This window comes from Prosopis cineraria, unplaced genomic scaffold, assembly GCF_029017545.1.
Source record: "Prosopis cineraria cultivar Desert tree isolate PC_DT_omini unplaced genomic scaffold, ASM2901754v1 PC10, whole genome shotgun sequence".
NCBI classification, from domain to species: domain Eukaryota; kingdom Viridiplantae; phylum Streptophyta; class Magnoliopsida; order Fabales; family Fabaceae; genus Prosopis; species Prosopis cineraria.
Genome location: NW_026555341.1, coordinates 23,517,114 through 23,589,202, shown reverse-complemented (window position 1 = coordinate 23,589,202; position 72,089 = coordinate 23,517,114). Strand labels below are relative to the sequence as shown.

The window sequence follows — 72,089 nt, the reverse complement described above, 5'->3', positions numbered from 1 at the left end:
AGTTAGCCTCAAAATTGTTCCTTGCCCCTTGATTATGTTGATAATTGTAGGGCCTTTATTGTTGATACACAGCCCCAACATCTTGAGCATGCATGCAATTAGAGGTGACATGCATTGTGGAATTGCATATACTACAAATAGGAGCCACTAGAGCATTGGACATAGAAGTAATTTGAGCTTGTAGAGGATTGGAGATAGACATCTTGAGAAAATCCAATTAAGAGTAGATATCCTCCAATTGGGAATTAGCAATAGAAGATTGGCCCAGTTGGTGAACACCCCTTGCATCTCTTGAGCTATATTGTTGGTTTTTATTTGCAAGCTTTTCCAACAAGATCCATGTATCATCCGGTGGAAGATCTAATAGAAAGCCATTTGCAGCAGCATCTATAGTCTCTCTATCATGAATTTGCAACCCCATATAGAAATAATTAATAAGGAACTCCTTGCCTACATTTCGGTATGGACACTTTGCAAGCAACTCAAGAAACCTCATCTAATACTCATAAAGAGATTCTTGAGGGTATTGTTGAATCCCTATGATTTGCTTCCTTAGTTGAGAATACTTGGTTGCTGCAAAATATTTTTCAAGGAAGCAATTTCACATCTCCACCCAAGAATTGATGGTCCTTGTGGCAAGAGTATTAACCATGTGATTGTTTTGTCCTCAAGGATAAAATAAAAGACCTTGAGCATCAAATTCTCCAAGTTTTTTATAGGAGGCTTCATGGTTGAACAAAGCCTCTGAAGTATTTGAAGATGCCTATCAGGATCATCACTTGCAAGGCCATGGAATTTTGGCAAAGCATTAATCAATGAAGGTTTGATTTCATATTCATTTTGTTCTTGTAAATTTAAAAATAAGCCACTAGGTCTAAATGTGTCAGTGGGTGCTACCATCTCTCTAATACTCCTCCTAGCAGGTATTTCATGTTCATTACCATGCAATCTATTAGCCATATTGTCCAAAATCACAAATTATCAACTATGGTGTTTGGAAGAGAGGAAGATGCTAAGAACTCTAAGTATTGATCTCTAAATTCAATATAATTTTCACCAAGTTCTTTGCAAGTCCTATTAGACATATAAAGCTTAGAACACCACAGAAATAGCACTGGACTGAAGAAGAATCAAAAATTCAAAAATAGGCAAAAATTTTGAAAACTGACAGAATTGAAACACACAGAGGCAGTATTTTTTTGTAAAAATTTTTTTGAACATGAAAAAGACAAAATTAGAAAAAACTAAAAACTAACAAATTAAAGATAAAACATTGAATTAAATTTAGGAATTTTTATAAACAAAATTTCCAAACAGGGAGAGAGATATGCTCATCCAAATTTAATCCTGTCTGTCTGGACGGTCACTGGGAGTCAGCAGTGGACCTTATGTGCTTGTTCAGTGCACAACTCTCTGGTCTTGAATCAAATTGAGCTAAAAGTTTTACCTGAAACTTTCAACACACATAAGGTTATACAGTCCAATTTTCAAGAAAACATTCGCAGTCAATTCTTCCCAGTATTTTTTTGAATTAGGGTCTACAGCATTGGAAATTCCAGTGAACCCTGTTTCAGTCAAGCAAAAATTCAACCAAATTGATGGCTAAATTAGCAATTGTGTTCAACAGAAAAAATGTTTCTAAGATAACAAGGAACACAATGAAATAAGAATCAACTCAAAATGATATGTCTAGGGAAAATTATACTAGTCCAAATTTCATGCAAAATTTCTGGGCAGAGCAAATTCTCACAGCTTGCTGGTAATTGAGCTAACCTTGATAGTTTTAGAACTCATGTTCAGAATCAATGACTTAATGGCTAAATCCAGCAACAAACAAGATCAGTAAAGAGAGATCAAGTGCTCAATTACAAGTGCTTGCCACCATAATCACAAATTCTAAATGTAATAGAAATGAATACAAGTTAAAAATAGCAATTAAAACCATAATTAGTATAGCTAGTTGCTCCCCGGCAACGGCACCAATTGATGAAACCCTAAGTCGCTTTAGGCCATCAATGAAAACTAAAATGTAGTCAGGAGCATTCTAGGTCATCTCCCAAGAGAGCAATGCACATAAATTATGGTTCAATTGCCAACAAATTAAGGGAATGAAGATATGTTTCAGCTATGTCTAGAATACAAGAACTAAATGTTTGTAATTTTCTAATTTAAATGTGTTGATGTGAATGAATGAGATGATGAGCTCAAGTTAGAATCCTTTATGATAATCCTTAAATTCCAGAATTGTAACCACACATGTAATGACAATTAGCTTAATGAAGAACACTCTAAAACCTTTAAATTATTGTGAAACATTGCATCCAATGATCATTATGAATTTAAGCCAAGTGGAGTGAAATTAACAATTGAAATCAGCCTTGTTTATAGCCATTCAATTCAGACTAAATTAAATGGCATAAAAAATTCTCAAACTAAATTCATATAAACACATATGGATCTAGCTTGAAATATGGAGAAATTTGAACAAGAACATCAAGAACATATGAACACATTCAAGAACACTCAGTTGAATTCATACATTCCAGAGCTGAAATACAAAATTAAATATCAATCCAATATCCACAACTTCAATCTAACATGTAATTGGAATCAAAATCATAATCTAACCTGAATAATAATTTTAAATCCTTGAAAGAAAATAGAAGAAATTGCAGAATTGAAATTACAAATAAGGAAGGTAATTCTGAAATACTTAAATCACAAGTTCATCTTCCTTGAAGCTTAATGGAAAATCAACCTCTCATGTTCTTCATCTTCAAACCAATCAGACTTTGAACTTGAGAAGATATCTTGAATTTGGAAAATATGTGACTGAATATAGACGAAATTAATGCTGTAATTGGAAAGATGAAGAACAAAATTGATGAAGAATGGGGAAAAGAATGACAAAAGGTGGAAGAATCAAAGAGGAGAGATAAGAAACAAGTCTGGACAGAGGAAGAACATGAACAAAAATTGAAGAAAAAATGATGAAGGAAATGAAGGAACAAATTTAGAATGATGGAATTGATAATGAACACTTGATGAACAATCTGGATTAAGGATGGAAGAAAAACGAAATTGGATGAGGAATTGATGCTGGAAAAACTAACTTGGAGCTAGAAATGGCGGAGAACCAGATCTGGAACTCCTAATACTTGAGGAATGGCGTGAATTATAGAGGCTAGAGATGAGAGAATTCAGACCAAGAGAGAAAGGATGAATGTGTAGAATGAGGTCTCCATCTAAAAATTTTGCTTAAGTATGAGTAACTAATTCTGATCCAATGGTGATGATTCCAAGGCCAAAAACTGTATTAGTTATTCTGGCTAGAAATAATGAATTAAAATTGAAAATTAATTCTAGAAATTAAAGGGAATGAAACACCAAAATGAGCTGGAGATAAGAGCATGAACAATGTGACTAAGCATGGACCATGTGACTTCATTTGAATATTGCTTCAGTTGTCACGTGAACTTCTCATGAATCCAGATGTGAATTCACGCCTATTATGCTCTTGGCTTGCCTCATCATGATGTCATCCTAATGTTCAGCTTCCACTTCACGCACAACATGCATTTCCTTGTTTCTAATGATGATGTCATCCTATGAATTCCATGGATCAGATTACATGTGCTCTTAACTTCTCCAAAATTGTTGACTAAGTCTTTGCTCCTTGATTACAAAATTACCCTCACATAAATCTGAAAATAAAAACACAAGACTAAATAAATTCTAAAAAGATAATTAAAAAGGAAGAAAATGAGAATTTAAGTTCAAAAATCCAATCAAGCATCTTAAAGTCTCAAACTATCCACCAAATAGCATTATTAGGGTCTATATAGTTAATGTGTGAAATATAGTTAAAAACCGAGAAACAAACCCTAATATGCACTATTTGGTGCTAAAAACCAGTGTATAACATGTAAAATATGAAGTAGATCAAGCTTCAAGGAAGATGAACTTGCAATTTGAATATTTTAAATTTGCCTTCTTAATTTGTTATTTCGATTTTGCAATTTCTTTTATTTTCTTTCAAGGATTCAAAATTATTGTTCAGGTTATGACATTAGTTCTTTAATAGATAAGAAATTAGTTGGATAGGGCAGAGATGAAATCACTTCAATTTTGGCCCTATCCACCTCAATGCCATGACTTGAAATCAAGTGGCTGAAGAAAATCCATTGCTCCACCATAAAATGGCACTTCTCAAAGTTCAAAACTAAGTTCTTCTCCATATATCTAGCAAGGACTTTATCAAAATTTCTTAAGCAAGAAGAATAGGAATCCCCATGAATTGTGAAATCATCCATGAACACTTCCATACAATTTTTAATAAAATCACTAAAAATAGCAAACATGCATCTTTGGAAGGTCCCTGGAGCATTACACAATCCAAAAGGTATTCTTCTGTATGCAAAGGTACCAAATGAGCAAGTGAAAGTAGTTTTATGTTGATTAATCGGATCAATGCAAATTTAAAAATAACCATTATATTCATCAAGAAAGAAATAATGAGATTTCCCCCCTAATCTTTCTAACATTTGATCAATAAATGGGAGAGGGAAATGGTCTTTCTTGATTGCCTCATTCAACCTCCTATAATCAATGCATACCCTCCAACTATTTTGTACCCTAATAGGAATCAACTCATCATGTTCATTCTTTACCATAATAATTCCACTCTTCTTGGGCACAACTTGCATCGAAGACACCCATTTACCATCACTAATAGGATAGATTATACCTGCACTCAAGAGTTTGGTGACCTCCTTCTTTATCATATCAAGTATGAGAGGATTCAACCTCCTTTGTGGCTACCTTATTGCCTTCGCATTTTCCTCCAACATGATCCTATGTGTGCAAGTTTGAGGGCTAATACCAAGAATGTCTCCAAGTATCCACCTGATAGCTTCAATGTTTGTCCTCACTACATCACATAACAAAGACTCTTCCATAGGGGTTAGTGAAAAAGAAACAATAATAAGAAGTTGATAACCATTTCTTAAGTAAGAATACTTAAGATGTGAAGGAAGTGGCTTCAACTCCAGATTGGGTGGCTCAATGATGCTTGAAGGGATCTTTTGCACTTGAATTTGCCTTGCTACATCCATGTCTTCCTCTTTAACTAGCACGTCCAAGCTTCTAACAGATGTTGTATGTAAAATTTCATCCAAATTGACTTGCTTTGTTTCAACTTTGTGCCACACATCTAGATCTGATTGGCTTGCTCCAAAATTTAATTCCAGGTTTGGCCATCACTAATTCTGGACTTCCAGCACTAATTTACACGCCCCTTAGATCATTAACAGCCCCAAAATCACTTTATTCATGCTTGTCAAGTGTCCTTAAACCTGAAACATCATAAGTAGAACACTCCTCCAACCTTGGAGAATGATTAGGTATAAAAGGATCAAAGCTGTCAAAAATTCCAGAATCTAATTCATTAGAAGAAATCAAATGATGTGATAAAATATGACATGTGGAAGATGAACTAGGGTTATCATTAGATGCAATTTCACTCTCATTACTTGATTCAATCGCTAAATTAATAGAACTTCTAGACTTAATACTCAAATCATCAAACTCATATAATGCAAGCAAATCACTCAAGGAAGCTTATGTTTGATCATGTGAAGTGTAAGTAGATGAGTGAGGCATGTCAAGTGTGCTGCCATTCAAATGCTCATGCTCAAGTGAATGCAATTCATCTTGATTTTTTAAATTAGACAAAATTAACACTATGTTATTGCAATTCACATAAATAGAGTTATGAGTGTATGAACAAGTGAAACTAGGCAAAGATGTAACATCATCCAAGCTAAGATGCATAGAAACCTCATCAATGATTCCATCAAGTGTATCATCAATGCAATCCATAAAATGAAGGCTATAATCAACATAAGAGTTTTTCAAGCTATCAAATATATTAAATTCAATCTTGCTCTCCAAAAACTCCATGGTAAGTTTACCTTCCTTCATGTTCAATATGGTACTTGATGTCATCATAAAAGGTCTCCCAAGAATGAGTGTGCCTTGGCCTCCTTCTTGCATATCCAACACATAAAAATCTACTTGAAAAACCTAGTCCTTAACCTTCACTAAGATGTCTTCCAAGAATCCCTTGGGCTTCCTAGTGCTCCGGTCAGCTAGTTGCACGATGACACTACAATCTTGAAGGCCACCATGATTAACGGAAGAATAAATCTGAGTGGGCATCACATTAACAACTTCCCCTAGGTCAATCAAGGCTTCTTAAACAAACAAATTCCCTATTTGACTAGGAATGGTACATGCCTCGGGATCTCTATACTTTAGAGGGAGTTGTGGCTTGAACATAGTACTAATATTATGACTTATTTGAACTGTAACCAATGGTTTGAATCCCCTTTTATTAGTACACGACTCCTTCAAAAACTTTGCACACTTAGGAATGCTTTTATCATCTCGAAAAGTGGTATGTTCACTTCCACCTTCTTCAACATATCAAACCTTCTTGCCCCTTCTTAGCAAATCTAGTCAAGGCCTTAGGAAATGACATATCCCTTGGAATAGGGTCCCCAATTTGATATTCTTTTGGAGGCTCTCTTCTTCCCAACACCTCTTTCTCCTTAGGCTTGCTTGAATCATTCTCATTTACCTTAGAAGAAGAATGAACCGTGGCTATTCCAGCACTGTCTTGGCCTTGATTTGAGCTCAATTTTACCTCTTTTGCTTGAGCATTCAGGGCTGATCTTGCCCCATTTTCATCCTCAACTATAATGTCTTCAATAGAGTCATCCTCATCATCAATCACTTGAGGACTTAAAGAAGTAGGTGGCGTATTCTTGATGCTGTGTGAGGCACTTGGATGCACATTTAGCTTGCTATCATAGCAAGTAGAATCATGTGGATCCTCAAGAGAAAGTGGGCTTCCTTAACAAATTTGAGAATTCCTTGAAATAACCTCATCAGGCTTACTGCCACCATAGTTTGAGGTACTTGGAATGGCTCCAAGAACTCTTCCACTCCTCAACTCAATTGCATTAAGGCTCTTTGGATTGATGACAAGTTGAGTTGGGATTTTCTACTTCCTTTTGCTTGGCTAATGCTATTTGAATTCCTAAATTGTTACACCACTAAATCAGTGCTTTGTTGCTTTGATTCAAGATTGTTTAGCCTCTTAAGCATCATGTCCATTTTTGATTCTGCCCTAGACACATGAGAATCAAACTTTTGGCCTATAGAAAACATAGCATCACCCATCCTCTCAAGGTAGGAACACATTTGTTTATCACCCTCATCATCTTGAATAGGGATTACTTGAGAATTCTTAACTTACACAACCTCTTAGTTACCTTAGTAGGAAAACGCTACCTGAAACTTTCAACACACAGAATGTTATACAGTCTAATTTTTAAGCAAAAATGCCCAGTCAATTTTTCCCGGTATTTTTTCAAATTAGGGTCCGCAGCATTAGAAATTCCAGTGAACCCTGTTTCAGTCAAACTCAATGGCCAAATTAAAAAATGTGTTCAGCATAAAATTTAATACTAAGATAACCAAGAACACAATAAAACAATAGTTAGCTCAAAATTATGTGTCTATCAAAAATTATACCTGTCCAAATTTCGTGCAAAATTGTCGAGCAGAGTAAATTCTCACAGCATGCTGGTACTTGAGCTTACTTGATAGATTTAGAACTCACATCCAGAATTAGTATTATGGTGACTATATCCAATAGCAAGCATACCAAACAAGTGATCAAAGAACACAAGTTAGGCAACACAACATAAATTCCAAAATTAAACCAAAATGCAAAACAAATTAAAACAGCAATTGAATCCACAATTAGTATGGCTAGTTGTTCCCAGGCAACGATGCCAATTAATGAACCCCTTAGTGGCCTTAGATTATCAATTTTTTTCTAGAATGTAGAAGTGAGTATTCTAGGTCATTTCCCTAGAGAGCAAAGTATTTAAAGTATTATTTGAATTGCAAACACTTGCCACAAGCTTACCATGGCTTAGCCATGCTTGTTCGTGCCTTTCTAATAGTTGCCACGAGCCCGCCCTTTGTTAGCAAAACTTGTGAGAAGCTTGCTTGAGCCAGCCAAAGCTTCCATGGGCCTCGCCAACACTTGCCACAAGCTTTCCATGGGTTACCAATGCTTGTTTATGCCTTCACGACAGTTGCCACGTGCTACCCTTTGTTGGCAACACCTGCGAGAAGCTTCCTTGTGCCTGCCAATGCTTCTATGGCCCTTACCAACACTTACCAAAAGCTTGCCATGGCTTGGCAATGCTTGTTCGTGCATTGCCAACATTTTCCACGAACTCACCATTCATTGGCAACACTTACAAGAAGCTAGCTGGAGGCTACCAATGCTTTCAAGGCCCTTGCCAATACTTGCTACAAGCTTGCCAATACTCGTTCGTGCCTTGCCAATAATTGCCATGAGCCTGTCTTTCGTTAACTTACTTAAGGCTGCCAACGCTTCCATGCACCTTACCAATACTTGCCACCAATTTGCCATGGCTTACCAATACTTATTCGTGCCTTGCCAACAGTTGCCACGAGCCCGGCCTTTATTGCTAACACTTGTGAGAAGCTTGCTTGAGGCTGTCAATGCTTCTATGTGCCTTGCTAACACTTGCCACAAGCTTATCATAGCATGCCAATACTTGTTCATGCCTTGCAAACTGTTGCCACGAGCTTGCCTTTTGTTGGCAACACTTGCGACAAGATGCTCGAGGCTGCTAACACTTCCATACACCTTGCTAGCATATACCACAAGCTTGCCATAGCTTGCCAATGCTTGTTCGTGCCTTACCAACACTAGCCATGAGCCTACCCTTCATTAGCAATACTTTTGAGAAGCTTGCTCAAGGTTGTCAACACTTTCATATGCCTTGCCAACACTTGTCATGGCTTGCCAATGCTTGTTCATGCATTGCCAATAGTTTCCATGTGCCCGCCTTCGTTGGCAATACTTGCTTGCTTGCTCAGGGCTGCTAATGCTTCCATGACCTTTGCCAATACTTGCCACAAGAATGCCATAGCTTGCCAACACTTGTCTATGCCTTACCAACACTTACAATAAGCTTGCTAGAGGCTACCAATGCTTTTATGGCCCTTGCCAACACTTACCACAAGTTTACTATGGGTTGAAATGCTTGTTTGTGCCTTACCAACACATGCCATGAGCCTACCTTAATTTGCCACCACTTCCCACAAACTTGCTCGAGGCTACCAACACTTCTATGGACCTTGCCAATACTTGCCATAAGCTTGGAATGGCTTGCCAACGCTTGTTCCTGCCTTACCATCAGTTGCCATGAGTCCACTTTTTGTTGACAAAACTTGCGATAAGATTGCCTGAGGCTGCAAACGCTTCCATATACGTTGCCATTACTTGCCACATGCTTACCATGGCTTTTTATCATTTTTTTATGCCTTCCAAACAGTTGCCACGAGCCTACCCATTGTTGAAAACACTTGCAATAAGGTTGCTCGAGACTACCAATGCTTTCATGCACTTTGCCAATAGTTGCCAGTAGTTGCCATGCCTTACCAACACTTGTTCGTTGCTTGCCAAAAGTTGCCATGAGCCCCCCTTCTTGGAAATACTTGTAATAAGGTTAGTCGAGGCTGCTAATGCTTCCATGTGCCTTGCCAACACTTATTCTAAGCTTGCCATCACTTGTTCGCACCTTACCAACACTTGCCATGAGCCAACCTTAATTTGCTAGCAGTTGCCAAAACCTTACTCGAGGCTGCCAATGCTTCCATGGGCCTTGCCAACACTTGCCAGAAGTTTGCCATGGCTTATCAACACTTACCACGAGTCTTCCCCTTATTAGGAATACTTGCAATACAGTTACTCGAGCCTACCAAAGCTTATGTGCCTTGCCAACACTTGCTACAAGCTTTCCATGGCTTGCCAATACGTGTTCGGGCCTTGCCAATAGTTTCCATGAGCCTACTAATGCATCTATCTACCTTACTAACACTTATCACAAGCTTGCCAACGCTTGTTCATCTCTTGCCAAAACTTGCCACGAGCCCACCTCAATTTGCCACCACTTTCCATAAACTTGCTCAAGGCTACAAATGCTTCCACAGCCCTTGGCACAAGCTTTCTATGGCTTGCTAATGCTGGTTCGTGCCTTACCAATAGTTGTCACAAGCCCACCCTTTATTGCCAACACTTGTGAGAAGCTTGCTCAAGGTTGTCAATGCTTCCATATGCCTTACCAATACTTGCCAACAGTTTGCCATGGCTTGCTAATCTTGTTCGTGCCGTGCCAACAGTTGCCATGAGCTCGCCCTAATTTGCCAACACTTGCCACAAACTTGCTTGTGGTTGCCAACGCTTCGACGGGCCTTGCCAACAGTTGCCACAAGCTTACAATGGCTTGGCAAGTTAGTTCATGCATTGCCAATAGTTGCCACGAGCCCACCCTTTATTGCCAACACTTGTAAGAAGCTTGCTCGAGGCTGTCAATGCTTCTATGTGCCTTACCAACACTTGCCAAGAGTTTTTCATGGCTTGCTAATCTTGTTCGTGCCGTGCCAACAGTTGCCATGAGCTCGCCCTAATTTGCTAACACTTGCCACAAACTTGTTTGTGGCTGCCAATGCTTCGACGGGCCTTGCTAACACTTATCACAAGCTTGCAATGGCTTGGCAATGTTGGTCCGTGCCTTGCCAATAGTTGCCACGAGCCCGCTCTTTATTGCCAACACTTGTGAGAAGCTTGCTCGAGGTTGTCAATACTTCATGTGCCTTGCCAACACTTGCCAAGAGTTTACCATGGCTTGCTAATCTTTTTCGTGCCCTACCAACAATTGCCATGAGCTCGCCCTAATTTGCCAACACTTGCCACAAACTTGCTTGTGGCTGCTAATGTTTTGACGGGCCTTGCCAACAGTTGACACAAGCTTGCAATGGCTTGGTAATGCTGGTTCGTGCCTTGCCAATAGTTGCCAGAAGCCTGCTCTTTATTGCCAACACTTGTGAGAAGCTTGCTCGAGGCTGTCAATGCTTCCATGTGCCTTGCCAACACTTGCCTAGAGTTTGCCATGGCTAGCTAATCTTGTTCGTGTCGTGCCAATAGTTGCCATGAGCTCACCTTAATTTGCCAACACTTGCCACAAATTTGCTTGTGGCTGCCAACACTTTAACGGGCCTTGCAACACTTGCCACAAGCTTGCAATGGCTTGGCAATGTTGGTTCGTACCTTGCCAATAGTTGCCATAAGCCTACCCTTTATTTCTAACACTTATGAGAAGCTTGCTCAAGACTGTCAATACTTTCATGTGCCTTGCCAACACTTGCCAAGAGTTTACCATGGCTTGCTAATCTTTTTCGTGCCCTGCCAACAATTTCCATGAGCTCACCCTAATTTGCCGACACTTGCCACAAACTTGCTTGTGGCTACCAATGCTTTGACGGGCCTTGCCAACAGTTGCCACAAGCTTGCAATGGCTTAGTAATGGTAGTTCGTGCCTTGCCAATAGTTGCCACAAGCCCGCTCTTTATTGCCAACACTTGTGAGAAGCTTGCTCGAGGCTGTCAATACTTCCATGTGCCTTGCCAACACTTGCCTAGAGTTTGCCATGGCTTGCTAATCTTGTTCTTGCTGTGCCAACAGTTGCCATGAGCTCACCTTAATTTGCCAACACTTGCCACAAACTTGCTTGTGGCTGCCAATACTTCGACGAGCCTTGCCAACAGTTGCCACAAGCTTGTAATGGCTTAGCAATGCTGGTTCGTTCCTTGCCAATAGTTGCCACGAGCTCGCCCTTTATTGCCAACACTTGTGAGAAGCTTGCTCGAGGCTGTCAATACTTCCATGTGCCTTGCCAATACTTGCCATAAGCTTGCCATGGCTTGCCAATGCATATTCGTGCCTTACTAATAGTTGCCACGAGCTTGCCTTAATTTGCCATCACTTACCACAAACTTGCTTGTGGCTACCAATGCTTTGACGGGCCTTGCCAACACTTGCTACAACCTTGCCATGACTTGCCAATACATGTTCGTGCCTTGCAAACACTTGCCACGCACCCGGCCTTTCTTAACAACACTTCCTACAAACTTGCTTGAGGCTGCCAATGCTTCCATGGGCTTTGCCAACACTTGCCACAAGCTTTTAGCTCAATTTGATTTAGGACTATAAAGTTGTGCACTGAACAAGCACCAAAGGTCTATTACTGACTCTCTCTAACGTTCTAGGCAGACAAGGCTGACTTTGGATGAGCATCTCTTTCCTAGCTTGGAAATTTAGTTTAGAAAAATTCCTTCATTTAATTCAGTGTTTTAGCTTTAACTTGTTAGTTTGAGTTTTTTCTAATTTTGTGTTCTCACTTTTGAAAAAATTTTACAAAAATACTACTTCAGTGTGTTTCAATTCTACCAGTTTTTAGAATCTTGCCTGTTTTTGAATTTTTGATTTTTCTTAGTTCCAGTATCATTTCTTAGGTGTTCTGAGTTGCATAAGTCTTGTAGAACTTGCAACAACATATTCTTCTTCTTTAAACACTTTGGTTGAAAATTCATTGATTTTTGGATAACATGGCTGGATACTTTCATGCTAATAATTTTAATAGGCCTAATGCTCAACTTGATGACATTTATGCTCAACTTGATTTTTTGCAAAGATCCATTGCTAGCCTATCTCATCCTTAAGGCTCCTTCATGTCCAAAGCTTTTGAGTCTCCTAGTTGTGGGATTTGCAACTCTACCATGTATACTACTTCTACTTGCATGCATGCCTATGGAAATCATAATGTTGAGACTGTTTATCAACAACAAAGGCCTTACAACTTTCAAAATGATTAATGGGGCAGAAATTTATTTGAGGATACTTATGGGAGTAACTACAATCCAAGTTAGATGCAACACTCTATTTTTAGTTATGGAGGTAACCTAAAGGATATCCAACCCTTCTCTATTCAAAGATGGTGTTAGTGATAACCAAATGTGCTCTTACCTTGAAAAGTTTAGGAACACCATGAGCAACTTTAGCCAAATGATGGATTCATATATTTTCAATGGTGATTCTACGTTGCATATGTTGATTAAGAGATTGGAGAATCTTGAATTAAAACAACAAAGCACTGATTTGGTAGTTGATCTATCTCATATTTTACATGTTAAAACACTTGGTTTTTGGCATCAAATTGTGCTTAATAGGGTTTAATTCTTGGTTTTGAGTTGTCATTTTGACTTTATGAACCCTAATAGTGCTATTTGATGATTGTTTTGACACTTTCATATCTTAATTTGAGATATTAGGCATTAATTATTTTCTCTTCCTTTTTATTTCTTCTTTTTTGAATTTATTTAGTCTTGTATTTTTATTTTTGAATTTTGTGAGGGCAATTTTGAAATCAAGGATCAAGGGCTAGTCAACATACTTGGAAAAATTCAAGAGATAGCAAATAAATAAAGATGAATAATTTAGGGGCTGTTGGCGTAAATTCTAGAATTATTTGATGGATGATATAGGACCAATATGTAGATTTAATTAGGGATAATTAATTAAATAAAAGAAAATTAAAGGAGCATGAGAAGCATTGAGGGACACATCATCAAGTGAAGAAGAGGCATGGCAGGTTTGACATGATCAGATCTAATGGGAGGACATGTGGCAGCTGATTGGGAGCCTAAAGAGGAGTCACATTTCCTACACATGTTCACATATCCCTTGCCACATTTTCCACTTCATTTTTATTCCCATTTTAGCTCATTTTCGTCCATTTTTCCAGCTCATTTTTAGATCTAGACCTTCCTTGTTTTTATCACCATCCACTTTGGTTTTTTCACCACTCACATTTTTCACACATACTTAATCCTTCATTTTTCATTTCATATTCATTCTTCACATTCACTTGTCAGATTTTTTTAGATTTTTCTCTCTTCTTCATTCATTTTTTTCCAGTACTGTTCATCCATTTTATAGATTTCATTTCTTCATCTTCTATCATCAACACTTCGTCCAGATCATCATTCCTTCTCTATTCAGATTTTTGTCTACTTTTTTCTCCATTCCAGCTTGCATTTTCGTCCATCTCTTGTCCAGATTTCTAGATCACAACTTCTTTATCTTTATTCATCCATAGAAGCTTCTCAAGCTCAAGAACTCAACCAAGTAATAGAAAGGAGCATGAGTGGCTGATCATTTAGAGCTTCAAGAAAGATGACTTGATATTATGAGATTTCTAGATTTGTAATTGTTGTTCATTTTCTTGATTTCATGTTCTTATCTTGATTAATTGAGAATTTCAAATTCTGAACCTATTATGGTTGAAGACTTTATGATTCTAATTCAGATTTGATCAAAATATGAATGTTGAATTTAGATTTTCATGCTATTTTCAGTTCTAGAATTTATGATTTACCTTAATGTTCTAGGGTTATTTCATATGTTCTTGCTGATTCTTGTTCAAGTTCTTGTATAGACTTGAGTTAGATCCATGTTCATTATATGAATTTGACTTAATGTATTTTTCTTCCACTAGTTTTGGTCTGAAACTTGTGTAGAACAAGGTTGAACATAGTTTTAATTTCTAAATTCACTTGACCTAGATTCATTAGTATCCATTGAGTGTAATGGTGCACCATACTTAAAGGTTTCTAAGTGTCTCATTTTAGGTTAATCAAAAAGGTTAATGATATTATAACTCTGAAAATCAATGACTAATGTTAGGAAGTCTGACTTGGGCTCATCATAATCATCATTTATTTCATTCTAACCAAAATAGAAATTTACAAACATTTCTTGTTACATTATAGAGTTAGTTTAGTCACTTGAAAATTCAGATTAATTTGTGGCATTTGAACAATGATTTGTATGCTTTGCTCTCTAGGAAAATTATCTAGAATACTCACTTCTACATTCTAGTAAAATTAGATAACCCAAGGCGATTAAGGGTTCATCAGTGGTGCAACAATTTAGGAATTCAAATAGCATTAGCCAAGCTCAAGAAAGTAGAAAGCTCCCAACTCAACCTATCATCAATCCAAAATGCCTTAGTGCAATTGAGTTACCAAATTCCAAGTGCCTAAAAGTGTTCTTAAAGCTATTCCAAGTGCCTCAAACCATGGTGGCAGCAAGCCTAATAAGGTTGTTTTAAGGAATTCTCAAATTTATGGTGGAAGCCCACTTTCTTTTGATGCTTCACATGATTCTAATTTCAATGATAGCAAGATAAATGTTCATCCAAGTATCTCAAACAGCCTCAAGAACATGCCTCCTACATTTTAAAGTTCGCAAGTGATTGATGATAAGGATGACTCTATTAAAGATATTGTAATTGAGGATGAAAATGGGGCAAGATCAACTCTGAATGCTTAAGCAAAAGAGGTGAAATTGACCTCAAATCAAGGCCAAGATAGTGTTGGAATAGCCATGGTTCACCCTTCTTCCAAGGCAAATGAGAATCATTCAAGCAAGCCTAAGGAGAAAGAGGTGTTGGCAAAAAGAGAGCCTCCAAAGGAGTATTAAATTAGGGACCCTATTCTAAGGGATATGCCAGTCCCTAACGCCTTGACTAGATTTGCTAAGAGGGGGCAGGAAGAATATAGACATGATGTGTTTGATATGTTAAAGAAGATAGAAATGAACATACCACTTCTTGACATGATAAAAAGCATGCCTAAGTGTGCAAATTTTTTGAAGGATTGTGCACTAATAAAAGAAGATTCAAACCATTGGCTACAATTCAAATGAGTCCTAATGTGAGGGATATCTTTAAGCCATAACTTCCTCTAAAGCGTAAAGATCCGGGGGCTTGAGTCAAGTGATATTAGTGCTTTGGTACATTATAATGGCTCTAGTTCATCTCTTTCACGTGACATGACACCACATCACTTGTCTTGCACTAATTTGATGAATTTTAGAATTTGTGATGATTATTACTTTTATATGCCTAATCCTTCTCCAAGTGTGGGGAAAAGTTCTTCTTGTATTGTTTCAGGTGTTCAAGCATCTAAGGATGAAGAAAAACAAGGTGTTATGGATTTTACACCACCATTAGGTGCCACTTTGATTGATGATTTCATAGACTTGTCCACTTTTACATTTGCATTAGATAAGTCTATGTATTTGTTTGATTATGATTCTCCCCCCATTTGAGACTTAGAGAGTGTACCTCATTCTATTGGCTCTAGTTTATTAGGTTGTGGTGAAACTCTTTATTCTTCCATTGATTATAATATTGATTATGCTGCATTCTCTTTTGATGTTTCACTTGATCTTGACCATTGTGTAGAGAAAAGTTACTATTTTGATGATTTAGGTGAAGCATTGGAGAGGGAGATCAAGATTCATGATGAGTATCAAAGTGCATTAGAGACCAAATTCAAGATTGATTCCATACATCTTGAGAGTTTTTCTTTTCATGTTGATGATTACTATTACTATCATGATATGATTTGTACTTTGGATGATATTGAGCATAATCCTTTTTGTTTGACTTTAAGGATTCAATTGATGTTGTCCTGTTATAACCTTTAGCTCTTAGTTCTTTTGAGTCTTATGCACCTATTGATATGATTTTGGGAGCTAAAGATGGTTTTGGTATCTATTTGCATGATTTTACTCCTCCCCAACTTGGTGGAGTTGAGTTTCATTTTGTGAGCTTACATAATTATATCCATAATGCCATATTTGAGTTCTTAGTTAGGGAGTTTGCATTTTATACACCTCTACAAAGAACTAACTATATGCTCAACCCCAAGTATGGGGGTGTGGTTTCTAAGTTTTCTAGCACATCTTACTTGTTATATGATGATTTAAGCTTGCTAGATTTTCTTGGGTGTGCTAGATACTTGGATGCTTCTATATCACATCTCTACATTTTTCTTGTGATTTCTCCTTTAGGATATGAGGGCACCCATCAAAGAGATCACAAGAAGAGGTTTCAACTTGAGGCCTTCCACTATAAAAATCCTCCTCGAGTTCTTCAAAGGTTGTATCATTCCTATTTCCTTTTTAATTTCTTTGGCTAATTCATAAATCACACAACACTATTGCACACATGTGGTACACCCTTTCTTTGCTTGTGTTTGTGAACATCATTTTGAGTTCAAGTGTGGGGGGGAGATGCAACCTAATTCATTAGGTTTAAAAAAAGAAAATTTTGAAAAAAATTATTTTTTACGGTTAGTTTTTGTGGTTTCTTTGTTCATTTTTTTCCCTTCCTATTTGGTGTGTTTAAAAAAATGACTATTTTTCTTGCACTTTTACATGCATTATAGATTTGAGCTTTATTCTTTCTATCATGATTTTGCATGCATTAGGGACACAATGCATTGTTTAAGTGTGGGGGAAAGTATGTTTTTAAAGGAAAAAACTTTGTTTTGTAAGCAATCTTGAATTTTGAAGATGATCTTAGTTTTTGCAGTTGAGTTTGAACTCTTGAGATGTTGCTTTCTTTAGTTTAAATCTGTTTTGAAGCAATAAACTATTTGTTTGAGTGTAATTGATTAAGAGAGGTAAGAACAAACCATATAGAAGGGGCCTTTAACCATTGAGAATTCTATGTTCCTTAGTTTTGTTAATCTTCTAGAACTTATTTTCTGTCTTACTTGAGGCTACACTTGTGCATTGGTTGTAGGGAAAGTGATTATGGCTATCACTAAAGTGCCCAAGGCCTTTTAGCTAACCTTTGATTACTTAATTATCCCTTGCTTAGCAAAAGAGAGCCTTTCTTTATTTTATCATTTTTAAACACTTGACCCTATTTTGGATAGATTGCATGTATTCTCATTTGGTATGTTTCAAAGTGCATTGGCTACTTTTCATTAAAATTAGTAGATAACATCTATTGGGATCTATTTCATCCATTCGCATTGGCCATACCATTTTATTTTTATGATTAGGAATATCTCTTGAGTTGTACCAAAGTATTGGAAGCTATGCCTTAAGAAACAAAAAAGAAAAAAATGAAATAAAAAAGAAAACAGCAAGAGAAAAAGAAAAGAAAAAGAAAAAGAAAAAGAAAAGAAAGAAATGATTTTAGAAAGAAAATAGATGAAAAGAAAAGAGATTCAAAGTGGATCAAAGAAAAGAGTTTGAATAAGTAAACTTCCTTGGGTTTGTTATTTGATTCCCTTGTTCCTACTTATCGATTCACATCTCATCTCTATTATCTCTATCATTTCATCTCATTCTTAGGCAGTTATTCATTCCATCCATGATCCCTATTATGTTATCTCTTGGGTTTAGTTTTGAGTAGCCTTGTATATTGAGCATATTTACATTGTGGTCAAGACAAGTTTCTTGAGCCAAACCCTACCCTTTCACATGCAAATCTAAGTTTACATTTCATTAAGCACATTACAACCCTTTGAAAGTCTATATGATTCCTGAGGATCTTTGCATCTTAATGGTGGAGAGATAGAGGGATTACAAGCCTATGGTAGGATGACTTGCCAAGGAACTTGAGTGATATTTATACCCTTATACACCAAATACTTGAGTAAAACACTAATTTGGTGAGGTTTCTCTTTAAGATTATATTCTTACAAATGGTTTACTTGTGACATACTAAGGTTTTTCTAAAGATTGCAACATTGATTTGGTTCTTGTGATAGTGCATTGACTTTGAAAATTAGAGAGCTTGCATCTTTGTGTTGTTTTCTTGTCTACGTTTTTAGAAAGTTTTGCCCAGAGAGAAAAATCCAAGTGTAAGGGAATTGATCAATCTCATATTTTACATATACACTTAATTTTTGGCATTAAATCATGCATATTAAGGTTTATTTCTTAGTTTTTAATTGTCTTTTACATATTGACTTTATAGACCCTCATAATGCTATTTGATAATTATTTTGACTCTTTCATACCTAATAGTGATCTTGGGCATATTCTCTTTTCTTTCCTTTTTAATTGTCTTTTTAGGATTTATTTAGTTTTGTATCTTTTATTTTCATATTCTTGAAAAAGCAAATTTGGAACTAAGGAGCAAAGACTAAGTCAACTTCATTGGAAAATTCAAGAGCAAGAAAGGACTTATTTGGCATTTTATTTCAGAATTAAAGAGCTGAGTTGGTGCCATTCATAAATTTATTTGAGGAAGGAATAAACGTCTTGAGCATGTTGGGTGTGAAATTAGGATCAGACTTGAAGAATCATAAGATGATATCATCATATGTGAAGTAAGAACCAGATATGCGTGAATTAAATCTGATGCAAGAAGGAGCTTAGAATGACATCATCATAAGGCCTAAAGAAGTGCATTTTGTGCGTGAATTGGAAGCTGATCCAAATGAAACATTAAGATGACATCATGATGAGGCAAACCAAGAATATAAGATGTGTGACTTTATATCTGAATCCATGAAGAGTTTGCATGGCAGTTGGCTGAAGTTTAATTGAAGTCACGTGGTCTACACTTCATTCACAATTTCCATGCTTCCTTGTCCAGATCAAATTGGCACCATTCTTCCTCTGATTTTCCAAATTTATTTGCTCAATTTTAATTCATTTTTCCATTCAGATCTGGAACTTTAGTTTCATCACCATTTAGCTTTGGAATTGTCACCCATTCACATTATCCATACATACATAAACCTAGATTTCATATTAGAGCCTCATTCTTCACATTCCACTCTCTCTCTTTAGCCATGTTTTCTCTCATTTTTTTCTCTCTTCTTCTTCTTATCCATTCATGTCCAGCTTTGATTCTTTTCTTGCCACAATTTCGTCCAGCATACATAAAGTCCAAATCTGATTCTTCCATCTTCTATCTTTCATTAATACGTCTAGCCACTTCTATCTTCATGTACCAATTTTGTCCATTTTAGCCACAAATCCAGCACTGAAAATCACGCCCTATTTAGCCATGTTTCAACATTCATGGAGTTCTCTCAAGTTCAAGGTCCAATTTAGTTGAAGAAAAGGAACATGAGAGGCTAATCATTTAGAGCTCCAAAAAAGATGACTTGGCATTATGAGATTTCCATATTTGTAATTGTTATTCATTTTCTTGATTTCATGTTCTTATTTTGATTCTTCGAGGATTTGATTTTGAACCTATGTTTAGTTAAGGAATTTGTTATTCTACTTTAGATTTGATGAGAACATGAATGTTGAGTTTTGATTTTTATGCTATGTTTAGTTCTAGAATTTATGATTTACCTTGATATTCTAAGGTTATTTCATAAGTTCTTGCTAATTCTTGTTTAAGTTCTAATGTAGACTTGAGTTAGATCCATATTGGTTTTATGAATTTTACTTTAGGTGTTTTTCTTCCACTAGTTTTGGTCTGAAACTCGTGTAGAACAAGACTGAACATAGTGTTAATTTCTAAATTTACTTGACCTAGATTCATTAGTGTCTATTGAGTCTAATGGTGCACCACACTTAGAGGTTTCTAAGTGTCTCATTTTAGGTTAATCAAGAAGGTTTATGATGTTATAATTTTGGGAATCAATGATTAATGTTAGGAAATCTAACTTGGGCTCACCATAATCATCATTCACTTAATCACATCTAAACAGAAAATTCACAAACATTAATTCTTGCATTTAGATTTAGTTTTGACTACTTGAACCTTTCTAACTTGTTACAATTGAAATAACTCTTTAAATGCTTTGCTCCCTATGGAAATGACCTAGAATACTCATTTCTACATTCTAGTAAAAATTTGATAACCCAAGGTGACTAAGGGGTTCATCACAACTGTTGGCAAGACAGGAACAAGTGTTGGCAACCCACGGCAAGCTTGTGGCAAGTATTGGCACGGGAGGTGGAAGCGTTGGCAACCTCCAGTAGGCTTCTCAAAAGTGTTGCAAATGAAGGGAGGGCTCATGTTGGAAAGGCACGAACAAGCATTAGCAAGCTGATCTATCTCATATTTTACATATTATACACTTGATTTTTGACATTGAATAGTGCATATTAGGATTTATTTCTCGATTTTTAGTTGTCATTTCTATATTGACTCTATGAACCCTAATAATGATATTTGATGATTGTTTTAACACTTTCATACCCTAATTGAGATCTTGGGCCTTAATTCTCTTCTCTCTCCTTTTTAATTTATCTTTCTAGAATTTATTTAGTTTTATATCTTTTATTTTTTTAGATCTTCGAGGAAACAAATTTGGAATCAAGGAGCAAAGACTTAGTCAACAATTTTGGAGAAGTCAAGAGCACATGAAATGGCTAAATGGTGTCATTTCTAAATTTAATTAATGGTTGAGTTAGCACACCTAATTTTAGAAATTCATTGATGAAATTAAATAAATAATTGGCAAGTCAAGAGCACATTTGCATGAAGTATAATCTGATCCAAGAAATATATTGGATGACATCATCATAAGAAAGGAGGAGGAGGAGCACATGATGCGTGAATGGAAATCTGATTCAATGGGAAGCAATAGCTGACATTATCATGAGGCAAACCAAGTGCATAAGAGGCATGACTTCATAACTGAATTCATGAAGAATTCACGTGGAACTGAAGCAAGCTAGGAGAGTCACATTTTTGGACATCACCAAGTCACATTTCCCATGCTCATGATCAGCATTTTGTGCGCCATTTTACCTTGCATTTTTCAGAATTACTTGCTCAATTTTAACCTCATTTTCCAGCTGGAAGTTAGCCATTTCAGATCTGGACTTGTTTTTATTACCATTCACTTTGGTTTTATCACCTTACATTATTCACACATATATAAGCCTAGTTTCCATATTAGAGCCTCATAATTTAGATCCCATTCTCTCTCTTCAGCTCAATTTTTCTCTCATCTTCTTGATTCATTCTCATGCCATCCTCTTTATCCTCTCAAGTCCAGATCCATCTCTTCTCCTTCTTCCTTCATTTTGCATCCAGATTTTCAGCTATTCTCCTCTAACACACACCAATTCTAGATCTCATCTTCATCTTCATACATTCATAGAGGCTTTCAAGTTCTAATTCAAGTGAAGAGGAAAAGCATGAGAGGCTGATTCTCCTTTGAGCTTTAAGGAAGATGAAATTATGGTTTAAGTATTTTAAATTTTCCTTCTTAATTTATAATTTCAATTATATAATCCCTTTTATTTTCTTTCAAGGATTCAAAGTTATTGTTCGGTTGGATTATGATTTTGATTCCAATTACATGTTAGATTAAAGTTGTGGATATTGGATTGAAATTTAATATTGTGTTTTAGTTCTATAATTTATGAATTCAATTGAGTATTCTTGAATGTGTTTATATGAATTTAGTTTGAGAAGTTTTTCTGCCACTTAATTTGGTCTGAATTGAATGGCTATGAACAAGGCTGAATCACATTGTTAATTTTACTCCACTTGGCTTAGATTCATAGTAATCATTAGATGCGATGTTTCACAACACTTTAAAGGTTTTAGAGTGTTCTTCATTAAGGTAATTGCCATTATATGTGTGGTTGCAATTCTAAAATTCAAGGATTATCACAAGCGATTCTAACTCTAGCTTATCATCTTATTTATTTACATCAACATATTTAAATCACAAAATACAAATATTTAATTCTTGCATTCTGGACATAGCTAAAACATATCAACACTCTTTTAATTTGTAGGTAATTGAACCATCATTTGTGTGCATTGCTCTCTTAGGAGATGACCTAGAATGCTCCCGGCTACATTCTAGTTTATTTGATGGCCTAAAGTGATTTAGCATTTCATCAATTGGCACCATTGCTGGGGAGCAACTAGCCATACTAATTGTGGTTTCAATTGCTATTTTTAATTTGGGATTCATTTATGATAACTTTGGAATTTGTGACAATGGTGGCTAGTACGTGTAATTGAGCACTTGATCTCTTTGTTGATCTTATTTACTGCTAGATTTAGCCATTAAGTCATTGATTCTAGATGTGAGTTCCAAAACTGACAAGGTTAGCTCAAGTGACAGCAAGTTGTGAAAATTTGCTCTGCCTAAAAATTTCGCACGAAATTTAGATAAGTATAATTTTTGCTAGACATATTGTTTTGAGCTTATTCTTATTTCATTGTGTTCCTAGTTGTCTTAGAAACATTTTTTCCATTGAAAACAATTGCTAATGTGGCCATTAAGTTGGTTAAACTTTTGCTTGACTAAAATAGGGTTCACTAGAATTTCTAGTGCTGCAAACCCTAATTCGAAAAAATATTAGGAAGAATTGACTATAAAATTTTACTTGAAAATTAGACTGTATAACCTTCTATTTGTTAAATGTTTTAGGTAAAAATGTCAGCTCAATTTGATTTAGGACTAGAGAGTTGTGCACTAAAAAAGTACATAAGGTCCACTGCTGACTCCCAGTGACACCCCAGGCAAACAAGGCTGACTTTAGATGAGCATATCTCTCTCCCTGCTTGGAAATTTTGTTTGTAAAAATTCTTGAATTTAATTTAGTGTTTTATCTTTAATTTTTTTTTTATTTTTTTCTAATTTCATCTTTTTCACTTTCAACAAAATTTTACAAAAGTACTGCTTCAATGTGTTTCAATTCTGCCAATTTTCAGAATTTTTGCCTATTTTCAAAGTTTTGATTTTTCTTCAATCTAATGATATTTCTATGGTTTTTTTAGCTTTATATGTCTTGTAAGACTTTCAAAAAACTTGGTGAAAATTATATTGGATTTAGAGATCAATACTTAGAGTTCTTAGCATCTTCTCATCTTTTAGACACCATAGTTGATAATTCTGTAATCTTAGACACTATGGCTGATCGATTACATGCTAATGAACATAAAATACCTGCTAGGAGAAGTATTAGAGAGATGGTAGCACCCACTGACACATTTAGACCAAGTGGTTTGTTTTTAAAATTTACAAGAACAAAATGAGTATGAAATCAAACCATCACTGATTAATGCTTCGCCAAAATTCCATGGCCTTGTAGGTAAGGATTCTAACAGGCATCTTCAAATACTTGAGAGGGTTTATTTAACCATGAAGCCTCCCACAACAAACTTGGAGAATTTAATGCTCAAGGTCTTCTATTTTACTCTTGAGGAGAAAGCAATCACATGGTTTAATACTCTTGCCACAAGGACCATCAATTCTTGGGTGGAGATGCGAAATTGCTTTCTTGAAAAATATTTTCTAGCAACCAAGTATTCTCAACTAAGGAAAAAATCATGGGAATTCAACAACACCCTCAAGAATCTCTTTATGAGTATTGGATGAGGTTTCTTGAGCTGCTTGCAAAGTGTCCATACCTAAATGTAGGCAAGGAGTTCCTTATTGATTATTTCCATATGGGTTTGCAAATTCATGATAGAGAGACCATAGATGCTACTGCAAATGGCTGACTATTAGATCTTCCACCGGATGATGCATGGACCTTATTGGAAAAGCTTGCAAATAATAACCAACAATATAGCTCAAGAGATGCAAGCAGTGTTCACTAAGTGGGCCAATCTCCTATTGCTAATTCCCAATTAGAGGATATCTACTCTCAATTGAATTTTCTCAAGATGTCTATCTCTAATCCTCCACAAGCTCAAATTGCTTCTATTTCTAATGCTTTAGTGGCTCTTATTTATGGTATATGCAATTCCACAATGCATGTCACCTCTAATTGCATGCATGCTCAAGATGTTGGGGCTATGTATCAACAACAAAGGCCCAACAATTATCAACAGAATCAAGGGGCAAAGAACAATTTTGAGGCTAAATATGGGAGCATCTATAACCCAAGTTAGAGGCAGCACCCTAACTTTAGCTATAAGGGTAACCAAGAGCTTCTGCAAGCTAAGAATTCTCAAGTGATCCCTATTCAAGATGGTGGGGGTGATAAACAAATATATTCCTACCTTGAAAGGATGGGTGATGCTATGTTTTCTTTGGGCCAAAAGTTTAATTCTCATATACCTAGGCAAAATCAAAAATGGACATGATGTTTAAGAGGCTTGACAATCTTGAATCAAAGCAACAAAGTACTGATTTGGTGGTGCAATAATTTGAGGTTTCAAATAGCATTAGCCAAGCTCAAGGAAGTGAAAAGCTCCTAACTCATCCTGTTATCAATCCAAAGAGCCTTTGTACAATTGAGTTGAGGACTTCTTGAAGTCATTCTAAGTGCCTCAAACCATGATGGCAACAAGCCAAATGAGTTTGTTACAAGGAATTCTCAAATTTGTGAAGGAAGCCCATTTTCTCTTGATGATCCACATGATTTCACTTGCTGTGACAGCAAGATTAATATTCATCCAAGTGCCTCAAATAGCATTAAGAACACGCCTCCTACTTCTCTAAGTCTTCAAGTGATTGATGATAAGGATGATTCTATTAAAGACATTGTATTTGAGGATGAAAATGGGGCAAGATCAACCCTAAATGCTCCAGAAAAAGAGGTAAAATTGAGCTCAAGTCAAGGCCAAGACAATGCTAGAACAGACACAGTTCATCCTTCTTCTAAGGCAAATGAAAATGATTCAAGTAAGCCTAAGGAGAAAGAGGTGTTAGGAAGAAGAGAGCCTCCAAAAGAATATCAAATTGGGGACCCTATTCTAAGGGATATGCCATTCCCTAAGGCCTTGACTAGATTTGCTAAGAAAGGGCAAGAAGAAGATAGGCATGATGTGTTTGATATGTTGAAGAAGGTGGAAGTGAACATACCACTTCTTGACATGATAAAAAGCATGCCTAAGTGTGCAAAGTTTTTGAAGGAGTTGTGCACTAATAAAAGGAGATTCAAATCATTAGCTACAGTTCAAATGAATCTTAATATTAGTGTTGTTTTCAAGCCACAACTCCCTCTAAAGTGTAGAGATCCAGGGGCATGTACCATTCCTTATCAAATAGGGAATGTGTTTGTTCAAGAAGCCTTGATTGATCTAGGGGCAACCATCAATGTGATGCCCACTCACATTTATTCTTCCCTTAATCTTAGTGGTCATCAAGATTGTAGTGTCATCTTGCAACTAGCCGACCGGAGCACTAAGAAGCCTAATGGATTCTTGGAAGACATCTTAATGAAGGTTATGGACATAGGATTATGTTGGATGAAAATGCTAAGGCAATAAGGCAGCCACAAAGAAGGTTGAATCCTCTCATACTTGATATGGTAAAGAAGGAGGTCACCAAACTTTTGAGTGCAGGTATAATCTATCCTATTAGTGATAGTGAATGGGTATCTCCAGCGCAAGTTGTGTCCAAGAAGAGTGGAATTACTGTGGCAAAGAATGAACATGATGAGTTGATTCCAACTAGGGTACAAAATAGTTGGAGGGCATGCATTGATTAGAGGAGGTTGAATGAGGCAACCAAGAAAGATCATTTCCCTCTGCCATTTATTGATCAAATGTTAGAAAGATTAGGGGGAAATATCATTATTGCTTTCTTGATGGATATAGTGGTTATTTTCATTTTAGGGTTAAGAGGACCGGGCAAAAGGTCTTAGATTGTGGTTTATATTGGCTATCTCTTTTTAAATATGCACATCAATTTTGTAAAGCATGTCATGCATGTCAACATTTTGGGAGTTTGGGAAAGAGACATGAGATGCCACAGGTGCCCATTATATTTTGTGAGATCTTTGATGTTTGGGGTATAGATTTCATAGGTCCTTTTTCCTCTTCCAATGGTTGTGAATATATATTGCTCTGTGTTGATTTTGTTTCTAGGTTGGTTGAGACTATCCCCATTAGAAATAATGATACCAAAGTTGTGGCAAAGTTTCTCTTATCTTATGTGCTTTACAGGTTTGGCATCCTAAGAGCAATCATCACATACCAAGGGACACACTTTTCCAACAAGACTATCTCCTCTTTGCTTCAGAAAAATGGTGTTCTACATAAGGTGGCAACCATATATCATCCTCAAACAAATGAGTTGGTCGAGTGTTTGAATAAGGAGATCAAGTCTATCCTCTAAAAGATTGTGAGACCAAATAGGAAGGATTGGTGCTCAAGACTTGAGGAGGCTCTTTGGGCATATTGGACCACCTTCAAGACACCCATTGGGATGTCTCCATTTAGGTTGGTTTATGGTAAGCAATGTCACCTCCCGGTAGAGATTGAGCACAAAGTCTATTGGGTTGTGAAGGCTTGTGCATTTGGTGAGGAGGGTGAAGCTACCTCTAGGAAGCTCTAACTTCAAGAATTTAAGGAGTTAAGAGTGGAAGCATATGACAGCTCTAAATTGCACAAGGAAAGAGAAAAATTCATTCATGATAAATGTATTTTAAGGAAGCATTTTTAAGTGGGAGATAAAGTGCTAAAGTTCAAGACAAGGCTCAAGTTCATTGGTGGTAAACTTCAATCCAAATGGGAGGGCCCTTACATTGTGGAGGAAATTTTTACTATGGCACTCTCACCCTCAAAGATCCTCAAAGTGGCTTATTATTCAAGGAAAATGGCCATTTGTGCAAGAAATTTCATAAGGGTGAATCTTCCACATTGCTTGCTAAAATGAAATTCAACGATCCTCCATGAGTCTTTAAAGGTTGTATCTCTCCTTCTTTTTTCTTTTTGATTGATTTGATTAATTCACAAAGCACACAAGTGGATCACTAATTGAGATATACTTGCTATCACATATACATACATGTGGTACACCATTGTTTGTTGTGTCTATGTTTGTGAATATCATTTTGAGTTCAAGTGTGGGGAAAGATGCAACCTAATTCATTAGTTTTTTTAAAAAAAATTTCAAAATTTCTTTTTCTTTGTTTTTCTATGTTAGTTTTTATTGGTCCTTTGTTTTCTTTTATTTTCTTTTCTGTTTAGTTTAGGGTTTTAGAAAAAAAAAGACCTTTTTCCACACTTTTACATGCTGTACAGATTTAATTTAATTCTTTCCATTATGTGTTTTGCATGCATTAAGGACAATGCATTGTTTAAGTATAGGAGAAAGGGTGTTTTAGGAAAAAAAAACTTTTGTTTTGTAAGCAATCTTGAGTTTTGAAGATGATCTTAGTTTTTGTAGTTGAGTTTGAACTCTTGAGATGTTTTTTTTAGTTTAAATCTCTTTTGAAGCTAGAAAATATTTGGTTGAGTGTAATTGATTGAGAGAGGCAAGAATAAACCGTATGGAAGGGGCCTTCAACTATTGAGAATTCTATGTTCCTTGGTTTTGTTAATCCTCTAGAACTTGTTTTCTCTCTTACTTGAGGCTATACTTGTGCATTGGTTGTAGGGAAAGTGATTATGGCCATCATTAAAGTGCCTAAGGCCTTTTAGCTAACCCTTGATTACTTAATTATCCCTTGCTTAGCCAAATAGAGCCTTTCTTTATTTTTGTCATTTTTAAAACCTTGACCTATTTTGGATAGATTGCATGTATTTTCATTTGGTATGTTTCAATGTGCATTGACTATTTTTAATTAAACTAGTAGATAACATCTAGTGGGATCTGTTTCACTCATTCACATTGGCCATACCATTCCATTGTTATGATTAAGGAATATTTCTTGAGTTGTACCCCAGTATTGGAAGCTATGACTTGAGAAACAAAGAGAATAAAACAAAATAAAAAACAAACAAATAGCAAGAATTAAGTATGAGAAACAGAAAGAAAAAAGTAATAGAAAAGAAGGAGAAGATTATAGAAAAGAAAAAAAATATGTTTGAGAAAAAGAGATCTAAAGTAGATCAAAGAAAATCAAAAGAAAGAGTTTAAATAAGCAAGCTATCTTGGATTTGTTATTTGATTCACTTGTTCCTACTTATAGATTCACATCTCATCTCTATTATCACTATCTACTTCACTCTTGGCCATTTATTCACTCCATCTATGATCCGTATTATGTTATCTATTTGATTTAGTTTTGAGTAGTCTCGTATATTGAGCATATTTACATTGTGGCCAAGACAAGTTTCTTGAGCCAATCCCTATCCCTTTCACATGCAAATCAAAGTTTACCTTTCATTGAGCATATTACATCCTTGTGAAAGTTCATATGATTCTTAAGAACCATTGCATCTCAGAAGTGGAAAGATAGAGGGATTACAAGCCTATGGTATGATGACTTGCCAAGGAACTTGAGTGATATTTGTACCCTTATACGCCGAGTGCTTGAGTGAAACACTAATCCACTGAGGTTTCTCTTTGAGATTACGTTCTTGCAAATGGTTTACTTATGATGTATTAAGGTTTTCTCTAAAGATTGCAATATTACTTTGGTTCTTGTGATGGTGTATTGACTTTGAAAATTGGATTTACTCTTAAGAACTTATATCTTCGTGTTATTTTCTTTTTTAGGTTTTAGAGAGTTTTGCCCGGAGAGCAAAATCCAAGTGTGGGGGAATTGATCTATCTCATATTTTACATATTATACACTTGGTTTTTGGCATCGAATAGTGCATATTAGGGTTTATTTCCTAGTTTTTAGTTACCATTTCTATATTGACTCTATAAACCCTAATAATGTTATTTGATGATTGTTTTAACACTTTCATACCCTAATTGAGATCTTGGGCCTTAATTCTCTTTTCTCTCCATTTTAATTTGTCTTTCTAGAATTTTATTTAGTTTTATATCTTTTATTTTTTCATATCTTTGAGGAAACAAATTTGGAATCAAGGAGCAAAGATTTAGTCAACAATTTTGGAGAAGTTAAGAGCAATGAAAGGGCTGAATGGTGTCATTCTAAATTTAATTAATGGTTGAGTTGGCAAGCCTAATTCTAAAAATTCATTGATAAAACTAATAAATAATTGGCAAGTCAAGAGCACATGTGCGTGAAGTATAATCTGATCCAAGGAATATATTAGATGACATCATCATAAGAAAAGAGGAGAAGGAGCACATGATGCGTGAATAGAAATCTGATTCAATGGGAAGCAATAGCTGACATTATAATGAGGCAAACCAAGTGCATAAGAGGCGTGACTTCATAACTGAATTCATGAAGAATTCACATGGAACTGAAGCAAGCTGGGAGAGTCACGTTTTTAGACATCATCAAGTCACATTTCCCATGCTCATGATTAGCATTTTGTGCACCACTTTACCTTGCATTTTTTAAAATTATTTGCTCAATTCTAATCTCATTTTCCAATTGGAAATTAGCCATTTTAGATCTAGACTTTTCTTATTTTTATCACCATTCACTTTGGTTTTATCACCTTCACATTATTCACACATACATAAGCCTATTTTTCATATTAGAGTCTCATAATTTAGATCCCATTCTCTCTCTTTAGCTCAATTTTTCTCTCATCTTCTTGATTCATTCTCATGCCATCCTCTTTATCCTCTTAAGTCCAGATCCATCTCTTCTCCTTCTTCCTTCATTTCACATCCAGATCTTCAGCCATTCTCCTCCAAATTTTCGTCTACTATATTCCCCTTTCCATAATTTCATCCAGCACACACTAATTTCAGATCTCATCTTCATCTTCATACATTTATGGAGGCTTCTCAAGTTTTGATTCAAGTGAAGAGGAAGAACATGAGAGGCTGATTCTCCTTTGAGCTTCAAGGAAGATGAACTTGTAGTTTGAGTATTTCAAATTTGCCTTCTAATTATATAGTAGATTGAAGTTGTGGATGTTGGATTGAAATTTAATATTGTTTTTCAATTCTAGAATTTAGGAATTCAATTGAGTGTTCTTGAATGTGTTCATATGTTCTTAATGTTCTTGTTCAAATTTCTTCATATTTCAAGCTAGATCCATATATGTTTATATGAATTTAGTTTGAGATGTTTTTTGTCACTTAATTTGGTCTGAATTAAATGGCTATGAACAAGGCTGAATCACATTATTAATTTCACTCCACTTGGCTTAGATTCATAGTGATCATTGCATGCAATATTTCACAACACTTTAAAGGTTTTAAAATGTTCCTCATTAAGCTAATGGTCATTGTTGCAATCCTAGAATTCAAGGATTATTACAAGGGATTCTAACTTGAGCTCATCATCTCATTCAGTTACATTAACACATTTAAGTCAGAAAATACAAACATTTAATTCTTGCATTTTAAACATAGTTGAAACTTATCACCACTCTTTTAATTTTTAGGTAATTGAACCATAATTTGTGTGCATTGCTCTCTTGGGAGATGACCTAGAATACTCCCGACTACATTCTAGTTTTATTTGATGGCCTAAAGCAACTTAGGGTTTCATCACAAGCTATGGCAAGCTTGCAGCAAGTGTTGGCAAGGCCTATAGAAGCATTGGCATGCTCAAGTAAGCTCCTCGCAAGTGTTATCAACAAAGAGCAGCATGTGTCAACTGTTGGAAAGGCAAGAACAAGTGTTAGCAAGCCATAGGAAGCTTGTGGCAAGTGTTGGCAAGGGCTATGGAAGCCTTGGCAGCCTCGAGTAAGCTTCCCATAAGTATTGCCAACAAAGGCCGAGCTCATGAAAACTATTAGCAAGGCATGAATAAGCATCAGCAAGCCATGACAAACTTGTGGCAAGTGTTGGCAAGGGCCATGAAAGCGTTGACAACCTCGAGTAAGCTTCTCGCATGTGTTACCAATAAAGGAAAAGCTTGTTAGCAAGTGTTGGAAAGGCACAAACAAGTGTTGGCAAGCCATGCCAAGCTTGTGATAAGTGTTGGCAAGGCCTATTGAAGCATTGGCAACCTCCAGAAAGATTGTTGCCATGAGCCCGCCCTTTATTGGCAATACTTGTGATATGGTTGCTCAAGGCCGCCAACACTTCCATGCACCTTACCAACACTTGCCATAGACTTGCCATAACTTGCCAACGCTTGTTTCTATCTTACCAACACTTGCCATAAGCCTGCTTTATTTTGCCACAATCTTGCTCGAGGCTGCCAATACTTCTATGGACCATGCCAACACTTACCACAAGTTTGTCAAGGCTTGCCAACACTTGTCTGTGCCTTACCAATAGTTACCATGAGCCTACCCTTTATTGGCAACACTTGCGAAAAGCTTGCTCGAGCCTGCCAATGCTTCCATGGGCTTTACCAATACTTGCTACAAGCTTGCCACGGCTTACCAATGCTCATTTGTGCCTTGCAAACACTTGCCACAAGCCCGCCTTAGTTTGCCACCACTTGCCTCAATCTTTCTTGATTTATTCTTGATTTTCTTCTTATATCCTTAGATTTCTAAGTTATATAATTGATTTATTTAATGTTAAGGATTGTTTTATTAGTTGATTTTTTCTTGTTTAAGTTTCTGCTCATTTGTTACCCATTTTAGTATTATGTGGTGTCAAAAATTATTAATGTTTGATATGTTATGAACTTGAGAATGGTAATAGATGATATAGTTAACCTTAGGATGATTTTTAAGATGAAAATGAGTGATCAAAATGGGATATTTATGATTGTATTTTCCTATGAATTTTAACTGATTTATTTCAATAATTTTTAACTTAAATTTCGTGCTTTGTTTTATTAGAGTAGTTTTATCCTTCAAAACTAAATATTAAAATGTACCAGTGTGCCAATTTTCATTACAATTGAAGTTGATTTACGTGATCAAAACTAACGCACGGTTTCTCTAAAAATCATTGCTATTGTATTGAGATTTTCACATTTGCTAAAGACTTGCTAAAGACTGATGCTTTTTTTGGCTTGGGATTGCTAATATAGGATAGATGTAACCTTAGAATGACCAATGAGACAAAAAATATTGATTGAAAATGATGTTTACAGTGTTTTTCTTTTTTCTATGTTTTTTTAATGAATTTTAGATTTAATTTTATAAAAATTAGAGTTAATTAAAAAAATACTATTTTGTGAGGATTTTGTTGCTGTTATGATTGTATATAGTTGAAATTAGTTTGTTGAGTGAGATGTCAAGATTGAAAAGAAGGTTTAAGCTTGAGAAATACTTTCTCTATGCCATTATGCTGTCGAAATTTTTTCGACAGTTGAAGGAATATGTGAATGGTGTGCATTATGACTTATGATTCATTAATTACTCTATATTATATAATATAGAGTAGTCAATTTCTTTTTTGGATGATCTTTCTATCATTCCTTTCCTCTCCTTATTCATGAGTCATTAATCACATTTTCTTAAATGAATTTTTTTTAGATTAAAGTTATGGATAAAGAATGGATATCTATGAATCGACTAAGTAAAAGGTATTTGAATGGTGTGAAAGAGTTTATGAGGTTTTCTCTTGAGCATGTAAAAGATCTTAGAAGAATAGTGTGTCTTGTGTAAGATGTGGTATTTTAAAGCAAATTAGTATATCTGAGTTAGAAGACCATTTAGTGTGCAATGGAACTGATGAAAATTACAAGTATTAGCATAAGCATCGAGAGACTAGAGACGAAAAATGTACTAGTAATTGGGAGTATAAAGGAAGCTTTGAATTAAATGATTATGACACAAATACTTATGAGAGTGATTGTCTTAAAGAGATGGCTAATGCAATTAAAAGGAAACTTGAGGATTGTCCTGAAATGTTAGAATGTTGAAAAGTGATGCAGAGAAGCCCTTGCATGCTGGTTGCACTGAATTCACAAAGTTGTCGACGGTGTTGAAATGGTAAAACTTGAAAGTGAGCAATGGATGAGTGATAAGAGTTTTACAGAGAATCTTACACTTATAAAATAACTTCTACCTGTGAACAATGAGCTTGTAAAGACTATGTATGAGGTAAAACAAATGTTATGCTTAATTGACATAAGTTATGAGAAAATATGTAACCTCCTTCCCATATCCTCTAGATATAGGAAAAGACTAACTAAGTCACTACATTAATCACACTAATCAGTAATCAAATATTGTGTTTGAAAAGCTTAGGTCTAAGACTCGTTTTGCAAAACCATCAAAATCACAACATATTTGAGTGATACATAGTGGAAGAAAATCACATGCATTCAAAACATCAATTGCATGCACTCAAATTATAAAATTAGGTTAGATTAGGGGCCATGTGTTACAGCGTGCAATGTATACACTGCGGCATATGGCATAAAGTCACATGCCTAGACTTTCTATATCATGTGCCATAGCGCACTAGTTTGAATTTTCTGCTATCATTTGACAATAAAAATGATGAATTTTTAGCATGCACCATTTTCACATGCGATGTCTGATCGAAGTGATTCAACCTCCCACACAAAGCTTATCTCATAAGCTAGTTAATGAGATAAGTTTGGACACGATCTAATAATTCAATCAAAATGTGAATATTCAGGTGTAAAAAGTCACTTTTTTAAAAAAAATTTGCATACCCATGTGCCCAAATCAATACAATTATCTCATTAAACCACATAAGGCCTTGAACATAGTCTAAAAGGATCTATTATACCTGATTGACTACAATATATCACAATTATACACATATATCAAGATTCGACTATTTAATAGCCCATCTTCACATTTCACAAAATCTCACCACTTAACACATTTTGGCCCATTTAGCCTTTTCTCACCACATATCACCACAAATTGATTCCTTTACATATTTACAACTCAATCTTAGCTCTAAATTACTCATTTCATCAAAAACTCACAATATTCATTATAATTTCTATACTTTCAACAAAACACAACTTTCATAAGATATACATAACCAAATCTTAGCCCCCGATTCTCATTTCACCACATATATACAAAATTGGGCTAAAATTTTGCAAAATCACTATATTTTCTCTATTTCACTACTCAAAGCATGCATAAAATCCCTATAGCAACTCATATATACAAAATTCACACTATATTAATTTATTATACAAACTCAGAGCTTTCATATGACCACGGCACCACTATGCCAGTCCAAACTCTTTTCCCTTGCCCTGATCATTACTTTGTCCTATAAAATGTAATCATAGGGGTGAGATAAAAATTCAAGTAATAGAATAACTCACTCCTATTAACTATTACATGCAATTATATGAAAGCAAAGCATAATATACCATTAATATAACATATATCATATATTCCATTCAAAGCTCATTAACATAACATATATAAAAATATGTCATATGGTCTTATCACCACCTCTCCACTTAAGTGAACTCTCACCCCTATGATCATGCTTTCTAAACCATTCATAGGTTCCTAATCACCATTTTACCTGCACACATTTCAAGCTGATTTAAACCATTCATATGATCATGGTTTGTTGATGATTGCAATGTGTGCCTAATTTTTCATGTGTCATCCACATTTCAAGCTGATTTAATCCCCCAAAAATGGTAGAAATCACATCCCAAATTCTCACCTTTGACCTCAATGAGTGTTGACTTCACTTGCCTAATTAATGCACAAGTCACATGCCACCTATGTCACATAAATTAGAAAATTCAATTAAATAACATGTGACATAATAAAATCTAATTAATGTCTAGAATTAAATTCATAATTAAAAGAAAAATTTATTCAAATAACCAAGTTCTAGATTGCATAAAATTATATAAAAATTTTTACATAATGGCAAACCAAAAACTAGGTCAAATTAAGACACTTAAGAAAGTATTGACTTTTTATTTAATTACTCTCAAACTAAAATGAATTTCAAAAAATCAGTTGACCACTCATCAACTAAACATAAAAGGCACTTTGTTAATTTTTTTGTACATTTTCTCAAAAATTCATTTTTGGACCAAAATATCCCTAGTACACTAAACCTAGACATTTAGGTAATTCTCCAAATCTAATACAATGAGTGCACTCTGAAAGGTCCCAAAAGGGACACTAAAATAAAGAAGAAAGAGAAAAACAATGTTCAAAGTTACTAAAATACTAGCTCATGAAATTTTACAAATTATCAATCAACGTGGCAATAATTAAGAAAGAATTATGCACATCACAAATAAACCCTTCTCAAGAATCAATGTCAGAGAGTAAGCTTCTCTAGATTAAGTATTTGCACTCATCACTTAAAGTGTATAAGGTATTTAATTTCACTCAAAATTCCTTAGGACAAATCCTATCATAAGTTTGTAACCTTTCTACATCTCCATCACTAAATAGCACTTACAATCAAAAATTAAATGGACTTTATTAGGTTGTAATGTGGGTAATGAAATCATGTCTAAGAAATGCATACATAAAAAATAAGGTTAGCATCAAAATAATGCTAAGGTCAAGATATATCACCTTAATATGTAAAGCATAGTCTAATTCAATTGAGTGGACACCTTAATATAATGACAATGAAGACAAATGATAAGAAAAAATGAAATAAAGGAATTAAATGAGCCAGGCAACTTTTATTCTTGTCTTTCTTTTGTTTTTCACCTTCTTTTCTTTTTCTTTTGTTTCTTTTCTAGCAATTTTGTTTTTTTTCTTTTTCATATATTTTTTCTCTCTTTTTTTTTCAATCTTTCTTTGCTTTTTTTTTCTTTTGATTTCCCCTAACTCTTTGAAAACTATGAAAATAATGGATATAAGGGTGTGACAATAAAATATAAATAAGTAATGGATAGAAAAATGACTGAAGGCATCCTCTCACTTGATCTAGAACATGTGATATATATTAAAAGTATAAAATACATCCTTGGGAAAATAGGGTGAATATTTTTTTTAAGAATCAAACAAAAAGCTTAAAGTGGCTAACAAAGGATAATCAAGAATAATAGGGTTAGCTATTTAGATCTTGGTTATTTTTATGAATGCTATCTTTTATCTCCTATCAAGTAAGTTCAAGACATGTGGTCTTAACTAAGAAGTGAAACAAATTATAGAGAATAACATCACTAAGGAACTTATCACAAATGACTATTTGGCTTATTCTATTAAAAGGGTAATGTGCCACTCTAATCCATTAATTTAAGGTAAAAAAATGTTCACTTCACACCTATTCAATACTAAAAATTACCACATCTCAAGCATCTAAATATCCATTTAAAGAGCTAGGTAATTTAATAACCTCAAAGAAAAAAAAACAAAGTAACTTTTTTTTAATTTTTCAATTTTTTTTTCAAAAACCAAAATAAAATATTTATTTCTCCCCCTTACACTTACATCATGCATTATCCTCAATGTATGTATAGACTAGTAATAAGACAAGGTGAGATCAATAATGAATGCATAATAAAAGTATGGTGTAAATTTTTTTTCAAACAAAACAAATAACTAAAAAGAATGAAATTCTGCCTTTTCCTACTAAATTCATCTCCTCAACAAATGAAAGCATAAAATGAAGTAAAGTAAAGAACAAGGATGAAGAAGATACAACCTAGTTTAAATCTCCATAAGCTCTTGAAGTTGAAATTTTCATCTTTAAGGAGTAGCATAAAGCTACTCATTGTACTCTTCTCTCCAAGCACCTTGGGTGGAGGCTTAAAATCAATTGGTAATAACTCCAAGTTATATGGTTGAATTGTCCCTTCTCACCATGTAAGCTCTTGGCCTCTTCCATTATCTCAATGGACAAAGGTATTATAAGTATAGAATTTTTTTCCAATAGTGCGGAACCTTATGGATATAAAGCTCGAGTAGAAAAAATTCTTTAAAATTGGCTCCTTTGGTGTTTATACATCACAAGGCAAAATACGCTTCTCATGCCTATGAATCTTAAATAAAGTAGACATTTTATTATCATCAAATAATTCATGAAAAGATGTATCACCATCATTCAAGTACGCACTCATCTATTTCCAAAATGTTGGCATATATAATCATTCAAACAACCACAAGAAGATATGTAAGTATGAGAGTATGAATCAGTACTAGAGAACAAGGCAAGATTATCACTAAATTCTTCAATCATGAGATCAACATCACTCAATTTACCTTTAGGCTCTGTAAAGTCATTTCCTTGAACTTCAATTTCCTCATGCTTTAAGTCTTCCAAACTCTCTTCTTCTTGTAACTTGTCATCAATTTCATATAAGCCTTGAACATTAACCTCTTCTACCTTATAACTGGCCTTAGATTTATCATGCTATTCTTCCATAATTGACATAGTTTCAAGAAGGAATAGGTGCATAATTTTAAGTTAAGTCTATGGCCTCTTCAAATTGAGTAAGTTCCTTATTGAAATCAAGAGGTGGTTTGACCACTATATCTTGTTCACCTATAAAAGAAGGTAAACAACCTTTTCTCAAGTACATTATGGTTAGAAGGAATAAGTGCATGTGCACTATTAAAAATATCACAAGAAAGAATTGAAATTTTAAGCACACAAGCTACATTATCTCTACCATCAACATCCATGTCATTTGCTTTATTCAAGCTAGTGAAAAGTCAACACTTTTAATGATATTTGAATTTAAATCAAAATAGTTATCATGTGAACTCAAAGTGTTTTTCTCCTAAGGATACATTTTTTCACAATATGGTTTATGATCGAACATTCGAGGTAATTCAACTATAAATTTTTCATCTATGTCATCATCATTCAAATCAAATGCTCATTATTAGACAAAGTCAAATGTAAAGAAAATCAACCTTAATAGGAATAGGAAAAATTACCTCTTAAAGCAAAGGTAGCATTGACTACACTTGCCATGAGCCCATCCTTTATTGGTAACACTTGCCACAAGCATGCCATGGCTTGCCAATGCTTGTCCGTGCCTTACCAACAATTGCCACAAGCACGCCGTTTGTTGGCAACACGTGTGATAATGTTGCTTGACACTACCAATGCCTCCATAGCCCTTGCTAACACTTACCACAAGTTTTCCATGGGTTGTCAATGCTTGTTTATGCCTTGAAAACAATTGCCACGAGCCTGACTTAATTTGCCACCACTTGCCACAAACTTGCTCAAGGCTGCCAATGCTTCTATAAGCCTTGCCAACACTTGTCATAAGCTTGCCATGGCTTGCCAACACTTGTTCGTACCTTGCCAATAGTTGCCACAAGCTTGCCCTTTTGTTGGCAACACTTGCGATTCCATAGCCCTTGTCAACACATGCCACAAGCTTGCTATGGCTTGCCAATGCTTGTTCGTACCTTGCCGACACTTGCCCCTAGCCCACCTTAGTTTGCCACCACTTGCTACAAATTTGCTTGAGACTCCTAATGCTTTCACAGGCCTTGCCAACACTTACCACAAGCTTGTTATGGCTTGCCAACGCCTGTTCGTACCTTCCCAATAGTTACCACGAGCCCGCCCTTTGTTGGCAATACTTGTGAGAAGCTTGCCCGAGCTTGCCAACGCTTCTATGGGCCTTACTAACACTTGCTACAAGCTTGCCATGGCTTACCAATTCTTGTTTATACCTTACCGACACTTGCCACTACGTCGCCTTAGTTTGCCACCATATGTTACAAATTTGCTCAAGGCTCCCAGTACTTCCACGGGCCTTACTAACACTTGCCATAAGTTTGTCATGGCTAGCTAACACTTGGTCATGCCTTACCAACAGTTGCCACAAGCTCGTCTTTTGTTAGCAACATTTGCAAGAAGCTTGTTGGAGCCTGCCAACGCTTCCATGGGCCTTGCCAACACTTGCCAGAAGCTTGTCATGGCCAGCCAATGCTTGGTCATACCTTACCAACAATTGCCACAAGCCCGCCTTTTATTGGCAACACTTGCAAGAAGCTTGCTCGAGCCTCCCAATGCTTCCATGGGCCTTGCCAACACATGCCACAAGCTTGCCATGGCTTGCCAACGCTTGTTCATCTCTTGCCAATAGTTGCCACAAGCCAGCCCTTTGTTAGCAACACTTGCAAGAAGCTTTCTCAAGCCAGCCAATACTTCTATGGACCTTGCCAACATTTTCCACAAGCTTGTCATGGCTTGTCAATGCTTGTTCGTGCCTTACCAACACTTGCCACTGGCCCACCTTAGTTTACCACCACTTGCTACAAACTTGCTCTATGCTACCATTGATTCCACAGACCTTACCAACACTTGCCATAAGCTTGCCATGGCTTGCCAATGCTTGTTCGTGCCTTGCCAGCACTTGCCAATAGCCCACCTTAGTTTGCCACCACTTGCCACAAACTTACTCAAGGCTGCCAATGCTTCCACCGGCCTTGCCAACACTTGCCACAAGCTTACCATACCTTGCCAATGCTTGTTCATGCCTTTCCAACAATTGCCATGAGCCCACCCTTTGTTGGCAAGACTTGTAACAAGCTTGCTCAAGATTGCCAATGCTTCCATGGCCCTTACCAACACTTGCCACATTCTCGCCATGGCTTGCCAATGTAAGTTCGTGCCATGCCAACATTTGCCATGAGCCATTCTTTGTTGGCAACACTTATGGTAAGGTCATTGCTTGAGGTTGTCAATGCTTCCACAACCCTTGCCAATACTTACCACAAGCAAGCCATGGCTTGCCAATTCTTGTTCGTGCCTTGCTAATAATTCCCAAAAGCCCACCCTTTATTAGCAACGCTTGTGATGAGGTTACTTGAGCTTACCAATTCTTCCACGGGACTTCCCAACTCTTGCCACAACCCTGCCATGGCTTGCCAATGCTTGTTCGTGCCTTGCCAATGGTTGCCACGAGCCACCCTTTATTGGCAACACTTGTGGTATGGTCATTGCTCAAGCTAACCAATGCTTCCGTGGCCCTTACTAGCACTTTCCACAAGTAAGCCATGGCCTGCAATGCTTGTCCATGCCTTGCCAACAGTTTCCACGAGCCTACACTTTGTTGGTAATGCTTGTGATGAGGTTGCTCGAGGATGCCAATGCTTCCATGGGACTTGCAATCTCTTACCACAAGCTTGCCATGGCTTGCCAATGCTTGTTCATACCATGTCAACAGTTGCCACAAGCTGCCCTTTGTTGGCAACACTTGCGATAAGGTCATTGCTTGAGCTTGCTAACGCTTCCATGGCCCGTGCCAACAGTTGCCACAAGCATGTCATGGCTTGCTAATGCTTGTTCATGCCTTGCCAACAGTTCCCACAAGTCCATACTTTGTTGGCAATGTTTCTAAGGGCCTTAGCAACACTTGTCACAAGCTTGTTATGGCTTGCTAATGCTTGTTCGTACCTTGCCAACAATTGCCACGGGCTAGCCTTTGTTAGCAACACTTGCAAGAAGCTTGCTTAAGGCTGCCAACGCTTCCATGTACCTTGCTAACACTTGCCACAACCTTGCTATGGCTTGCCAATACTTGTTTTAGCCTTGCCAACACCTGCCACGAGCCCACCTTAGTTTTCCTCCAGTTCCACAAACATGCTTAAGCTGCTAACGCTTCCTTGCGCCTTGCCAACACTTGCCATGGCTTGCCAACACTTGCCAAAAGCCCCCCTTTACTTCCAACACTTGCAAAAGAAGCTTGCTAGAGGCTGCCAATGCTTCCATGGCCTTTGCCAACACTTGTCACAAGCTTGCTAGGGCTTACCAACCCTTGTTCGTGCCTTACTAACACTTGCAAGAAGCTTACTTGAGCCTACAAATGCTTCCATAGGCCTTCTCAACACTTGTCACAAGCTTACCATGGCTTGCCAATACTTGCTTGTGCCTTTCCAACAGTTCCCATGAGGCTACCCATTGTTGGCAATACTTGCAAGAAGCTTGCTTGAGCCTGAGAACTCTTTGATACGCCTTGCCAATACTTGCCACAACCTTATAGTGGCTTGCCAATTCTTGTTCATGCCTTGCCAATACTTGCGACGAGCCCGCCTTAATTTGCTAGCACTTTCCATAAACTTGCTCCAGGCTTCTAACATTTCCATTGGCCTTGCTGACACTTGCCACAAGCTTGCAATAGCTTGCCAATGCATTTTCGCACCTTGCTAACAATTGCCACAAGCCCACACTTCATTGGCAACACTTACAATGAGGTTGTTCAAGGCTGCAAAAGCTTTCATGGCCCTTACCAACACATGCCACAAGCTTGCCATGTGTTGCCAATGCTTGTTCATTCCTTGCCAATACTTGCTACGAGCCCGCCCTTTGTTGGCAATACTTGCGAGAAGCTTACTTAAGGCGGCCAACACTTTTATGGGCCTTGCCAACACTTGGCACAAGCTTGCTATGGCTTGTCAATACTTGTTCATGCCTTACCAACACTTGCCATAGTTTGCAACCATTTCCTACAAACTTGTTCGAGGCTGCCAATGCTTCAATAGGCATTGCCAACACTAGCCACAAGCTTGCCATAGGTTGCCTATGCTTGTTCTTAGCTTACCAATTGTTACCACGATCAGGCACTTTGTTGGCAACACTTACGATGAAGTTGATCAAGGTTTCCAATGCTTCCATTACCCTTGCCAACACCTATTATAAGCTTGCCATCGCTTGCTAACGGTTGTTCGTGCCTTGCCAATAGTTGTCGTGAGTTTGCCCTTTGTTGGCAACACTTGTGACAAGCTTGCTCGAGGCTACCGACGCTCCCTTGGGCCTTGCCAACACTTACTATAGGCTTGCCAATGCATGTTCGTGCCTTACCAATAGTTACAATGAGCCCGTACTTTATTAGCAACACTTGCCAAAAGCTTGCTCGAGCCTGCCAATACTTCCATAGGCCTTGCTAACATTTGCCACATGCTTTCCATAACTTACCAATGCTTGTTAGTGCCTTTGCAACATTTGCCACGTGCTCGCCCTTTGTTAGGAATAATTGTGACAAGCTTGCTCGAGGCCGACAACACTTCCCATCCCTTGCCAATGCTTACCATGGCTTACTAATACTTTTTCATGCTTTTCCAACACTTGCCACAAGCCTGCCCTTTGTTGGCACTACTTGGGACAAGCTTGCTCGAGGCTGCCAATGCTTCCATCGCTCATGCTAATACTTGCCAAGAGCTTGCCATGGGTTGCCAATACTTGTTTATGCCTTTCCAACACTTGCCACGAGCTCATCCTTTGTTGTCAACACTTGTGACAAGCTTACTCAAGGCTACCAACGCTTCGATGGCCCGTGCCAACACTTGCCACAAGCTTGCTATAGCTTGCCAACGCTTGCTCATGCCTTTCTAACAGTGGCTATGAGCCCATCTTTATTGACAACACTTGTGACGAGCTTGCTCAAGACTACTAATGCTTCCATGGCCCTTACCAACACTTTCTACAAGCTTGCTATGGCTTGCCAATGCTTGTTCGTGCCTTTGCAACATTTTCCACGTGCTCGCCCTTTATTGGGAACACTTGCAACAAGCTTGCTTGAGGCTGCCAACACTTCCATGACCCTTGCCAACACATGTCACAAGCTTGCCATGGCTTGCCAATGCTTGTTCATGGCTTGCCAATGCTAGTTCGTGCCTTACCAACACTTGCCATGAGCCTACCATAGTTTGCCTCTACTCACCACAAACTTTACCAAGGTAGCCAAGGCTTTCATGGGCCTTGCCAATACTTGCCACAAGTTTACCATGGCTTGCAACCGCTTGTTTGCGCCTTGCAAACAGATGTCACGAGCCCACCCTTTGTTAGCAACACTTGCGACAAGGTTGCTCGAGGCTACCAACTCTTGTTCGTGCCTTTCCAACACTTTCCATGAGCCCACCCTTTATTGGCAACACTTGTGAGAAGCTCGATCAAGGCTGCAAACACTTCCATCGCCCTTGTTCATGCTTTTTCAACAGTTGCTATAAACTCACACTTTGTTAGCAACACATGTGACAAGCATGCTCAAGGCTGCTAATACTTCCACGGCCCATGTAAGGGCACAAGCTTGCCATGGCTTGCCAAGGCTTATTTGTTCCTTTCCAATAGTGGCCACAAGCCTGCCCTTTGTTGGCAGCATCTTCAACAAGCTTGCTTGCGGCTGCCAATGCTTCCATGGCCCTTGCCAACCCTTGCCACAAGCTTGCCATGGCTTGCCAACCCTTGTTCATGCCTTTGCAACATTTTCCACGTGCTTGCCCTTAATTGGGAACACTTGCAACAAACTTGCTTGAGGTCGTCAACACATCCCATCCCTTGCCAACACTTTTTCATGCTTTTCCAACACTTGCCACAAGCCTGCCCTTTATTCACACCACTTGGGACAAGCTTGCTCGTGGCTGCCAAGGCTTCCATGGCCCTTACCAATACTTGCCAAGACCTTGCCATGGGTTGCTAATGCTTGTTCATACCCTTCAAACACCTGCTATGAGCCCATGCTTTATTAGCAATACTTACGACAAGCTTACTCGAGGCTGCCAATGCTTTAATGGCCCATGCTAATACTTGCCACAGGCTTGCCATGGCTTGCCAATGCTTGTTCATGCCTTTCCAACAGTGGCCATGAGCTCATCCTTTGTTAGCAACACTTGCGACAAGTTTACTCGAGGCTGCCAATGCTTTCATGGCCCTTGCCAATACTCTTCAAGAGCTTGCCATGGCTTACCAATACTTGTTCGCGCCTTTGCAACATTTATCACGTGCCTGCCCTTTATTGGGAATACTTGCGAAAAGTTTGCTCGAGGTTGCCAATGCTTCCATAGCCCTTGCCACAAGCTTACAATGGCTTGGCAACACTTGCCACAAACTTGCTTGAGGCTACCAATGCTTGTAAGGGCCTTGGCAACACTTGCCACAAGCTTGCTATGGCTTACCAATGCTTATTCGTTCCTTACCAGCACTTGCCATAAGCCTACCTTAGCTTGCCGCTACCTACCATAAACTTTCTCGAGGCTACCAATGCTTCTATGAGTCTTACTAACACCTACAACCAGCTTGCTATGGCTTACTAATGCTAGTTCATGCCTTGCTAGCACTTGCCATGAGCTTGCCTTAGTTTGCCTTCACTCACCACAAACTTTCCTAAGGCAGCCAAGGCTTTCATGGGCTTGCCAATACTTGCCACAACATTGCCATGGCTTACGACCACTTGTTCGTGCCTTGCCAACAGATGCCACGAGCTTGCCATTTGTTAGTAACACTTGTGACAAGCTTACTCGAGACTCCCAACGCTTTTAAGGCCCTTGTCAACACTTGCTAAGAGCTTGCCACAGCTTGCCAATGCTTGTTCGTGCCTTGCCAACACTTGCCACGAGCCCGTCCATTGTTAACACTTGCGACAAGCTTGCTCGCGACTACCAACACTTCCATGGCCCTTGCCAACACTTGCCACAAGCTTACCAAGGCTTGCCAATGCTTGTTCTTGCCTTTGCAACATTTACACGTGCTCACCCTTTGTTGGCAACACTTGTGACAAGCTTGCTTAAGGCTATCAATGCTTCCATGGCCCTTGCCAACACATGCCACAAGCTTGCCATATGTTGTCAATACTTGTTCATGCCTTGCCAATACTTTCCATAAGCCCGTGCTTTATTGGCAACACTTGTGATAAGCTTGCTCAAGGCTACCAACGCTTCTATGGTCCTTGCTAACACTTGCCACAAGCTTGCTATGGGTTGCCAATGCTTATTCATGCCTCGCCAACACTTGCCATGAGCCTGCCCTTTGATGGGAACACTTGCGACAAGAAGGCTCAAGGCTAACAATACTACCATGACCCTTGGAACACTTCCCACAAGCTTGCTATGGATTGCCAATGCTTGTTCGCGCCTTTCAAATAGTTACCACGTGCCCGCACTTTGTTGGCAATACTTGCCATAAGCTTGCTATGGCTTGCCAATGCTTGTTCGTGTCTTTCCAACAATTACCACAAGCCTGCCCTTTGTTGGCAACACTAGCGACATGCTTACTTAAGGCTCCCAATGCTTCCATGGCCCTTGCCAACATATGCCACAAGCTTGCCATACATGCCAACGCTTGTTCGAGCCTTACCAACTCTTGTCACGAGCCCACACTTTGTTGGCAACACTTGTGATAAGCTTGCTCGAGGCTGCCAATGCTTCCATGGCCCTTGCCAACACATGCCACAAGCTTGCCAACGCTTGTTGGCATGTTTGTAATAGTTTCCACATGCCCGCCCTTTGGTGGCAACACTTGCGACAAGCTTGCTCAAGGCTGCCAACGCTTCTATAGCCCTTGCCAACACTTGTCACAAGCTTACTATGGCTTACCAATGCTTGTTTGTGCCTTTCCAACAGTTGCCACGAGCTCGCCCTTTGTTCAAAATAGTTGTGGCAAGCTTGCTTGAGACTGTCAAGGCTTCTATGGCCCTTGCCAACACTTGTCATAAGCTTGCTATGGCTTGCCAATGCTTATTCGTGCCCTTTCAACAGTTGCCACGAGCCCGCCTTTTGTTGGCAACACTTGCGACAAGTTTGCTTAAGGCTGCCAATGCTTCCATGGCCCTTGCCAATACTTGCCACAAGCTTGCCATGGGTTGCCAATGCTTGCTCGTGCCTTGCCAACACTTGCCACTAGCCCGCCCTTTATTGGTAACACTTGCAACAAGCGAGCTTAAGGCTGCCAACACTACCATGGCCCTTGGCAACACTTGCCACAAGCCTGCCATGGCTTGCCAACACTTTTTCGTGCTTTTCCAACACTTGCCATAAGCTTGCCCTTTGTTTGCACCACTTGGGATAAACTTGCTCTAAAGAGCTAATTTATCATATATTTTACATGTTAAAACTCTTGGTTTTTAGCATCAAATTGTGCATAATATGGTTTAATTTCCAGTTTTGAGTTGTCATTTCTATATTGACTTTATGAACCCTAATAATGCTATTTGATGATTGTTTTGACACTTTCATACCCTAATTGTGATCTTGGGCCTTAATTCTCATTTTCTTCCTTTTTAATTGTCTTTTTAGGATTTATTTAGTCTTGTGTTTTTATTTTTAGATTTTGTGAGGGCAATTTTGGAATCAAGGATCAAAGACTAGTCCACATGCTTGGAGAAATTCAAGAGATAGCAAATAAATAAAGATGAAGAATTTAGGGGCTGTTGGGTGCAAATTTCAGAATTGAGGGATGATATGGCACTATTATTCAAATTTAATTGGGAATAATTAATTAAATAGAAAAATCAAAGGAGCATGGGATGCATTGAGGGACACATCATTAAGTGAAGAAGAGGCATCAAAGGTGTAACATGATCAGATCTAATGGGAGGACATGTGGCAGTTGATTAGGAGCCTAAGGAGGAGTCCGATTTCCCACACATGTTCACATGTCCCTTGCCACATTTTTCACCTCATTTTTATTCCTATTTTAGCTTATTTTTGTCTATTTTTCCAACTCATTTCAGATATGGACCTTCCTTATTTTTATCACCATCCACTTTGGTTTTATCACCACTCACATTTTTCACACATACTTAATCCTTCATTTTTCATTTTCACCTTCATTCTTGACCTTCACTTGTCATATTTTTCTAGATTTCTCTCTCTTCTTCTTCATTCATTTTCGTCTAACACTATTCATCCGTGTTTCAGATTTCATTTCTTCATCTTCCATCATCAACACTTGGTCCAGATCATCATTCCTTCTCTATTCAGATTTTTGTCCACTTTCTTTTCCATTCCAACTTGCATTTTCGTCCATCTCTTGTCCAGATTTCCAGATTACAATCTCTTTATCTTCATTCATCCATGGAAGCTTCTCAAGCTCAAGGTCTAATTCAAGTAAAGAGAAAGAGCATAAGAGGCTGATCATTTAGAGCTCCAAGAAAGATGACTTGACATTATGAGATTTTCATATTTGTAATTGTTGTGTTTATTTTCTTGATTTCATGTTCTTATTTTGATTCTTTGAGGATTCGATTCTGAACCTATGTTTAGTTAAGGAATTTGTGATTCTAATTCAGATTTGATGGGAATATGAATGTTGAATTTAGATTTTTATGCTATTTTCAATTTTGAAATTTATGATTTACCTTGATGTTCTAGGGTTATTTCATAAGTTTTTACTAATTCTTGTTCAAGTTCTTATGTAGACTTGAGTTAGATCCATATTGGTTATATGAATTTGACTTAAGCTATTTTTCTTCCACTAGTTTTGGTCTGAAACTTGTGTAGAACAAGGCTGAATAAGATAGAACACCTTTAGCCGGGTGATTCTACCATTGAAGAAGAGCTCAAGGCTAATGAGAGTGTATATTGGTCTAAGGTGAGCCTATGGTTTTTAAGTCGGGGTGATTTAGAGGTTCGGTCAGTAGTGATCATGCTATATATGTTAGAAAAGTGGTGAATAAGTGGTGAAAGAGGTAAAATGATTTATATAGATGAAATTTGAAGTAAATATATGATATATGCTATGTTTAATGATATATTATGCTATACTTGCTTATGGTTGCATTTGATAGTATTTAATAGAGAGTTATTCTATTACTAAAATTTTTATCTCACCCCCGTGGTTACATTTTTACTGGACAAAATAGTGATCAAGGTAAGGGAAAAGAGTATGGATCAACATAATGGTTCCAAGGCCATGAGACCTATGAGTTTGTGTAAAAAATTAACTAGGTGTGAATATTATGTATATATATATATATATATAAGTTGCCATAGTAATTGCATGAATATTTTGAGTAGTGAAGTAGTGGAATTGCAGAGATTTGTGGTGAATTTGTGAATCTTAGCCCTTATGTGTGAATATGTAGTAAAAGATTAACTGGAACTAAGATTTAGTTGTGAATGTGTTGTAAATATGTATAGTGGTGATTTTAAAGTGAACTTATGGTAAAAAAAAAAAAGGCCAAATGGGCTAGTTTATGCCAAACAATGCAAAGTTTATGTTTGTGGAAATAGGTCGTTCAATGGCCAAATTGTGATATATGTGTGTATTTGCTGTATGACTTGGTCAATCAAGTATATTAGGTCTTTTTGAACTTGGCTCAAGGCCTAGTATGATCTAATGAGAAAATGGGATCGATTTAAGCGCTTGGGTGCCTAAAATTTTTAGAAAAAGTGACTTTTGTACTCGGGTATCCAAATTTTGATTGGATCATTTGATCATATCCAAACCTATCTCATTAGTTATCTTATGAGTTAAGCTTCGTATAGGTATTTAAATCACTTCGATCGACATCATATGTAAAAATAATGCACACCAAAACTTCGTCATTTAATCGATCAAATAATAACTGCAGAATTAGGCTTATGCATCATGGCGCATGGTGTCTCACGCCACGGCACATGACATAGTGAAGGTCAGGGCGAGTGGCTCTGTGCCACATGTTGGCACGCACGTGTTTCTCGACGTGGCGCATTGCCCCTAATTTGACCTAATTTTGTAATTTTGGATGCATGCAAGGATTGACATGAATGCATATGATATATTTCCACTACGTATTGCTCTAATGTGTTATGATTTTGTAAAATAAGTCTTGCTCCCAAGCTTTTCAAACAAAATATTTAATTAATGTTTGATGTTTTTGGTGTGGTGATTAAGTTAATCCTTCCTAATATCGAGTGAATATTAAAAAAGGTTACAATGTGAACTATTCTAAGTCTGAACATTCTTAAAAACATTCTATTTGTGCATCAAAGGTCTTGCATTCATTCATATAAGAACTCCTGACAAATTTTTGAAAAATTCTCATTAGCACTTAAGCTTTCATTGGATTCAATCTACTCTTTACAGAGATTTTATTTTTGAGAGAATTCTTCCTTATAACAAAATTAAAATCTTGAAAAGAGATTTTTTAAGTAAATTGTAACAACTTACTAGTTATAGTAAGATTTATTGTTGAAACAAGATTAATCAAGTTTTGATAGCTGTATTGAGGTTGTAAGTACCTACTTAACTTGTGATTATAGTTAAAAATCTCAAAGATGATCTTGAGAACCAAATGTAGGCCAAGTTGTTAGAGTGAACCAGGATAAGTCTTTGCTATAAAAGCTTTTCTTTATTGAATCTCTTGTTATTTGCTTCCACTCCTCACTTATATCTAGAAAAATTTTATTATCACCCAATCCACCCTCCTTTTGGATGCCAGTGTTATCCAACAATTAAGTATGTCAATATTTAAATAATGTGTTCAAATTGATAAAATTTAATGAAAAACAAACATAAATTAGGCTAAGTAATTTATTTTAATAAATTATTATTTCAAAAAAAAATTTAACTAAGTGTTTGAATATTATTTTAGCCAACTTATATATTTAATTTTTAAAAAATTGCTAAATAAATATATTTCATGATTTGAATTTAAATTATGAATAAAAACGTAAAAAATATATACATTATTTTTTTGGGTAATTTGAATTATTTTTAGACAATATTTATATTTTAAAGAGGGGTGTTTTAATTCAATATATGTGACTTATAAATCAAACTAACATTTGGGTGGATGGAAATAAAATTTTAAAAATAGAAGGGATGTTTGTGTTTTGTAACTATTTATACTATGAGAGGTTTTTTGAGTTTCAAAAATAAAAGGAAGGAGCATGTAATTAAAATTAAATAGATGGGAGGTCAAAGTATTTTATTCATATTATTAATATCATTAAATACTTCAACTTAATTTTTGAATGTATTAAAATTTTAAATTACAATATTTATTTGTATCAAGAACAATATGAATGTAATTGATAAAATATCATTTATACTAGTCATTTTCATTTTATTTTCTACTTCTTGATGTAAAATGGGTAGTTAGAAGCCACATAGGGCAAGTGCCTTTAGGGCCATCCTATGCCTTACTAAATGCAAAGTGTTTGAAAAAAAAAAAATCTAAAACATTAGGTAGTTGGGTTTAAGATAATGATGGCCAAAAGGGAAAATGAAAAGGAAATGGGTAATTAGGTTTAAGACAAACAGAATCAATTCCAAACACGGACATTGTTTCCCTATTCCAACCAAATCCTTCCATGACACTAATGTCACCGACGCAATGATGTTTTTAATTTAAATTTGAATAGAATAAAAAGAAATGAAATTGTGGGCATCACGTGGAAAAGGAAGAAGAGAGGCAAAGGAGACTCCCATAAAAGGAGGAAACATGATTGAGGACACCAAATAGGGCAAGAGCATACGATAATATAATGTTATAATGATGATGGTAAGGAAGGATTATTATTTAATAATGACGCCCACTCCTCCCCAAACCAAATCCAAGAAAAAAAGGGCAAGAAAAACTTAAACTTTAAATTATTGAGCAAGTAGCTAGGTGTTTTGATTTTCAACCTTTATGTACAGAGCATACTTCCTCTATTTCTTTTCACAATAATGTGTTGAAGATATTTTTCACGTAGATTAAAAAGATTGTTTTGTAACTTTGTTTGTTAAAAACATTTCAATTTCAATTTTTCACGTAGTCAATAAATTAAAAATATGAGAAAATACTGTGCTATTTGGACAAGTCATCATGCGTGCCTTCTCAAGTTTCAAAAATATCATTAAAACTAGAAGATAAAATCAAAACATTTGTTTCATATTTGGATAAACAAGCAAATTACTCCTATATTTTAGGTCAAATAATACCATAAACTTTAAATTTATTTATTGTGTAAATTATTCTTTCAATTTTTAAAAACAGTACAATCATATCCCTACCATTAATACAGGTTAATTTTAACCATTAATTGATTGAAAAATGATATAAAAAGACATCAAAAATTACAAAACAAGGACAAAAATTAGAATAAATGATCCAAAAATTATAGACAATGACACAAAAAATTACAGAAAATGACCATAAAAATTTTGATCCTTTTCTATAATTTTTAAGGTCCTTTTTTATCATTTTTTTTTAAAACTAACTGTTAAAATTAACTTTTATTAATGGTAGGGGTCATATTGTGCCATTTTTAAAAGTTGAGAGAACAATGTATATGATAAATAAGTTTAAAATCTATGGTTCTACTAAACTTAAAATTTAGGGGGTAATTTTCTCATTTATCCGTCATATTTTTGTAAGACATATTATAATATAATTGAAATTTCTTTTTTCTTTTTGTAGAACACTTTAATTATTAAAGGGAGCACTTGGTTAGATGGGTCTGTAGCCTATCATTATCTCTCACTATTCTAAAAGAGAAATTAGTTGATATTTATGTTCATAAGCAAAAATGAGGGGGGGGGGGAAGAATGACACTTTCTTTAACCCTTTCACACTCTTTATTCTAGGTTGTTTGAGTTGCCGTGTCTGGCACAAAAAGTTGTTGTGAGGCTTTTATTTTCTTTTTTTAAATTCTTTTTTTGGGAAAAAATTGGAAGATGGATTCCAGAAGGCTCGTGGGACTTGTTGTGTGTGTGATGTGATCTGAATTTGGATGCTTTTGGGACCTATGGGCCTTCTGCGTTGGGAACACTTATCATTCTCTCTGCGATCTCTTTCTGGCTTTCTGCAACATCCCACATGCCAGGGGGCTGTTCATCTCATCGTGACTCCTAATCCCATGTTGTTTCTCCTTTTATTCACACCCTTTTCCCTAATTCTAACAAATATATAACAAAAATTGGTCAAAAAACAAATATAAAATAACTTACGTGTAACAATGAGGATAAGTAAAGTTCTATTTTTTAGGCCTTTTTTTTTTACACCAGTAAAAGCAGACAAGACATAATTTTTATTATTTTTTAATTAAAGTGCTCGTTCACCTCACTTTTTTTCTCAAGTACACTAGCATAATGTAACTTATAAATTAAAAAAAGAACGATATTTGTTTAAATAAAGTACTGATTTGAGATATTTTCAACATTAATGTAAAGTGAATTCAATATTCAATAGAGAACATCTATTGAAAACAATGTGAATGGCCAAGGAATAAGGAAATCCACTGAAGAAGAAAGTTGTTGCGGCTTCACCAGGTTTAAAGTGGCCAATCATGGAAAGTATAAAAATTATAGGCAATGAACTTTAAAAGACGGATTTTGTACTACTTGAAATAAGTTGTATGACATTGAAGTAAATATGCATGTTACGTCCGAATGTTTCCCTGGAGCTAGAGGAGGTGCTAACAAAGGAAGATGCTTCATAGCATTAGACAGAGGAGAGGGCCACAACACCGATCCAACTTGAGAAAGCAAGTAACCATGACATTTTTGTAAGCCTGTTAAAGGAAATTACAGCTTTTCTATGGAGATTCCACAAATGTTGTTTTGTATCTTCATGCAATGTAACTTCAAAAGTTGTATATTTTAGAGTTTTTATTGGTTAAACTACAAAATCCCAAAAAGGGTTACCAATTGGTTTGTCCTCTTGAATATACAAATTTTAATATTTTAATAGTGATGATGTTACAATGATTCTCCTCCTTATGTCACCTCCTCAGATTCAAAACTAACTACCAAAAAGTTAACAAATAACTTTACGAAGACCTACAGGTTTCCTTAATTTCTCAAGTGAGTGTGTGTGTATTAACAAGTACAAAAATCCATAAATAATTATCTTGAGCCTTACAACTGATACCCATATATTCACAATTAAATCTTTAGTATATCTCGAGTGGCTTTACCAAATTTCACAAGAATTGACCAACCAAAAATTTACATAATGGTTTTGAGATTCACAACTCACTATCCAAAGATTCAAAATTTTACAAATAATCACAAGTAGTTTTCCTTAATTTTCCAAGCATGTGTGTATATATATGTATGTATGTATGTATTAATAAGTACATAAATTCACAAGTGATTATCCTAAGATTTACAACTAAAGGGGATAATACAGGTGTGGCAAGCTTATTTAGGCCAACTTAATAAACTCAAACTTAAAAAAAATATATATAATCAAGCCTAGCCCTAACACTCACAGGCTTCGGGGCTTATTCAAGTTAGCCCTAAATATTTGCAATGTCTCTTTTTCATTTTTTTAAACAAATTATTTTGACATTAAAATTAATAATTTTTATTATTATAAGAAAAATATAATATATATACACTACTATTTTTGAATACCTAAAGCATGTAGAAGTCAAAATATTTTTAAAAAAATTTAGGGCTTAAAATTTGAAAGTCTAGGTTAAAATACATTTTAAATATTATTTTGACATATTTTATAGATTAAAAAAAATATAATAATATTAATTAATTTTTAGCTTTTTAAGATAATTATATAATATTAATAATAATGTAGTCAAATATGTGGCCTCTCAATATAAAATGAACTAGGACTAAAAAGATTAATTAATATTTTATATATTTTATAAAAAAAATTAAAATGTTACTTGAGTACTCAAGCCAAACCAAAGCCCAATTGGGCTTGACCGAGTAGGCCGAAATATTAAAAATAATTTTAAACACTTCAACACGCAAAAGTAATGTTATGGTATGGGAAGCCAGAAAAAAAAAATTAAGTACTAAAAACTGGACATTGCGGATTAGATGCAAACACACTTAGGTTCACATTCAAAAATCATAATTAATTGAGATCCCAAACTAAAGCTTTCAGAAACCATTTTAAATAAGTTAGGAATATCTCTTATGCACAGCGGAAGCATAAGGTTTGAATATTGAGCTCACCAAAAGAAAATAGGCAAAAAGAAAATTTTTAATCAGATTGAGTTATATGTCGCGACATGTGTCACATGCACCATAGCATGTGGTACAAAGTCACATTTTTTCATTCTGATATGCATTGTGGCATGTCCATCATGCGCTATAGTGCACATATTACATTTTGCTATCAAACAACACATCCAATACAAACTTTCGACATGCGCTAGTTTTGTAACATTTTAAATTCCTAGTTCTAAGACTAATTGATAATTAATGGTAAATTAATAAAATAATGTGTGATTAAAATTTTAGATGATGAGATGATGTTTTGACTCTTTGAGGTATTGAATAAATAGAATTGAGTGGAAGAATGACATTGCAGAGCAAAGTGTACAAGCATGGTGAGAATTTTTCTCACTATACCACACACCACAGTACAAGTTGCATGCGCCACGGCATAAGGCACAGAAAATTAGTTGATAATTATAGGTGCAAATATAAACACTTTTGAGTCTACTCATATTTAATTTAACTAAAATTTACTTATATTTAATAAGTTATAAAATTATAATTTATATTTTTCTTATATTTATTTTTATATATACATTTAATATTATTTTATTTAATATTATTATATTTTTATTTTTATTTAATTTTATAATTTTTAAATGATGAGGGCAACATTGCTCTTCTGGGAATAGTTTAGGAGTAAAATTGCATCTTAACTCATGAAAAGTGTGTTTTACTAGCTACAATAACAGACGTTTAAATGGCAGGGGCAACATTTTTTAGATTTGATTAGTTTAGAGGTAACATTGCTCTTTCATGAATAGTTTAAGTATAAAATTGCTCCTTAACCCATCACCATAACAAATTTTTACTGATAACTATATATAAAAATTATTTATAAGTATTCTAAATTCTTATATATTATAGAGAGATAAGTGTAGAGTACTCCCTCCGATCCAGATTATAAGTCTCCTTCTAGAAGGAAAATATGGTCACATTATCAGTCGCTTGGGTCAAGATTGTGCGTATTTTAAAACAAAATTCCCAAAATGCCCATCTCTTTCTCTCTTTGAGTCTCTCTTTACCATGCATACTCTCTCTTTCGCTCATTTCCTCATCGTCTTCGGTCTCTCTTTGTCAATTGCCTCTCTACCGTCGAGCTCATCGTCCTCTGTTGCAGTTCCTCATTCGTTGTAGCTTGCGCAAGTCTTGGCGATCAATTTGTGGTCTGAGATGTCACTGGATGCTCGTCAACCAAGTCCGATAGAAGAGCGTTTTAAGGGTCTGTGGCCTCTCAACTTCTTTGGAGAAGTAACCTCTCTGAATCGAAAGATTTTGAGGGCACCTCATCTGAGCAATTCTTCCCTTGCATCTTCTTACTTAGAGGACGTCGTGCGTGAGAAGAAGTTGCACTCGTTTGACTTGGATAGAGGCAACTGAGAATGTTGAAGAAGTGAGCAGCAGCGATGCAACAAAAATGGCAACTCAATTCTTGGGTTTGGGAAAGCAAGTAAAAAGAAGAAGATTGTCCACCCATTCAACCTAAACAAGTTTTCATTTCTAGAGGAAGACTATGAACATCGAACTAAGAAAGAGAAGGACCATAAGCGATTTGTGTATGACATTTTGCATTATATGCTTTGATTAGTCTCAAATTTCTATGCCTTTTGTGTAATTTTGGTTAGTCTAGAATTTAAGCTTAGGCCAATCAATGATGGATGTTAAGCTTATGGTTTATTAGTCTGATAGATGATGATATTCGAGATGATGATATTCTAGTTTGTTAATCCACTTATATTCTGTGCACCTCTCTATTATGTTCTATTCTGTTCTATTGCAATGCATGTTTTCTATTTTAATGAGAAATGGATCTTGTGTTGGAATCTTATAAGAGAGAGATCAGGCCATGATGTCGCCCTTCAATGTTGATTATTGATTTTTGTTATGTTCTGTAAACATAAAAAGAACCTATATGTATAACAACTGAAATATTGGAATCTTATATGATCTCTGTTTATGACTTTTATATCTTAGGTTCTGATTATTGATTTGAATGATTTCTTGGTTTGAACTTCAATGTGATGGACAAAAAATCATTCATTAAATAACAGCCAACTTTTTTTTTTACAAAACTTCTTACTATTGAGAACCTAAAGGGTGAATGAATGAACAAATGAGAACTTATCACACACTAAATACTCACTTTGTTTCTTCTGTATTGCAGAGTGTACTACTTTATTCCTTCCCTATTAGAAGACAACTTGAACTAGGAAATGAGATTTGGTGTCTTCAAATATTGCATTAAATTTTGGAAATACCAACTTGGACTAGTATGGTTATTGTACCTTATAAATTCATGAGCATTAGCTAAAGCTCTTGAATTTTAGTTCCTTTTACTAATTCATAGTAGCATTTGGCTTCAGTCTGTTAGGTGAGCATGTGGTTTCTCTTCATCTAGTGAACTTTCATGTGCCTGGATAATTTAAAGCTTTTAAACAATTTTTTAACATGTATAATACCTTATGCTGATTTTAAAGTATTTTTTTCTTTATGCATTTCAAGTATCTAATTTCAAAACCTTTTTCTGCTTGGGTAATTCAAAATAGAATATTAGAAAAAAAAATTTCTTGAATAAAAGCTTAGGTAATTTAGTACATTCCCTTTTATCTTTTTGTACATGGTCAAAATCAAAGAGCTTTAAGTAGAATTTGGATTGATTCTTTGCCTTAATGTCCAAATGGTCCTAGGCAATGTGATACAATACATATATAGGTTGCAATTTTCCATTATTAATATTATGTGTTGCAATTTACATGACAAATTTTAACACAAAATATTAATGACCAAAATATAGAGGGTCCACAAAAATATCCACCCCTTAATCTCGATCATCCATCCACTTATGCTAAGTGCTCCATTACTTTTTCAACTAGGTAGAGATCAAATTTAAGTTGATTAGGCAATTCCCCTCTTCTTTCCATAACATCCTTCTACAAATGGCTTTGCTTATACTTGTTTGAACCTTTGTCCTTCATAATATCAATCATAATAGCTTGTAATGTTATGAAGATCCTATTTAATTGCATAAATATGTAAGCTTCAAATGACTTCTTCACAGCTTTGACAAGGTCATCTATAGTTTTAGGTGCTTCTTAGTGTTGTAGTGCTTGAAGTGCTCTAAAATAACCAAGATCCAATATGTTTGAATCAGGGGAATTTAGGGGTTGAGAAATCAAGCGAATGTCAAACCCACCCTCACTTGCTGCCAAACGAAAATCCACATCATTGTCATCAATGTAACAAGGAGCATTATCTTATTAAACAAAAATAGTTTCACTTATATGACTTGCTGGCCATTTGACTTTGATTGTTGGTAATATTTTGTCAATTAAGAAAGATTTCATCACTTCTTTTGTAATGGAAGTGCTTGGTTTTGTTTCCATTGTGCCTCTGCTTCTATTCATACTCCTTCTGCTTACTTCCTCTTTTGTTACAAATGAAAACAACCCAATCTTCCCAGAGAAAATTTCATTTCCTTGTGCATCAAATCTAGGTCTAACCACAGTAACTAGGAACATAACCTTACTAACATAATTCTTATTTTTATATGTTTGATGTGGTGGCTCCTCCCCTACTGCCAAGTAGTAGGTCTAGGATTTCTTTGCCATATAAAATTATTTTTTATCAATATGGATTATCTTGTGCATAGATTGAAAAGTTAGGTCATTTGGTATGCTTTCTTGTTCTAAAATGGACAAGCACCACCTCAATCAAGCAAGCATGTTTTGCTCCTTCAAATGTGGTTTGATTGCACTTTTTTCTTAAACCTGATCAATGATGTCTTGTTAACCCCCAATGCACTTGTAAGAGACCTATAAGTAGTCTATTGATGTATAGGAAATGCCATGAGTTGTTGCATATTCACATCAGGTGCCTTTCTCCCACACCTGTTTGTCTTTATATGACTTGCATCCCCTGTTTCCTTAACTTGGCGCCAAATGCATTGAATGATGATAAATTACATATTCTGCACACTTTTCTTTTATATTTGTGACCATATTTTATTAGTTTAGACCCTTGTATGCATGGTTTTAGCATTAGATTTAATCTTCAATACATTTGCATTAAGTTTTGGCATTAGGGGCATTTTAGTCATTTTGCATAATTTATTGGAATTAATTCTTTTTAATTTAGAATTTCAATTCCTTGACACATGTTATTATTTGGACAATTTTTATCCTCATTTTTAGAACTTTAGTTAGTTCAATTAAATAAGATTGATTTTTGTTTTGTTTGTTTTGTGTTTTAAGAAAGTTGTGGGCCAAATATGGTGATTTTTTCTTTTTTTTCAAATTAGCTTTGACTTTTCAAAAGTAGAAGGAGAGCTAGAATGTGAGGAGAAGAAATATATGTGAATGGGGGAATGCTGGAGCTAGTTTTCAAACGACACACATGACTGATCTCTCACGGAGTCTAAGTTCAGTCAGAGAGACGATCACCATTTCATCTTCGAGAATGCTCACTCATCTCCTCTTGTCTTCATCTCTCTTGGTCAGAGGCTCACCGCTCATGCACGCATAGGACTCATCTCCTCTCAGTCAAGTTTGGCCATCAAAGTTCGCATTGTTATCACCACACGCCACCGTCCACAACCTCTAGCTCAGTTCATCTCCTTTCAATCTTAAGCTCATTTGACACACACATCAGAGTTCATTGTACAGCTTACCTTTTCTCGGTCACAGATTCATTACTCATCTCCTTCAGTTTCAGCCGTTGCACACTAGCATAGATCCATTCCTTCGAAGCATTCATCCATGGCAACTACTTGTGACTCTCTCCTTCAATCAATAGTTATGGAGAGTGAAATGAGAAGCTAAATCTTCAAGAATTCTCCAAGATGATGAAATTTCACTTGAGCTTCATATACACTTGGCTTCAGTTTTGTTACAACTTAAATCTAATTCTAATTCTTGTTATGATTTTGAATTTGATTCATTGACTCTGGTTAGATTGACTGAATTAATTTGATATCATTGATCTTGTTGAGGATCAGATTATTTTGGTTACATTTTCTATTGAATTCGTTCATTTATCTTGCTCTAACATTTAGAATAATTAAATTTAGACAATCAACCCCTCTTTTAAAGCATAAACTCAAACACTTGAGGTGCACAAATTCAATAGAAAATGTAACCAAAATAATATGATCCTCAACAAGATAAATGATATTAAATTAATTCAATCAATCTAACTAGTGTCAATGAATTAAATTTAAAATTATAACAAGAATTAGAATCAGGTTTAAGCTACAACAAAATCGAAACCAAGAGAATATGAAGCTCAAGTGGAATTTCATCATCTTGGAGAATCCTTAAAGATTTAGCCTCTCTTTTTACTCTCCATAGCTACTGATTGAAGGAGAGGTCCTTGAAAAACTGCCATGAATGAGCTGAACTGTAGGTGAGTAACCAAATTGGAAACTGAGAGAATGAGCATCTAATGTGTTAGATGGCCAACCTGTACGATGAACTCTGGTGTGTCAAATAAGCTTAAGATTGAAAGGAGACGAACTAAACTAGAGACTGTGAACTATGGCGTGTGGCGAGCTCTCAGAAAAGATAAGCGATCGAGTGCATGTGACAGGCAGTGCATCTTCGATGGCCGAGCCAAGATAAGAAGAAGACGAATGCTTCCATTCGTTCTTCATAATTAAGAAAAGCTGAGCAATGACTGTGTGTGACAGACTGAGCTCAAGGGAAGCAATGCAGTGACTGAGCGGTGGTGATGGTGCGATCTCTCTCTGACCATATTCGGACTCTATGAGAGATTAGCGGTTGCATGTGCATCGTTTCCAAAAATCCTAACCCCAGCGTTCCTGCCATTCACATCTATTTCGTCTCCCTCCTGTTCTAGCTCTCACTTTCTACTTTTGAAAAGTTAAAGCTGATTTAAAAAAGAAAAAAGAGAAAATCACCACATTTGGCCCATAACTTTCTTAAAACACAAAACAAACAAAAAAATTAATCTTATTTAATTGAACTAACTAAAGTCCTAAAAATAAGAATAAAAATTGCCCAACTAATAAAATCTATCAAGGAATTAAAATTCTAAACTAAAAAGAATTAATTTCAATAAATTGTGCAAAATGATCTAAATGCCCTAATGCCAAAACTCAATGCAAATGAGCTGAAGATCAAATCTAATGCTAAAACCATGCATATAAGGGTCTAAACTAATAAATATGGTCACAAATGCAAAATATGTGATTTATCAAATTCCCTCACGCTTAGCTTTTGTACTCTGAGCAAAATCTCAACTCAAAAACAACTTGTCAAGGATCCTCAAGTTACAAATCAAAGATCTCTTCACAATAACTCAAGAATTGTTGCTGTTCTAATTAAAGCACTCTATCCATCACAAATAAACCATTAGAAAAGTCTAATATCATAAAGGAAGCCTCTCAAGGATAAGTGTTTAGCACTCAAGCCACTCAAAGTATTTAAGGTAATGATTTCACTCAAATCCCTTGACAAAGCACCCTACCATAAACTTATAAAACATCAACATCTCCTTCACTAATAAGCAAATGCAATTAAGAATCAAGTGAACTTTTATTTGGATGTAATGTGGATAAAGAAAGGATTTTTAGATTTGCATGAGAAAGGGTAGGATTTGGCTCAAGAAACTTGTCTTGGCCACAATATAGCATTCAACAATGTACAAAATACTCAAGAGTTTAACTAAATGGACAACTAATAAAAAAATGAGTGAAGAAAGTTGAAAATATGAAATGAGATAGGATATGGAAATGATGCTAAAGAAGGGAAGAATAAGGAACAACTCTCATAACTAGCAACCCAAAAATTTATTTCCATACTCTTTCTTTTCATTTCTTTACTTTTCACTTTTTTTTCAAATATTTTTTTTCAACTTGCTTTTTTTCTCTTCTATTGTTTTTTTTTTCAACTTGACAACTTGGGTTTCTAAAATAACCTTGTTCTTTGACAAATATTTGGATAATTTTATTACAATGAAATGAAATGAAAAAAATATGAATAGTGTAATGGAAAGAATGATGATTATCCTCAAAGTTAAACTAAAGAGATAAATGTACATTGTACACATAAATCAAATTTACATGCAATTCATAGTTAAAGGAGGTGAAGTGTTTGTTTTCATGAATAAAATAAACCAAAAAGGCTCAAGGGGCTAATAAAGGATATGGAATAAATCAAGGTTAGCTAAAGGCCTTTGGCTTTTTAATGAATGCCTACTATCACTTTCCTTCAACCAAATGCAATAATGTAGCCTCAAATAAGATAAAAAAAACAAGTTCTAGAGGATGCTAAAACTAAGGACAACTCATTCTATAGTGTCTAGCTTCTTCCAACAAGGTTTGTGCCTCTCTATTCAATTGCACATAATATAATAGAAAGCTTATTTCACAAAGTACAATAGCTAAAGCAACAATATTTTAAGAGTTATATTCCAAAAAATAAAAATCTAAGGAAAATTTCTCAATTCACCTTAATAAAGTCAAAAACAAATTTTTTTAAAAAAATTCTTTTCAAAAAACTAAAATTTTTATGACTCTTCCCCCATACTTATGTCATGCATTGTCCTCATTGTATGCACTCAAAGAAAAATCAAGACAATGACTCCATAATAAAATGTATGCAAAGTGTAAGAAAAGAAGAATTTTTTTATAAAAAAAATGCAAAACCTAAAATTTTTTTCTAATCAAATGGAATAGGTTGCATCCCCCACACACTTGAACCTTAAAAAGATATTCACAAACACAAACACAAGCAAAGTATAGTGTACCACATGTGTGAATTGTGTCAGCAAGCAAATCTAGAAAAGTGCTCCACTTGTGTGATTTGTGAACAAGCAAAGCAATCAAAGGGGATGAAAGGAGAGATACAACCTTGTGTGAACTCATGGAGGTTCCATAAACCACAACTTAGCAGCAATGAAGATGATTCTCCCTTATGAAATTGTTTGCACAAGTGACCATTTGCTTTGAAGGAGATTTCACGTTAGGGTTCTTTAAGTGTTAAAGTGCCATAGTCAAACACTTTTTTAACAATATAGGGACCCTCCCACTTTGATTGAAGTTTCCCAGCCATCAATTTTAGTCTTGTTTTGAATTTCAACACCTTGTCTCCAACTTAGAAGTGCTTCCTCAAGATAGACTTGTCATGGAGAAGCTTTGTTCCCTCTTTATAAAGCTGGGAACTCTCATAAACCTCTAATCTCATCTCTTTCAATTCTTGAATTTGAAGTTTACTTGCAGCAAACACTCCATCCTCATCAAAAGAATAAGCCTTGATTGACCAAAACGCTTTATGCTCTATCTCCATCGGCAAGTAGCATTGCTTTATTGGTGTCATGCCAATTGGTGTCTTGTATGCTGTCCTATAAGCCCACAATGCTTCTTCCAACCTTGCACTCCAATCCTTCCTACTTGGCTTGACAATCTTTTGAAGGATAGACTTGATTTCTTTATTGGAGCATTCGGCTAACCCATTGGTTTGAGGATGGTATAGTGTTGAAATCTTGTGTAAGACACCAAACTTCTCAAAAAGAGAAGAAATTGTCTTGTTTCAAAAATGGGTGCCTTGGTCACTTATAATGGCTCTTGGAACACCAAACCTATAAAATACATGAAACAAAAGAAACTTTGCCACAACTTTGGCATCATTAGTCCTAGTAGGGATAGCCTCAACCCACCTTGATACAAAATCAACACAAAGCAAGATATACTCAAATCCATTGGAATTAGGAAAAGGACCCATGAAATTTATACCCCACACATCAAATATTTCACAAAATATAATAAGCATTTGTCGCATTTCATGTCTCTTTCTTAAACTCCCAAACAACTGGCATTCATGACAAGACTTTCAAAATTCATAAGCATCGTTGAAAATTGAGGACCAATATAAACTACAATCAAGAATCTTTTGACCGGTTCATCTACCACCAAAGTATCCCCCATAAGCATAAGTGTGACACATTTTCAAAACATCCTCAAGTCGAACATCGAGAACACACCTTCTAATCACATTATTACTACACAACCTCCACAAAATAGGTGAATCCCAAATGTAATATCTACTCTCCCTGGCCAATTTCTCTGTAGCATTCCTATTCATTCCACTTGGATACACATTATGCACGATTAAATTAACCAAATCAGAATACCAAGTAGAACTATTACAGGAAATAGCATAAAGAGACTCATCTCTAACTCATCATAAGGAGACTCAAGGGAAGAGTTTACCATGATAGTGTCAAATGGAAGCCTACTCAAGTGATTGGCTACATTGTTGGTAGCTCCATTTCTATCAACAATCTCCAACTTAAATTCTTGAAGTAACAGCATCCATCTCGCAATCTTGGCTTGGTATCTTTCTTCTTCAAGAGGTATTTTAAAGCTACATGGTCAGTGAAACAAATAACTTTAGAGTGAAGCATCAAAAGCACACTTACAAGCATCATTGAATTCAAACTTCATGTCTTTTTGAAGGAGTTGAGACAAGGGATGTGCAATCTTTGAAAAATCATTTATGAATCTTCTACAAAAACCAACATGACCCAAGAAAGATCTCAAGTCCTTGACATTGGATGGATAAGGCAAAGATGGGATAACTTCAATCTTTGCTTTATCAATATCAATGCCTCGGCTAGAGACTAAGTGGCTAAGGACAATACCTTGTTCAACCATAAAATGACATTTCTCAAAATTCAAGACCAAATTCTTTTCAACAAATCTAGCAAGCACTTTATCCAAATTTCTCAAGCAAGAAGAATAAAATTCTCTACGTATAGTGAAATCATCTATGAAAACTTCCATATAATTGTCAATAAAATCACTAAAAATACCAAACATGCATCTTTGGAAAGTACCCAAGGCATTGCACAACCCGAAGGGCATTGTATGAAAATTTCCATACAATACTCAATGAAATCACTAAAAATATCAAACTTACATCTTTAGAAAGTACCCGAGAGATTGCACAACCCGAAGGGCATTTGTCTATAAGCAAAAGTGCCAAATGGACAAATAAAAGTGGTTTTGTACTGATCAAAAGGGTCAATACAAATTTAAAAATAACCACTATAACCATTCAAAAAGAAATAACGTGACTTCCCTCCCAACCTCTCTAACATATGATCAATAAAAGAAAGGAAAAAATGGTCTTTCTTAGTGGAATGATTTAACCTTCTATAATCAATGCACACACGCCAACTATTTTAGACCCTAGTAAGAATCAACTCATTATTTTAATTTTTAACAACCGTTATCCCACTCTTTTTAGACACCACTTGAACTGGGAAAACCCACTCACTGTCACCAATAGGATAAATGATACCTGTACTCAAAAGTTTAGTGACTTTCTTTTTCACCACATCAAGTATAAGAGGATTCAACCTCCTTTGTGGCTGTATAATGGCCTTAGCATTCTCATCTAGCATGATTCTATGAGTACATTTGTGTAGACTAATCATTGGAATGTCTCTTAGTGTTCAAACAATTGCCCTAATGTTCTTCCTAACCATATTAAGCAATAAAGGCTTCTTAATGTAAGAAAATTTAGAAGAAACAATAATAGGAAGTTTATCACCATCTCTTAAGTAAGCATATTTCAAGTGTGAAGGCAATGGCTTAAGGGCCAGTTGTGGAGGCTCCAAGACGCTAAGAGGGATCTTTTTCACTTTTATTTACTTAGCCAAGTCCTAATCCTCCTTACTAGTCTCCTTGGCCACATAACTCAAAGAATTTCCAGCATGCTTGTCAATATAACACTTCTTGGATTTGATTTCATTTTGCATGGGTAAAGCCACGATTTGAGCCTCTTTTTCCCCTATTAAAACACTTAACAAAATCCTCTCCAATGGTGGAGAAGGATCAAGTGCAAAAGAACAAAGAACATGGTCCAAATCTTCATTAACATAAGAGCCCAACTCATTCAAGGTTTTAGGAGTACTGCAGGAAAGATCATCAATGCATTTAGGTGAGCTAGAGCTACCTTGTTTCACAACTTCAAAATCATCATTTAACTCAAAAGAAGATGTATGAGAATGGCTAGAATCAATGCTCAAATTATCAAATTCATCTGAAGAAAGTAAATCACATAAAGAAGTAAGATGACATGAAGCATGCTCTTTAGTGAAATTTTGTGTGTCTTGCTTTATGTCACAAACAACAATGGAATCGGTGGTAATATGCTCATGAGAGTCCAAAATATCATCCTCTTTAAGGCTAGCAAGCATAGAAACTATATCCATACAATTGGCACACACAACATCATTAATGCAAGCACAAGTCATAGATAACAAAGTAGAAAAATGTTTAGCAATAAAAAATCTAATGAATTAGCATGTGAAGAGGATAATGACAATGAAAACTCATCACTAGCATGCTCAATAGAATCCTCGACAATGCTCACACAATGCAAGTTATGATCAACACAAGAATTTTTCATGCTTTTAAAAATATCAAACTCAATCTTATTATCAAGAAATTTCACAGTGAGTTTACCTTCTTTCATGTTGAGAATGGTACTAGATGTCATCATGAACGGTCTCCCAAGAATCAATGTCCCTTGACCTCCTTCTTGCATGTCAAGGACATAAAAGTCAACTGGAAATACCAAGTCCTTCACCTTCACCAAAATAACTTCCAAGAACCCCTTCGGTCTTCTAATGCTCCTATCTGCCAATTGAAGTATGACTCTACAATCTTGAAGTCCTCCCATGTTACCTAAACCATTTGTCACACAAAAAGGGTTACCGTGGATTAATGTTAGCTCCACACGTTCTATATGCACGATAAGGCTCAAGCAACGCTCAATCTACACCGATAAGTGACAATCGTCAATTATTACTCTGGATAACTCCGAATTCTCTAGGTTCTAAGTGTCTAAAATACTCAAATTCCTTTTCTAACAACATCAACCACTCTCACATACTCTAACCATCCTATTACACATTCCAACACACCAAATTCGCTAATCAATGTCCCACATTGTCTCAAAATCCTCAAATTATACTTAGGATTTGTCCAAACCCTTACCAAAAATTCTCAATCACCACAAAACTCATAAACTTAAGGTTAGAAGCTTAATCTAACTCCCCAAGATCTTAAATAAACCAATGGGTTCGGACTAAATCCAAGGGAACCGAAATCAAAGGCCCCATTACCCCAAATGTTCAAATTTTCACACAAAAGAGGGAGAAGAGAGAATGTACAACTTATCTAATGGTGATTCAAGCTCCAAATGAGTAGCCTATGAATCGTGCCCTAACAGACCATAAGCTTTTCTTTGTCGCTCTCTTGGTATCTCTCCATTTCTCTTCTATTTTTGATCTATTTTTCACGTCTGATAAGTGTAAATTTTACACGTGCATCGCAACGCGTCGTCACGCCCGTTGCGGCTCATAGCACAGAAAACTCCACAAAATTTTAAACACCCTTTCGTCCCATGGCCCGCTTGAACCTTGACCTAACCTCTTTTAAGACTATCCAAGGATCCAAAAAAATCATATTAGTCTCTATAAACCTTGTTGAATAATAATTTATCTAAATTAACCAAATTACCCTTAAAAAAACTAATAATTACTAATGAGAAAACTTATGATGCTACACAAAATATTTGATTTATCAAAGTTCAAGTAAATGGTGTTGTTATTCCCACTATCTTCCTCATAGGTTGGAGTATTTAAGTCAATGAAGAGGGAGCACTTTTTTATGGTGAAAACTAAAGTTTCTAAGCTTTTGTTTTTGTCTTTTTCAATGATGTTTAACTGTCCCTTAAAGGAGCTAACTTTTGCACATTTCACCCTCCACTATAATTCAACTCCCGCCAAAAAATTTAGTTATTTTTTTGGTCAAATATTTGTAAAGTAAGAGAAGGAGAAATTCTGAAAAATAATATTATATTAAATATATTTTTTACCTTTTTATTAAGAGTTATTTTTAAAATTTTAATTATAATTATTTTTTATATTTATATTATATTGATATTAATGAGATTAGTAAAAATAATTTATAAATAAAATTAAAAGAAATATATTTTAAATTTTAATATGATAGAGTTAAGATATTAGAAAATTAATATTTTAAAAAAGATGAGAGAGAATTTAGGAAACACGTTTAAGAAAATAGATGAGTCCTGCCACCAAACTGCCTAAAACCTCCTCGTATAAATAAAGGAAATGGGATTTGACAGGGAAGGAGAAAAGAAGAATGAGAATTTTAAAATCACTTGTCCTTGGCAAGAGTGAAAAAGAGTGGAAACATCAAAAGCCGCAAAAATCTTGCACAGAATCTGCATGTGACCTCTGACTCTGAGGTGACCTCGACACTTGACGGTTCAGATTGGTTCTTCTTATTAAATTAAGAAAAAGAACACACCAAACGAGACGAAGAAGAAAAATAGGAGTCGTTTGAAGTTGGAAACTTTTGCAGGTTTGTAAACGACGAGTTGGTTAGTGGTCGTTAATACGTTATCTTCTCCCCCTACTCGTTTCGGATGATTGGTCAAACCACTTCACTCTTTCACTTCTCCCTCCTCTGGTTTTCACGCCACCTCTCTTCATCTTTTCCTTATTACCCCTTCTCTTTTCTCTCTTTTCTCTCTTTCTCATTGTTAACCCTATTCTTCTTCCTTTTAGAAATTACAATTGTGTTAAGTTCTAAAAGCTTAACTGGACCAGAGGGCGTCTCTTATTTCAAAAATCACTTATGGAGATGCTAAAAATTTACCCATCAACAATACCTTTATATTTAAATTCAAAACCTTATATATTAAGGACTAAATTCTTGCTAAGTGAACCAACTATTATATTTCTTTAACTCTTTCACTTTCAAAAATTGTAGTAATATGTTAACTGTGATTTGCACAAATGTCCTTAAATATTGGTTTGTAACTGATTTAATTATAATTTTATTATTATTTATCAACCAATAACTTGTTTAAAAAATTTATTAGAACTGAAAGGAGGATGCTTTATGAGAAAATAAAAAGAAATTACAAATAAAACACTATTTATTATTTTGTAACAGAAAAGCACTATTTATTATTAACAGGGGAAATGAGTGAATGACATAAACTTATTAAAAGAATCAATTAATTTAAATTAAATTATAAATGTTAAATTTTAAAATTCATAAGTTTAATTTTTAATTTTATAAATTTATTGTGATAAATTTATAATTTAATTTTTAAATTTTAATATAGTTAAAAAATATATAAATTTATTTTTATTAAATTTTAAAATATAAATTATAAATTTATTATAATAAATTTATAAAATTAAATGTTAAATTTTTAAATTTTTAAAATTTAGTACTTGCACCTAATTTAGATTAGCTGATGCACCGGGCTCTCTTTCACTCTCGGGAAATAGACGTAGCATTCAAAAGAACACATCACGAGGCAACATGTAAGGGACAAAAAAATTAAATAAGGAGCTGTGAATTTTGTTGAATATCTGACACAACATCAGATACGGCCTTGAATGGTGTCGTCCCTATGCTATGGTTTCTTTCAGCGTGTGGAGCCCAGCTGAACATTTCAGAAACCAAATCACATTAGAATCCATTTTGATTTTGATTTTGATTTTGAACCGCCCAACAAAATTCCAAACCCCATGTGCTCCTTATAAATACACATCATCGAGACATCAACCCCACAGGTGTGTTTTTATTATTATTATTATTGTTGTTATTATTATTTTATACAGCGGATTAATTTCTTTAAAAAAACATAAAGTGGGAAAAAGGCAGAGAATAGGAAAGTAGTATTTCTTTGAAAGTTACAGCTCAGAGCCTGTGTCAAAGCAAAACTTAAATATAAAACTGGTAATTTAAGCTTGAATCAAATCAAACTCACCTGAAAAAATTAAAATTGAGCTTAAAAAAACTAATATTTTTAATATTTGGCCCCAAATATCCAAAAATAGAATAATATTTTTAAAAAATATATAAATATAATAATATTAATTAATTCTTTAAATTTTATGTCATTTCATGTTAAAATATCATATATTTAAATACATTATTATAATTATTTTTAAAAAAATTATATTTTTATACTTTTATTAATTTTAATTAACAAAATATATCAAAATAATATTTAAAATAAATTTTAATATTAATTTTTATATTTTAAGACTCACTTGTTTTTTTAAAAAAAGTTTTCAGTCTTATACATTGTTTGAATATCCAAAAAATATATTTTATATATTTTTATAAAATAAGATAATTAATTTAAAGTAAAAAATTAAATTAAAAATAATTTTAAAAATAAAACTTGGGCATGTAAGAATTCTTGGCTCTACTACTAAATAAATATAATAAATAAAAAATATTCTTGAATAATTATTTGGTTATCGTCCACATCAAATTTGGTTAAAAATTAAGAATAAATTAGATTAGATATCCCTTATATGTAGGGGATAAAAAATATAAAAATTTAAAAAATAATTTCAAAAAATAATGGGACTGTTTAAAAATATTTTTATTTTATTGTTCTGAGAACTGGTGTTCTATAGAATATGTTTTGAGAACAAAAAAATAATGAAAATATGTGTTTTTTTTATTCTCTCTTATTCTCCAGAATAATAATCACAAAACACTTAAAAGTTGTTTTCATTTTTTTGTTCTCTAAAATAATATTTTATTTTTTTATTCTCCAAAGCACTTCTTGAAAACACGTTACCAAACAAATTTTTTTATTCTTTTGTTCTGGAGAACAGAAAACTGTTCCCAAAACAGGTTTCCAAACAGGCCCAATATTTTACTTATAAGTAAATGATTTTGTTTTATATAATATAATGATAACTTTTTTCTCATATTTTAAAAAACGAAAAGTTTAGTTTATCCAAAAGTCATTGAAAACTTTGGATTAATTGAGACAACGATTTTAAGTTAATGGTTTAATCGTGATTGAATTGGGGTCAACTTGATTATCATTAAAATATATAAAATATTAATATATGAACATGATAAGAGCAATATTTAAACAATTAAGACATTTATTTATGAGTAAATAAAATATTCATGAATAAATTATACATAATATAACAAAACGATAACAGAGTTACTTAAATATAAAGTTGATAAGTTGTTTTTTTTCTAAAGAAATTTCAAACATTGATATGCCTGCTATTAAGAGTTTAAATATAGTTTCAGATAATAATGATAATGTCAATCAAGAGAGTCAAGATGAATAGGGAATTAAACAAAATTGATAGCATGATGTTTCAAACTTTATTGTTAAATTTTCATCTTTCTTTGTTAATGAATTATGCAACTATGTACTACTAAACTCTTATTTTCAAGTTGTTTACAAGCTTTATTGTTAGCATGACTTTTACTATTACAGGACGAACTTTTAACAATAATTATTTTAAACTTTTAACATCGGTTATTAAAGAAAAGTTAAAAAATGAGAAGTGAAAAGTAAATTTTTAACGTCGATTAATTAAAAAATTCTTTCAACATTAGTTAATTGAAAAATTCTTTCAACATTGGTTATATGTATAACCGACATTGAAACATTATAAAAAATGATTCAAATTTTTTAAAAATTAGACTTTTAACAATGATTTTTGGAAAACCATTGTTAGAAGTCTTTTTAATTACGGTTATCATATATAACCATTATTAAAAGTAGTTTTAACAATGGTTTTTTTATAATAACTGTTGTTAAAAGATTTTTAACAATGGTTTTTGAAAAACCTTGGTTAAAAATTTATTTTTCAAAAAAATATGTTTTTAATTTTTTATACATCCACAACTGAAAAAATGAAGATTGTATAGATTATAAACAGCTAGCCAGTAGAACCATAATCAATATACAACAAATTACAACTACATTATATATTTGTTCAACTATTAAAAACTATAGAATTATTTTCAATCACTTTAAAAAGTATTCTTAGAGAAGTTGTTAAGCCAAAATATCCTAGATGCCATTGATTTCTTCTTCATTACAAGGCTCCGTATTATCAAAAATTTAAATGATAAAATTAATCATAATAATAATTTAAAGGAATTAAATACAAGAATTTGAATTAAAATAACAAAACCAAATACCTCTTCTAATTTTTTAGTACTTCCAACTTGAATTATCTCATACATATAATAGATAACATAATATTTGCATTTTGTGCTTCCTGATTGCCTACAGCACTAAAATAAATAAAAATTTAAAATTAAATCAAAACATGCAAAGAATAATTAAATATGAAAGTTAGAAGTTCATACTTACATTTGGGTAAATCCATTCCATCGATAATTTTTGTTTGCATTCCTCAAATGTAAGTATATAATATGTTTTAAGTACACTATTATCATTTGTAAATGAAAAAACATTACAAAAGTATAAATATATCTAGAAATAAAATTTTACATAGATAAAAGCCTACTTATTGAAAATCCATGTTAACTCCTTGCTTGGTGTTCTACTTAGAGAACAAAATCAATATATTACACCTTGATTTGGACAAATAACAAAAAGTGATCAATAGTAGCTGTAGTATATAAAATTTTAAATGAGTATTAGATAACACAAATATATACACGCACACTTGAATACACATTCATGAATAAAAAATACTTGCCTATCAATAATTGGTGCTATATAACATGGCATTTTCTTGCCTAACATATGATTCATCACATATGCCATCCTCCTATATGCTATGTTGTGAGCTTTTTGCACAACTTTCGAGCACAAAAATTCAAATGTATTTTGTTTTCCCATTGCACAACGAATATTATAAAGGTACCTATCATTGAAATGAGATGAAAATGTTAGTGGTCTAAAAATAAAATGAACTTAATTAAAAAAGTAGACGAAAAAATTACAAGATTCCCAATTCAGCCCATAATATGTTTAGCTCCTTTAAATTTAGGAGCTCCTTGAGATCTATCTTGTCAAATCCAAAATCATATCCCCTTCCCATAGCCAAAACTCCAGGTGGCATTTTAACAGTAATGCTTTCTTTTATATGTTTGTAAATTTCATGCAATTGTGCCACGAAGGAAAATTTAACAGTATTTTTAAGTTTCTATTAAAACATAAAATAAAAGAGTTATATAAGTAATTAAATAACTCAAAGAAAATAACATAATG

The 72,089-nt window shown here is 35.0% G+C and overlaps 1 protein-coding gene across 1 annotated transcript; it reads left to right on the top strand.

Annotated features, from left to right (window-relative positions):
• Nucleotides 1-24,428: 24,428 nt before the first annotated feature.
• LOC129322501 (uncharacterized) lies at nucleotides 24,429-55,377 on the top strand. Its single transcript, XM_054968809.1, has 3 exons — nucleotides 24,429-24,651; nucleotides 25,099-25,934; nucleotides 55,135-55,377. The coding sequence occupies exons 1-3, from the start codon at nucleotides 24,429-24,431 to the stop codon at nucleotides 55,375-55,377; spliced, it is 1,302 nt and encodes a 433-aa protein (XP_054824784.1).
• The last annotated feature ends 16,712 nt before the right edge of the window (nucleotides 55,378-72,089 follow it).

Excerpts from the sequence above, each read along its gene's own strand:
- LOC129322501 (XM_054968809.1), top strand. The coding sequence starts at position 24,429 with ATGTCTATCTCTAATCCTCCACAAGCTCAAATTGCTTCTATTTCTAAT. Across the intron at positions 24,652-25,098 it reads TGGGAGCATCTATAACCCAA|GAAGCCCATTTTCTCTTGAT; the intron begins GTTAGAGGCAGC and ends AAATTTGTGAAG. Across the intron at positions 25,935-55,134 it reads TGGAAGACATCTTAATGAAG|CTTGCGCAAGTCTTGGCGAT; the intron begins GTTATGGACATA and ends CATTCGTTGTAG.